Here is a 72089-nt window from a genome sequence, read left to right as displayed (position 1 = left end):
TTTAATTCCCAGTCAGGGCACATGCCTAGGATGCTGGTTTGATCTCTGGTCCCCAGTCAGGGTATGTATGGGAGGCACCCACTCAATGTTTCTCTCTCTGATGCAGACTCTGGCCCACGGGGTCTGTGTGTTGTGGATGCAGTGAACAAATTCCAGGGACCGCAGAGGTCCTGTGGAGAAAGAGACAGCATGGCCACTCAGAGAGAGAGCCTTGACCCCTCGCCTGGACAGGCTTTTATTGCTTCCCAGCAGCATTACATCAAAGAAGGTTCTCATTCATTATACTTAGGTTTACTTTAAGTGATTACTTCTCACAGATAACAAAAAAATGTTGCAAATACAGAGGCATGATAAAAGTGATTGATCTGGTTACATTCCGTCAAGGATGGCTTAACACAGACTTTAGTTAGTTGCTTCAGAGATATACATTAAATACCTGCAGTTTCAACTCAGGGTGAGGGGTTTTAGCAAAAGCAAGTCTCAGCAGCACAGGTATAATCCAGCCTGGTTTCCCACGGGAGGACCTGTCTGAGTGTGGATCTTGTGTGCTGAATCGCTCCCCACTGGCCTTTCCAAGTGGGGGCTGGACTCCATTTCCCATGCCGCACAGAATGGTGTCCTTTATCTCTCATTCTCTCCCTTCCTCTCTCTGTAAAATCAGTAAGAAATATCCTCAAGTGAGAGTTTTTAAAAAAGAAAAGAGAAAAAGTGTACCTCCCCTTCTCAGCTGTCCCACCCATGCCACATGGCACCTTGTGTTCCGACTGGGTTATGTGTCTCCCTCCCTCAGGGTGGCCAGGCACCTCTGGTTGCTGCTCTGATCGTGCTGACCCAAGGCCTGGGTCTGGCCTGGAATGGAGACGGTGGGTCCCATCTGGAGAGGTGCTGGGGGTCTGAGGTGAAAGTAAAGCAAAATCAGGGGGTATCGCCAGCAATGAGATGTCGTTAGGTTTGGGGCACAGGATTCCCGGTCGGTGCTCAGGCCTTGCAGGTACCCGCTCTGCCTCTGCACCGTGTGTGTGGTTGTAGACCATTTGAACAGAAAATCGTCTTTGGCAGCAAAGTACTATCTCCTTCCTTACCTCATAGGCAATTTAATTTTTATGCATTTATGAGGACTTTCAGTCTCAGCAGGAGTAACTAATGGAGTTCAGAAAGCACTTAATGGCCTACCTCCTGCACTGAAAGCTGTTCCGTGTGGCACAGAGCCTTCCCCAACCTGATTACCACTCCCATGGAGGTAGAGGCTTCCAAGTGCAACTGGAGTTCGTTTTTGTGCGGCACCTTTCCAGCTCAGGGCCTCAAGGTTGACACCTTTAGAAAATAATGGGTTCTGGTGCCGCCATCCGTGTTAGGCATGATCTCACCAGTAGCACCGAGGTTTAAGTGCAATTGACAGTACTTGGTGTGAGAAGTGAGACTGCAGGAACTCTGCCCAGTGTTTACTTTGTACTTGGAAGCTTCATACTCAAGGACCCATCTGTCAGATCAGAGGGAAATGCAGTGTTCAGCCCTGAGTTATGGGTAATTGGACTGAGGATAATGTTGAAGACAGCACTACAGACTGCATAGGAGTGACCGTGGACTCAACGATCAGAACCCTGCCCAGCAGCTGTTTATTTATTTGGCTACTTGACCAGGACGAAGTAGCTTTTCAGCTGATAACAGGCGGTTGGGGAAGAGCAGGCACCTTTTCTGAATTTTACAATAAGAAATGCTTGCTAAGGGGTCCAGCCTGCAGAGGAGTGATTGGGAAGTCCACACTGCAACCTGGTGTCAGCCTCGATGCTGGTTTGCACATGTTCAAAACCCTCGTTCTGGTTCTCTTGAGACCTTGCAACACCAAGGTGTGGTACTGCGCCCTGGGGTCTTGCTCTTAAGATAATCCTCTTTGACCATAGGCCTGCTTGGCTTCCCCCCAAAAAAGACAGCTCTCATTTTGTTTTCTAATTTTCTGTGACTTGCCTGTGAAATTCCTCAAGGTTAAATTCACAGCAGGTAAGCTTATCACCATGTGAAATAAGCGGATTGTTTGCCAAGTTTGAGTGTATTTATTTAAAATATGTCCTCCATAGACAATCTCTATTTTTAAAAATGAATAGTAATTAAGCCCTTTTGGTTCATCTATAAAGGCTTTCTTAGCCATTTTTATTACAAACGTTATTTGGGGGACGATGTAGCTAAGCTGTATTATGGGTGAAGTGAACTCGTGTATAGGAACCAAACATCATATGTCTGATACACTCTGTGGGAAGATCTCTCTCTCCTGCTGAGGGCAACCGGGAAGTGCTGGAGCTCTGCCCACTGCTACCCCTCCCTCCCCAGCACTGGTGGGAACAGCTGCCCCCTGCATGGGTGAGAGCCCCAGGGGGGCGCACCCCCCCCCCAGGCAGCTCCTCCAGGAACGTGTCCCGCTCTCCCCAGGCAGGGCCACCCGCAGCTCAGCCAGACATTTTTAGAATGTAATGCTCATAAACCTCATTTTTACAAGTGAGAGGATACATAAATTTGTTACCTCGGAAAACCTTTCTTTATTACAATGTTATCAAGTGTTCAATTTTCACAGTTGAATTGGTTAGGTATACATTTTGGGTTTTTTAAATTTTGATTACTCTGGATTCAATAGAGCCCGTATCTCGTATCTTCAGCTATATGCCTAGCTATCAACAGGGAGTGTTCTGGTAACAACTATCACCAAATGGAACAGAAAATGTTGCTCTGGATCCTATGCAGGAATATATTTGAAAACATCAACAGATATCAATTTTTCTCACCTGTATTCAGAGAAACCTATCAAAAAAATGTGGAATCTTTCTTTATGTTTTAAGCTGATTGATATAGATTGGGGGCTTTTATTAATTACCTGGAAGAATTGTGCTCGAAATTGCACAAAAATATTTTCTTCAGTTGAGTTTTTTTCCCCCAAATCATCACATTTCCTGAAATAAAATACTCGTATTGTTTTTGTGTCTCTGGAAAAATATTAAATACAATCTCCCGGAAAACATTTGGCTAAAGGGTTTGAATGAAATAGTTAGCAAGTCTTATCCGTGGGCCTTCTGGCCAGAATTGTTTTCTTTCTGAGCAGACTAACCTGAGCAGAGAGACCTCCCTCCTCAAAAGCAACTAGGATTCTCCAAAGGCTTCGGAATATAGAGCGATAAGAAGGTCTCAGAACAGATTTTCTCCTGAGCAACTGAGTGCGTCCCCTGGGAGGACACTCAGCTGCCTGAACAGGTGTTAATGAGGCCAAGTATCTTCACCTGAGCCAGGTGCTTATTTATCTGACTCCGTCTTGCTCCTCACAGGATTTGAAGTGCCCCCTCCGAGTGAGAGAAAGTCTGCTTTCCACAGTTACGACCACGTTAGTGCTGCCACAAGTGGGCCTGGGGGTCCAAGGACAGTGAAACCATGGTGGGTAAATAGCTCCATGCACAGCCTCTCCTGAAACGCCTTGCTCAAATGAAGCAAGCAGGCACCGAGGCCAGAGAGATTAATTTATTCATAGAAAGCACGTTTTTAATTTTTTCCCCCTGAGAAGCAAAACCACCACAATAGTTCTCACTAGATGTAGAAAGCAAATTTAGGGGGAAGAAATAAAAACAGAACAAAATTCCCGTCCAAGTGAACCTGGTGTTGACACGGGCCGATGACAGCGTTTCCTGAGTCCCCTGCTCTGGTCCTCCCGGGCATCTTCGTTCCTCAAAGTGGAATGAAAAGTCAGGGCCATCCCTCAAGGTGAGCAAGAGAGAGCAGCATGTGTTCTTCAGAAGACTCCACAAAATAATAGATGTTTTTCATAGCTGTTGCTTGGTGTTACTTACTTATAGTTTCACAGGGCTTTTTAAAAATAAAATCTTTTCAAGCAATAGTAAAGAAACCCAAAACCCCCTGGGGTGGTGGTTAAAGTCCTGTCAGGGATTTAAATCTAATTATTAGTCTGGAAGTAAAGAAGAGAAAGGAACCCTGAGAGTCAGCCGGAAAACAATAATAGCTGTCATTAGTGCCCTAAAGGATGGCTGAGCACGTTTATTCTTACCCCGGGAAGAAGGCCATGCGATTTCGTGTTTTCGGATGATAGTTTCTGTGGAGTGGAGATGCTGCACATTCCTCACGATGCCACCTCTTCCTTGCACAGGCAGATTGGGAACCGGCTCGGTGCAGGCGTTTAGAGGAGAGGCACCCCACAGGGTCAGAGCACCCGCCCCCTGCACTGCATCAGCTGTGTGACCCTGTGCAAGTAACCTGACCTCTCTGTGCCTCCCCGTCTCCATTTGTAAAATGAAGATTAAATAAGATAATGCGTGTGCAGCATTTAGCGCAGTGCCTGCCTGGCCCAGTGTAAACACCCAGGCACTGTAAGCTATTTCTGGTTTTCCTCTCCTTATTAAACATTGGCCAAGGAGGACCAACCGCAGCATGACCGTCTAAAGAGAAACAGAACGTATACTGGAGTCCGTATTTTCCCGTGCTAGATTATTGCCAAGAAGCAAACAGCACATGCAGTGACCTGGAGTATAAAATAGTATGACTAGTGCAGCGACGCTGCAGACATGTTCACTCCGAGCACGATATTCTCGATGGGACACCCTCGGGTTCCCTTCGGGAAACCGGAAGCTGGGGGCGGCACTGGGGAAAGGCGCCCAGTCGGTCTGTCTACCCCAGCCTGGAAGGGGGAGAAGGTGGGAGCAGGCGCGCCTGCCCCGTGGCACCTGGCAGGTCTTTGGAACCCCATTCCCCTCGCCAGCGCCTCTCAGCTCCCCTGTTTATTCATTCATGTCAGTGACTGATTATTGAAACTTCTAAACTGTGTTAAGAGCAGGCCCTCCAAACATTCTAGGTAAAATTCCATTAAGAACTTGGAGCGGCCGACTCACAGACACAGACAACAGCATGGTGATTACCAGGGGCAGAGGGGAGCAGGGAGGTAGAAAAGGGTAAAGGGATGAGAAATGGTGGTGGCAGGAGACTCAGCTCGAGGTGGTGGACACAGTACAACACAGAGGTGATGGATTACGGAATTATACCCCCGTATGAAACCTATATGATTTCATTAACCAATGTATGTCACCTCCTCAAATTCAATTTAAAAAGGGCGGGGCGGGGGGACTTGGACCTGTTGGTAGGCTAATAACCAACAGAAATGAAATCCAAGTATATGGGAGTGAAGAGGGATATTTAAAATATTGACCCGGCTGGTGTAGCTCAGTGGATTGAGCACGGGCCTGCGAACCAGACAATCGTGGTTCGATTCCCAGTCAGGGCACATGCCTGGGTTGCAGACCAGTTCCTTGCAGACCAATTCCCAGCAGGGGACACATGAAAGGCAACCATACACTGATGTTTCTCTCCCTCTCTCCTTCCCTTCCCCTCTAAAGATAAATAAATAAAATCTTTAAAAAATAATAATAATAAAATAAAATAAAATAAAATAAAATAAAATATTGAGGCCTGATACATATTTCACGGGTGGCAAATGGAAGTATTTTAGTCGAGGAGTTTTGTTTAAGCTGCACTGTAATCTGCATGCTCTCTTCTCTAAAACGAAAGTTCCATCAGTCCCTGGCGGCTGTAGGGGGAAAAGAGCAGTTGGAGACACGCTGTGAATCCAAAGTGGCTTCTATTTACTTCTTCTCCGCCTACTCCGTGGCCCCAAGGACGCTCAGGTCAGGGGGCAATCAAATGGCAAGGGGGGCCATCTGACCTCAGTCCTTGGAGCTGGTGCAGAAGCTTGCTGTGGAGAGTGCTTGATTAAAGGCCTCGAAGTCATTTGAAGGCGTAATTTTCTACTAAGCCTCTAATTCTTACAGTTTTATGTACTTTCCACAGAGAGAGAATCCAAACTGTCCTAATATGTCTGGTGTTTTAACTCTTAACTTGGCCAAAGATGTATGGTGAATCAGTATGTCACACAGTTCAGTAAAAGATGCCTCACTGCTTTTTAGGGAGGTATTTAGAGATGCAATACCTGTATCGGAGTATTTTTTTAGTCTGTCACCTGTTTCTGAGGTAACAGAAAATAATGTACAGAGCTAATGACAGCACCGTAATTACTGTATTTTGCTGTGTATAATGCGCACCTTTTTGCCCAAATTTTTGAGGGGAAAAAAGGATGTGCATTATACATGGGTGGTACTAATTCTTTATCTATATAAGTGTTTTTAATTCTTTTATTTATGCTTATGCATTTAAAAAGTGTAGCTCTAGAAAACAATGACGACATCCATATGCAAAATAATACCCTGGAATAAAATAATTGATTTTACATATAAGTAAAAAATTGAATTAAAAAATTAAAACAAGATTTTTTTCCCGAAAGTTTGGGCCAAACACATGGCTGCTCATGATACACGGCAAAATATGGTATATCAAAAAATGTGGGCACTTGTGTCCTTCATTAGGACACGCTACCAAATGAAGAGTATTTTATAAACACCTCATTCTCATTTCATTATGCAAACCAAACCCTTGCTTTCTTCCACCCAAAATAGAAGTACACCATGAATCGTGGCACTGACCATGAATTTTCAGTGGGAAGGATGTTCTGAGCAGTGAAAACTATAAATAAATTGGTTCTGCACTGGAATTAATTGTGGAACCAGGAAGACAAAGACATCACAGCTAATTGCATCCAAACAGGGTTAGCAGGAATGCTGTTCCGCAGGGAGAAGGGAAAATCAACAGCATTGATGAAAATCAAGCAACTGCTCAATGGAATTAGTAAATAAATAAATATGTATCTATATGTTTAGTTAAAAGCAAGATAGATTTACATCTGTATTCTTACTAAGCTTCTTCAATCGAGTAAATCTAATGTTAAATGAGAAAAGTCAACTCAGGACATCTTATTATCTGCACGTAATCAAGATTTCTCTGTCTCACATGAGCCTTTAAGACAGGTGGTGATGAAGGCGTATTTAGGAGTCTTCCGTGTGCCTTCCAGGTTACAGGCCTATAGATTACAGTTTTGGTACAGAAATCTCCTAGAAGTATTATTACTGTAAAGCCACTTCCCCTATAATTTTCACTCTGTGTTTTTGATAAGAAGATAGCATATCGGGCTACATATAAGCAAAAGTTATATCTATAGCTAAAGCTAAAATTATTAACATGTTGTTTTTTTCTGATAACAAAAGCAATACAAAAATGTTCATCGAAGTATTTGTTTTGCTTCTTTTCAGCTTCTTTTTTGCATGTTCTAAGCATTAAAGCTCAAAATTTGAGTAGAAACCATATTTGCAGGTTTGTCCCCATCTACTTTGTCTAAATACTTCACCATTTACTCAAAGCCCAAGGTGGTACCCCAGCTACCCATAAAATATGAACTGCTCATGAGAAGCACCGTGAAGTGAATGGAACGTGTGGCTGGCTGGCTGTTCCGCCGTGGGTGGGCAGACAGAAGCGTAGCCATGAAGGGCTTGACGGTGGTACTGAGGCAGGATAGCAAGAAGCTTTGGACATTCCTAGACCAGTGGAATAAGGAAAACTGAGACAAAATAATTAAACAAGGACAAACAATTTGAGCAATTCACAGCCAGTTAATGAATCACAAGATTTTATCTCCCCTAAGCAAGGACACTTAGGAGGAACTGGTTTACACAGTCCAGACTGTCCAGGGGCAGACCAGCCTTGGTCCTGGGCCCTCCTCAGTGACATTCTTTAAAAACAAGACTAACCAGAAAACCCCTGACCCATCTATACACGCATTTGGATTTTGATAGGTCAACATGTTGAAGGACACACCTGGAAAGCTAATGAATATTCTGTTAAGAACACTTGCCTCCGCCCCAGGGCCTCAAGTAAGATTCCGACAGGCCAAAGAAAGAGAAAAAAGCCTCAGGTCAAAGAACCCAGGGCTCTCTCCTTGGAGCACGTCCACATCTTGTATCTCTGCTCTTTTCCCTCTAAATTCTAAGGGTCCCCACAACACTTGCAACCAGGGGAGCAGTGCGCAGCGAAAGGTCATTTCACCCTTTACCCTGTGAACCGTCTCCAAGGTCCCCTTTTCTCCGAATTTCCGGTGAGCTGACGGCCGCCCTGCCTTGGCTCTCTCCTGTTGCTTCTATCCCAAGCCCTTCCTCTGTCTCACTGTCCCCAGCTTGAATAAACGCGCTCTCAAAGTCACCTGGCCCTGTGCTGTGAAATCTTTCCTGCACGGTGTCGAGAAACTGCATACTTACAGCCAGCCCGCGGCAGACCGACCTGGGGTCTCTTCATTAAACACACACTCTTTGAGATATAAAATGAAAATCAGGCTGAAGGAATTGTGCAGTAGAAAGGTGATTACACTCATAGGGTAAAGAGATAAAATATTCAAAGATGGATCCTTAATTGTGAGGCCTGTTATTTTAACCTCAGATGGTAGTAGCACTTACTGAAAGGTACTATAAAATAGAGCCAAATGTTGACATTGAAAATGGAAAAAAGAAACAAATGATAATTTCCAAGTTCTTTTTTTTTTAGGATGTATATTTTAGGTGCTTTTGTGTTATTCTCCCATATAGGCATTAAAGCCTCTGCTTTACTATATTGCACTGCCACTTTAAAAAATATTACTTGAGGGCGTGGAGGCGCTGGATGGAAGAAGGTGGAGGGATTAACCAGAGACCGCGCACAACCGGCAGACACAGAGTATGGGTGAGGGCCTGGTGACGGCCTGGTGACGGCCTGGTGACGCCTGGTGACGCCTGGCGACGGTCAGAGGGGAGGTGGGGCTGGGCGGGGGTGGGTAAAGCAGGAAAGGGGGAAATGAGGGCGTAGGTAATCGTGTCAACAATAAAAACAAAGAAAAATAATATAAAATAATAAAAACCCAAATTACCTGATATTGCTTTTTGACTAATTTTACTATATTCTGTGTAACTCATTATTTTAAAATGAGTAAACTTTGTATTCTCTCTTTTTTTTAAAAATGAGTGAAATTTGAGTTGATCCTCCTCGCTGAGTCCAGGGATAATCTCCTCCTAAGTGATGGGGAGGGGAGGTGGGCGACCCTCTCCCTGGAAGGGTCTGCAGAGGCAGCGAGCCCTGGGGACCCCATGGTGCCGAAAGGAGTGGACAGGGCACAGGGTACCGCCTTCGGTCCCCAGCTGCGCGTGGCTCCTCACGAAATCGATCCAGGCCGCCTGTCCGCTCACGTGCCAGGAACGGGGCCCAGACTGGTGAAAAGACAAGTGAGATAACTGTCAAATCCCTCCAAAGCCTTGGAAGAAAGATGTCGTGGCATATAAATCAGTCATTTCTTAGTTCACCAATAATTATGCAAACCTCTTCTTCATTCCACAAGGTCTTTGTTCATCTTTCATGCAGGTCTCATCACTCACTGGCTCTTTCATCCTGAGCGATAACATTATCAGCAGCTATTTACTGAGCACCTGTTCCAGGCCAAGCGCTGTACCAGGCAAACCTTAAGACGTAGCCGGCGTCAGACAGACGCAGTCCCTATGAGCTGGTGCGTAGATTTAGTAAGTTGCTCACTTTCTCTGAGCCTTGCTCCTCTCATTTGTTACATTAAAAAAAAATAGTAACCACTTGCTTCCAGAAATGTTTTCAGGACTATGTGAAATAGTCCTGAAATAAAGGGTGTAGTGAAAGGTAACTGTGAGTTTAATGAGTGCTTCTGCCTCCACCCCCATCACAAGCTTCTGTTAAGCAAAAGAAAAGGTAGAAGAACTGGCCGTCCTGGACCCACATACCACCCACAGTGATCAGCTGGGGCTGCTGCAGTTCTGCCGTCTTTGGGGGGAGCACACACTCCCCAGGTCTCTGTAGCTCCTTTTAAGGCTGCTACGTAAGCCTGTGTTTTAGTATTTTGCTTGTAGTAGACAAATAATTTTTCCGTGGGCATGAGTCCACAAAAACATGAGAAAACAGATCATACACCCAGAGGACTGCTTGTTTTACCACCAACAGGCAGAGAAAACATCTTTGTGGAAGGGAGGAACATAGCTAAGGTTGGCTATGCAAAACCCTAGCATGCTCCACTCACACCACCTGCCTGGCTCTTAAAGGCATTTTATTTTGTGTTCTCTCCTTGGAAAATTTGGCAGCTGAAAATCTGTAGGTAGTTTGCAACTTTCATCCAGCCCTTTCCCCTCCAGAGCTACTCACAGTCATTGTGAGCTTGCCTTGGCACCTAACCTTGGCGAAAGTTCTGTTGTCTTTAGCCCTTGCTTCCTTCATCACCTGCAGCAAACTTCATAAATCTCATCCATCAGTCTTCAGGAAGCTAGGAATTTGGGACACTAACCTTGAGCTTTTTTGTTTAGAGTATTAATAACATGAATTTCTATTATAGTCTCCATCTGTCATACAAAAGAAGAAATTCAGGTTCAGTGGGTAACTGACAGGTGGGATTTCAGTACAGCTGGTGTAGAAAGGAAATAGGGAAGGGAATCTCTTCTTGCTCCTTTCGCTGGGGAAAGAAAACAAGGTGCCCTTCCCCATAACCTCTTCCCCTCGTCTCCCAGCCCACAGGCAATATGTACACATATTAGCCCTCAAGTTGTAAGCCGGCCAGCTTCTCCCGGCCTCTCCCAGTATCACCCTCATCTAGCAGATGGGGTGGTACAGGCAGAGGAGCCAGCTGGCATCTCCATGCTGTTGGCCTGCTGCCTGGGGGGTGGCCGCTGCCAGCCATCACCAACCCAGGATGAGCACAGAGAGCCGGGCCCTGGAGTCCTCAGTGGAGCCACTGGCCACGTAAGGACAAGGACAGGCCAGAAGCTCTCCCGGTTCTCTTCCCTGGGCTGCCCGATGCTGTCCGGTCACCAGCAAGGAGGGCATGGGGAAGGGGGTGAACGCTCATCCCAACTCTGAAATGGAACAGACTCCCCTCTGCCAGGATGCAGAGAAGCAGGGTGGGCACTGCAGGGAAGGTATGTAAACACCCTAGTGAAAGAGCAGCCCCACCCTATTGGTGTCTGTGGGGTAAAAGTACAGCCTGGGATGTGGACTCTGGGGGAACCTCTCTGTAGTCCCACTCACTCACTCTATCCCTATCTGATGAGTCCCTACTGTGTGCTAGGTACCTAGACAAACACAGTTTCCTCTGTGTCTTTGGCTAAAGACATATAATTCACAGAGGAATTTATTGGCCGAGCATGAGTAAGATCTTGAGAAAGTTTTGAGGCTTCTGTGTCTGAAGTTCTAAGTCAGTGTGAAAGCAGGCAATTCGCCTTCTGTGGATTGAATATGTCTCCCAGAGAATTCATTTACAGTGTGGAGAAAAGTGGATTTACAGTTACTCTTATGGAAAACAACATAATAGTTAATAAATCATAATATAAGAATAAAGTCCGTGCTTCACGTGCTCACAACTGTAAGCCTACTTTTGCCTCATTCTGTATCCAAATACTAATCTCTCTCTTTTTGTCCGTTGAGGCATTTTATCTGCACGTGTTGTATTACATGCCTATAAGAAATCCCAGGACTTTTCCTCCCGTGTTTTTGTCTTGCTTCTTCATGGTCCGTGATGCCCACTGAGGTTGTCCGCTGAATGGAACCAAACCAACAGGACGGAAGCAGGTCGTTCTGACATTTTTCTAGATCTCTGAGTTGCACACTGAGTCTGGGGCTGATCACTCCACCCTGCTCAACCTGCCCCTGAGGTTCACAGCAATTTTCCCAGCTCTGGGGTCATCGATAATTTCAAATGCGCCAATGTAACATTGCTTCATCATCACAGTTTGAAACCGGAGGATGGCTTTGGAGCACGGCCTGATGAGACCCTGGCCTGGGCCTTTCTTTTTGGCATCACTGGTGCTCCTGAGAGCATCCGCCAGGGCTTTCGTGTGCGCCATTATGGAGGCACAGAAAGATGGCAGGAAGGGCAAGCCCTAATCTCAACGTGATAATACGTGGAGGCCTTTGGGAGGTGACCAAGTTCAGGTTAGGCAGCGAGGGTGGGGCCCTCCTGGTGGGATTAATGACCTTTTAAAGGAGGAAGGCAGCAGCCATCTGCAAACCAGAAAGCAAGCTCGTACCAGACACAGAATCTGAGGGCACTTTGGTCCTGGACTTCCCAGCCTCCAGAAATGTGAGGAATGAATGCTTAAGCTACCCAGCCTGTGGTACTGTTACAGCAGCCTGAACTAAGATATCACCGGAACTCAGTTCATTGGCAAATAATCACTTGGCAGAATGACCAGTCAACTGTACTGGCAGTCAGAGAGTGGGCTAAAAACTACCATCCAGAGTATACACCTGACCTGGGTTCCAGGAAAAAATGGTAAGAAAAACTTGAGTTTCTATCACGTTCTACCTAACACAGCACCGGGGGCTTTTGAGTGTGTCATTATTTCATTGAAATGTCAGAACACTTAACAGTAGGTTTCTCTAGAGATTTTATATATGAAGCCTGTATATGAGGCTATAAATATGAGGCTCAGCAAGGGTAAGAAACACATCCAAGATCTCCCAGTCGGTAACTGATGCAGCCAGATTTCAAACCAGCTCCTTCTGCTTAAAGCACCAGTTCCGTTCTCTGCAGCTGTGCCTGGGTAGGCTCTACTAGAGAAAGTTTTGGGGTCTCCGACTGTTGGATTCACCTTGCATCCTTAGAAACATTTTACACCAGCTGCAATCACAGTTTCTAAAGAGAGTACCCATAGTTCCTTCTTGCAACAGCGTCTTCTTTCCAGATGACTGAGACAGAGTTGCTGGCGGTAAGACCAGATTAACCTATTTCAACTCAATGGCTAGATTCTGACACACTGAGGAAAAAGCACATAGCGGACAAAAAAATCACAGTTACACTGAACACAGTAATGTCTCCTCACAGGAAACCCTCAGGTTTTGCGATCAAATATTTACTATAGGTCCAAAAGAAAAAGGAATGACCATTTTCCCTTGGTTTTAAAATATAGTTTGGATAGCCTGAAATCAGGGTGCATTTTATAATCCATATAAGATTTTAACATGGCAGTCTCTTCTTCCTCCCCACCCCGAGTGAGCTTTGAGATTTGACCGTCAAGTCAAGAGGCATCAAAAAGTGCAGACAAAGCAGTTGTGTGTCTGAACATTGATGGCACCTTAGAAAGTATAAATATGAAGTAATGAGGAGGATTCTGACCAGAAAACATTAATTTGTTCTTATATCCTCACTACCTAGTATGCAAGAGCAGTGATTTCTATGTTCGTTAAAGGGACACATACATCAATAAAATAGACACGGTTTTTTAATTAGGAAAAATTTCAAGCATGCTCCAAAGTGCAGAGTGCACTATAATGAGCTCCTGCACCAGCCTCAGTGTTTTCAACTCTTGGTCTACCCTGTTGGTTTCTCCCCTCACACCCTCCCTGCCCCGGATCATACTGAAGCCAGTCCCGGGTGCCAGGGCATTTCACTGATAAACGTTTCAGTGCACATCCGTAAAAAACAAAGAGTATCTTTTTAAAAAACAATAATGACACCATTATCACATCTCCTTAGAAATCAATACCAATAATTCCTTTAATATCATCTAATAGTCATTTAGTATTCATACATTTCCCTGATTATCCTATAGTCTCTCTCTCAACCGCTCTTTCTCTGCCTCAGGATGCAAATAAAATCCCTACTTCTACTCCCCCGTCTGTTATGCTGTTGAAGGAAGCAGGTCTCGTTGGCAGAGTTTCCCGTGATTTGGCTCCTGCGATGGCCTCCTCATGGCATTGCTCTTCAATACAGATCCCATTCTGCTATATTTCCTGTGAAGTGGTACTTGGAGCTGGAGGTTTTCTGCAAACTTGGTTTGGATTTTTTTTTTACTTCCATCAGGAGGTACCCAGTACCTGGTTTTCCCTGTCTTTGAATGCTAATAGATGTTGATGCTGGCTGCTTAGTCATAACTAGCACCTTTGAAACGACTGCCTCATTTACTGAAACTGCCAAAACATACATAAAAAAGTATAAATCGAGTATGTTGGATATGGAAACTGTTCAGTCATGGGTTCTTTTGATTATAAGAAAGGAAGATTCCCCTGGATTTCCCCAAATAGCAAAAGGCTTAAACATCGTCATCTGCAGTGAGATGAGAGTTGTATACCCAGGCAACTTAACCTTGACAAAGCAGCACTATACACCACTGTTTTATACACCATTGAGTTAAAAAAAGGGGGAGTGGGTACTGCTGGCTACAACAAAATCATGATTTGTTTTACATTTTCAGCTAGAATCCTTGAACGTGCACACACTGGTGCAGCCTGTGAGTCTGTCTAGCTCTTGCATAAGAGTCATGTCTTGGGCCCTCACCTGCACGCACTTCTTACACATTTCCATTACTTTCAGCAGAACAAGGGGTTGTGACACTTATGCAGCAGGTTTTCCCACTCCTGCCCGCAACACCGACTTCTGTATTGGTCGTGAGGGTCTGTGCATGGCCCCTAGTCAGCCAATCATGTCAGGTTCCATCTATCTATTCATGCTGTCTATACACATAGTAACGAGGGACATAAGGACCTCACAGGCATTCAGGGAAAGGGACCCAGCTTGGTCCCAGGCCGGTGCAGGGGCCAGAATAGCCACTATTGGTGTGCCCCCGTGTGTTTTTGCCTTTGTCCACTTCTTCTCCAGTACAGACTAGGTTCATTATGCTTTACTCTGCCTACCTCTGTGGGTGAATCAGACATTAGAATGTTCAGTACAAAGAGCAGAAGCTTGCAAACATTTTTGGCTCCCACTCAATAAGCTTTTATTATAACCAAGTACACACAGCTGTGTAGATGTGTAGGTGAGCCTGTGTGCCGTGACATAGATGCACAGATACACACACACATGTCATCATTCAAACTGAAGTCTCACACACTATTATCCCTGCTTTGTGTGATGCATTCTGATATTTTTCTATTCTATTTTTCTGTAAAAAATAAAAAATGCTGGTTATGACCCACTGAATTTATTTGAAAACCTACTGGTGGGTCATAACTTTCCTCTTGAAAACTATGCCCCACAATGAAGGCAGAGATTGAAGAGCATCAGAGTAAAGCTCTGGGGAGCTAGACCAATTCCAAATGCAAGAATTAAAACTCGTAAGAGACTGGACTACCATTATCTTGGGAATTAAATTAAAAAAAAGAAGCATGTTTATAGTTGTCACATAACAGGGCATTTCAATTTCAACCTTAGGTCTAGCCCTTCGGTTTCATTTGTGATCAGGTTAATCCGGGGAGTAAATCCATCAGGAGAGAAAAGCCTACCAGTGCCCGGGGCCATCCGAGAGCCCTCCCTCGCCTATTGTTTTTGTGATGGATCTGACCTCCCAAACAATAATCATCCATCACAGAAACCCAATTCTATTCTCCTAGCTCGAAAGGCACACTGTGCTCTCTGGAGCTGCAAAGGGGAGGAAATATGCGCTCCGCCACTCCTGCATGATGAATTCTCTCACCTCTGCAGAAAGCCCCGCTTTCAGGCCCTGTCGTCTGGCTTTTTGAATGTCCCAACTACAACAGGGAAAGTGGGAAAAGAGCAGCAACCCTGCTCCTGCAGCCAACTCAGACTGCCTTATGTTTTTCACCTCTCTCCTTACAAAGAGCTCCCAGCTCTAGGGGGGAAAACAATAAAAGGAAAGGAAAACCCACACGGTATCAGTAAATTTACCTTTGAGATGAAGTCTCTTTCTCAGACAGCATTTTCACAACATGCTTTATTATGCATTCTGCTTAGATTTTCAGATATCTAGGTGGAGATCAAATTTATCTTCAGCTTTTATTCAGCACCACCTCCTTGCACACACACACACACACATATGTAGAAAGTGACATATGAAAGAGTTAATCTCCCACTTGCTGGGAGCAAGAAGCTCTCTCTCCAGAATGTGATCAGCTTAGAGGCATTAGTGTATGAGTACAATAATATTTTTGGTAACTAGAAAGGAAGAAATAACCCATGAGTCATGAAAAAAACCTGCAAATGTTATTCTGATGTTTGTTTATCTTGAACTAAATTTGCAGGGAAATAAAATCTCTCTGGCAGCTAAAACTGCACATTCACATTCTTTTGTATGAATTAATTATACTTAACTGCTCTGTAATGTCCTGATTAATTATTTCCTGTTCCAGTTGGTTGATTGTGCATTTTTTATATGAAACCTGCATCACGATGAAAATCTTAGACTCATTTCTCATCTTGCTTGAGGTCCCTGTAGAGCTGATCTGAACGACTAGCTTCAAAGAAAGCCCGCATCTGCACTGGTGTCCTAGGAAGACTGGGCAGCAGCACAGGCAGGGACAGTGCAGCTGTATTGGGGGCTCAGGGTGTGGAATCACCATGCATGTGTAGGCAGCAAGGAGCTGAGGAGGTTAATGCAGCATTGCTTGTGACAAGCATAACTCCTACCCTGTGCAAACGCTGCAGACCTTGTCTCCCACCAACAATCTCTTTGCTGTGTCTGGGGTAACGGGATCCTAGAGAGCAGGGTGCACATTGCCAGGTAGGAGAAATGGAGTGTATCAGTTTCTCACTGCTGCTGTAACACAGTACCACAAATTTAATGGTTTTAAACAACACAAATTTATTAGCTTATAGTTTGATGTGCCCGGAGTCCTAAAATCAAGACGTCGGCAGGGCTGTGTTCCTTCTCAGGCCCGCATGGAACAATTGCATTCCTTGCCTTTTCCAGCTTCTTAAGGCTGCACATTCCTTGGCTTGTGTCTCCTTCCTCCAACTTCAAAGTCAACAGAATAACATCTTTAAATTTCTCTCTCCGGCCTCTTGCTTCTGTCATTGCATCTCTTTCTCTCACTTTCCAGTCTCTCTACTTTTCTGATAAAGACCTTTGTGATACATTGGGTTCAGATAATCCACAACAATCTATTTCAATATCCTTACCCATGTAAGTGTATGGAAGGTACTAATTCGCAGGCTCTATGGAACAGGGAGTAGGCGTTATTCAGAGGGAGGCATTACCCTGCCTTCCACACCAAGGATCCAGGCTGGGAAGGAGCCAGTGTAGGTCAGCCAGGTGGCAGGCAGCGCTGGGCCAGGCCTGCACAGGCACCGGGGGGAGGGTGGGCAGAAGTCAGGAGGTAGATGTGAGTTCAGATCTTGGCAAGAACACTGTAATTAGACCCCACAGTTATCCTGCTTTTTACCTGTTTAAAGGGGGATTTGCATTCAACTAGCTCTAAAACCATAAGGGTAGCAATTACTACAATGACCCAAGATACCAAATTAACTTGTCAATGTAGACAGAGCACAACCGAAAGACACCAAGAACCTGAACCATGGGAGTGCCCCTAGAGTTCAATAAATAAAATCAATGCATATGGTTGATTGTATGAAGTTATGCAATAAATGGGTTAATCCCAAGCTACAGTCAGCATTCACATATTTAAAGAAAGAGAATGAGAACCAGGAATGTCAATGAGCTTTGGAGCAGAGAGGTATAAAGAGGTCAAGGTGGATTGACCCCTACCTCTCCTCTCTCCCCTGACAAATCCACTGGGCCTGTCCCTGACAAGAGATGGACACATCAGACACAGAACCCAAAGTCCTTATGTCCTCACGCTGTGTAACTAACTGTCCTCTTCTCTGATTCCAGGCTCACCATGAAACCCTGGGCTAATTGGCTTCCCTGGAAGCCCCCCACGCAGGGAGAGGATGGGCTGTCAATCTCTGGTATGCCTGACAGATCAACTCTGTTTCTCATAGAAAATTAACAAACTGGCATGCTGGCTTGCATATATTAATGCCTCGGGAATTTAGTTAGCATGAGTCAGCACATTAAAGCTGTCAATCTCTGGTCTGTGTGACATTTATATACTCTAATTTCTCACAGAATTAGCAAACAGCTATGCTGGTTTATATTTATTAATGTGTTATGAGTTTAGTTAGTATGAGTCAGTCTCAAAACTCTGACCAGCTCAGGGGCCCCTCCCCCCCCTCCCCCGCCTCCCTCCCCCCTCCACAGTTCCCACCCCGCCATTGGGTCGTCTCGTCTCCTCCCACATCTCCAGAGCACCGCCTGAAAGGAGCTGCGTGGCCCTGCCCTGGACCACTCCCAGGAATCCTTCAGAGCTTCATTTCGGCTTCTCTTAAAGTCTCCCTTGGCCCTTCAGCATTCTTTAGACCTTCCTGTTTTATATCCTGAGAATCTTGCCCAGCCCTTTCTCACACTCCTCTCACTCTTACTTGGCATCTATCTACCTCCCCCACCACGAAGCGGGTCAGGTTTGTTTTACTCAGACGCCCAGGGCCCAGCCTGGTGCCTGGCACAAAGCAGGTGTCCGGTGATTGAGTGGATGCTGTCCTGATCGCCACGTGTGACTCTTTGTCAGCCACTAGAGAGTAGAAAATGGATGCTAACCCACCAAAAGATGCAGAAGTAGACATCATAAATTAAGGAAGAGATCACTTTCAAGATCAGACGGAGAATACCTCTGTGGAGTTAACAGGAGGCTGTCTCCCCAGCAGCAATGGAGGGACAGCCCATTAGGACAGGCTGTGACAGCCCAATGCAGCGGCAACGACAGGGCAGCCAGGAGACACCACTAAAAACAGCCGGACATTTCCATTTGAATGTCCTGGCATTACCGCAACTCCATCATCCCAAAGCAAGCTCACGGTCTTTTAATTTTGACTCCCAATGGTTTCTACTTCTGGGTGTGTCCCAGGATCTTAACTTTGGGATTACTTAAAATTCCTCTGTCTCACCTTGGCTGGTGTGGCTCAGTGGACTGAGTGCTGGCCTGTGAACCACAGGGTCGCCAGTTCAATCACCAGTCAGGGCACACCCCTGGGTTGCAGGCCAGGTCCCCAGTAGGGGGCGTATGAGAGGCAACCACACATTGATGTTTTTCTTTCTCCCTTGCTTCCCCTCTCTCTAAAAAGAAATACATAAAATCTTTAAAAAAATTTTTAAAGATTCCTTTCTCTTTTATAAAGATTTTATGTATTTCTTTTTAGAGAGAGGGGAAGGGAGAAAAAAAGAGAGAGAAACATGGATGTGAGAGAGAAACATTGCTTGGTTGCCTCTGGTGTGCGCCCTGACTGAGCCTGCAACCCAGACATGTGCCCTGACTGGGAATCAAACCAACAACCTTCCACTTTGTGGGAAGATGCCTAACCAACTGAGCCATGGTGGTCAAGGCTCCTCACCCTTTAAAGTTTGCGCTAATAAACCAGTGGTTCATGTGGGCTTGCCTTCATCCCAAGTCCCATCACATCATCCAGTTTCTGGTCTCTCACCTCTCTGGACCCCTACTGTGTGTCTGGAATACCTTTTTTTAAAAAACAAATACCACTTGTATAATCTCAGCTCCTCCCTGTTCTGGAGCTCCTTCGGTGGCTCTACGGCTCCACACTGTTAGCAGACAGGCCTCTGAGGCCCCGCACGTCTGCCCGTCCTCATCTCCTGCTGTTTCATATCCCAGTGCCCGGGCGGCTTTCTATTATTCCCAAGCCATTTCTCCCCCCTTTCCCTCCTCTTGGGCGTACAAATCCTGTCCCTCTCCCTTAAGACGCTCTTGCCCCTATACTTTTGTTCAGGCTGGACTGCCCCTCTTTTCTTCCCTTTGTGTAAGCCCCATCTATCCTTCACGTCCCAGTTTAAGGGCCAACCCCTTCATAAAATTTTCCTTGATACTTTCAACCCACAGGCGAAGACTCACAGAGGAGAACCAAGTGTTGAAAAGACTCAGGCTTCAGCGCAGCCTCTCGCCGCAGCTCAGAAAATGGAGGCTGACAGAACCTAACCTTGCTCGCTTTCTGAAGCTGTCACTTTTCTTTACCATTCAACGTGGCACTTAATCATCAGCCGCCCGTGTTCTCACTGCTCCCATCAACCCCATTAGGAAGGTTGGCTGTAGGAGCACAGGGAACCTATTAGGCTTCTTCTATAGCAACCTCCACATCTCACTCAGCGAGGAGTTCAAAAAGCTCTCAACAAATACTTGTGTTGAAAGAAACCAGAGAAAGTGGGTCATGATGAGTATAAAGGAATGAAAGTAAAGGACAAAGAATTTAGCTATGGGTGTTTCCAATCATCCTATCGTGGGCCAGGTGACAAGGTGGCCTAGTTCTCAGTGCCCAATCCAAATTTTCTACAATCCGTCTAACAGGGCTCTCCTACCGGCTGACCCCTCGGGCCCTGAAGCAGCTGACAGCTGGAGGCTATTTGCTGAACCTACTCCTCCGCTGCACAGTAAAGTGGGCTGAATCATGGCCCCCCAAAAGGGCATGTCTGCCTCCCAAACCCCATAACATAGCCTGCGGTTGTGACCTTATTTGGAAAAAGGGTCTTTGCAGATACAATTAAGGATCTTAAGGTGAGACCACCCCAGATTACCCAGGTAGTCCCTAAATCCAATGACGCGTGTCTGTGTAAGAGACAGACGAGAGAAGGAGCAGAGAAGGAGAGAAGGCCATGTGAACCTAACAGCGGAGAGTGGAGTTACACAGCCACAAGCAGAGAAACCCCTAGAGCCACCAGAAGCTGGAAGCAGTGAGGAAGCATTCTTCCCTAGGAACTTTGGAGAGAGTTTGGCCCTGCTGACACTTAATTTCAGACTTTTAGCTTCCGCAACCATGAGATAATAACTTTCTGGTGTTTTAAGCCAACTGGTCCCTGGGAATTTGTCTTGGCAGCCTTACGACACTAACATAGACAGCAGGTTGCACCTTGAAGGGAGGCCTGGGAAGTGCATCTGTCTCTTCCACGCTGTCCTCAAAAACATTAGTGGAACAGTCGAGCATAAACAGAGCATTGTCACTTGATACAATTGGTGCTGGGATCCTATTCCAGGGGGCGGTATGCCCAGAGGGGAAGCATTTGTCCAAGCAGTGCTGGAATTAGGATGGGGCAAGGGAAGACGCAAAGAGAGACGAAGTGAAGGAAGATATTCAAGGAAGGCTTCTGGGAGGAGGAGACCCTGAAGTAAATCTTGAATGAGAAGTTAGTTGAGTGAGGGAGTTGGAAGAGATGTCACAGCACAGCAGTCACTGCTGACAGAGAGCCACGTGTGCGGGCGGAGCGCAGACCGCCGGCAGTCTAGGCCGGGGGTCCAACCTGCGGCCTGCAGGCGGTGTGCAGCTCAGAATGGCTAGGAATGGGGCCCAACGCGAAATTGTAAATTAAACCATTGTGAGATTTCTTTGTGATTACATGTCGCAATGTATTTAAAGTGTATCCCAAAACAACTCTTCTTCCAGTGTGGCCCAGAGACGCCCAAGGGTTGGACGGCCCTGGTCCGCAGAGGTAAGGAGGACTTTGTAGACGGTAGGGGCAGTCGGAGATGCATTATGGCTCCAGGAGTGAAGGTGTCGGGGAAATGGCGGACTCTCTGTTTAACCTTCTGTGACACTTTAACTCTCTGTGGACTCAGGCTTGGCTGACTACCCCGAAAGCTGGAATTCGCCCGGAGATAAATGTCATGTCCCCAGGAAGGCGGCTAATGAGGAATGTATACAAGTGGGATAACTGTCTGGTGTTGTCTGTTAGCCTAAGAATGCATTGTTCTTTCTGGTGGTCTAGGGAGGACCCCTGTGTATGCCTTTACTATTGACCCCCTATAAAAAGGAGGCCTTTTCTGGGATGGGTTGGATTTTTTCTAGCAGGCCAACTCTGGGAGCAGCTGCTTTGCCTGTGTATGTAAATTTTCCCTATTAAAGCCCTTACGAATTTGAATAAGGCTATGTGTCAGTTCTTCAGAATCGATCCTTCCTGTAGACTTTGGCGACTTTCCTCCAACAAGGCCACCTTAAGAAGTGTCACCTTTCTCTTAGAGGTGATTGTCAATTGCAGTGTATCCGGAGCACGTTTGAGAATGTGCATGTGCATTTCTTGGTTGTTACAATGACTGAGCGTCTCTGCTGGCATTTAATAGCCTGTGTCCAGGGATGCTCAATGTCCTGCAGTGTGAATGGGTGGTCCAGCGCAAGGGAGAATTTGTCCCTCCCAAACTTTCAAGAGAGCCCCATCCCCTTGAGAAAACTGCTGGTGACAATAAGAAACCACCGAAGGGGTTTAGTCAGGAAAGTGACCAGATGGGAATTGCAGACTGCTGTGGTGCGATGAGAGTGTAAGATGCAGAAAGACGGGGGGAAGACTGGAGGGAAAAAATCGGAGGCCACAGTCCAAGGCCAGTGAAGGTGTGATGAAGCTGGGTATGAAGACCTGAGCCAGCAGGTACAGGAGGATGACAAGAGGGGAGAGAGTGGGGTAGGGGGTGGGAGGCAAATTCAAGAGACACTTAAGTTAAAAATGCAGGAATCTGTGTTTGAATAAAAGACTGAATCTCAGATTTCTCATTTAGAGGTGTTATTAACAGATACGAAGAATAAAAAGAGAGTTACTGGATCAAAAGTGAATTTGGGAGTTGTTGATCTTGAGTTGCCTGTGAGAGACTAAGCCGAAATGCCGATTAAGCAATTGAAACCTAACATTCAAAGAATGGTGTAAACACTGCAATCTCTAAGGAGAGTATTTTCAAACCGAGTAGCAAAAGGTGGTTTCCATAAGTGGACAATTAGAAGCCTATAAAATTTCTAGTCTCGCCCTAAGTGGATTGGGTACTTGTAATTTAGTGCCATTTCACAAGAACTCAGGTTCGTCAAATAAAGAATGAAAAATAGTCTTGACCTTCAAATGAAGGGCTTTGCTCTCATTCAGATTAGTTTACAAAGGAGAGTAACTGCTCAGGTGCTGAAGGTTCATGGCTCTTTCACAACAGAGAACAAGACTGTTCTTGTGAAACCAACGGTTGGGGGAAAACAAAGTTGGAGTATTTTAGACAACTAAGACTTGTCTTAGTAAATGTTGACTCTTGGCCTTTGAGAGAAGAATGTAGCCTAAAAAAAAGCAGTATTTCATTTTCAAGACTTTTTTTTGTAATGCTACCTGGAGTACTTGAAACATTTTTGTTAGCTTATGTTTAATTGTAAAAAATAACTTCACCCTTCTGCTTCAGTTCGGTGGGGAAAAAAATTCCAGTACTCTATTTGCTTTAGCTACTTCCAGTCCCTGAGAGCTCCCAAAAGATTATTCTCACTTCTTAATTTGTAGCTTTATGGAAAATCCATGGAGGCAGGGGCCATATCCATCTGGTTGACCATCGCATCCCCAAAGGCCAGCACACCTCCGTGCACACAGTGAGCACCCAGCAAATCCTTGATTAAAAAAAAAACAACTTTCATTCCAGTGAGTGAGAGAGTTGGGCAATTAATAACTACCTCAGCCTTAATTTCTGAGTTGCTCTTTGATGAAGTCTTCCAAGGGGAAGAACAGGTAACTATGAGAAAGGATAGCCTGCAGGGTTGATCTGTTCTGGAGAGAGGAAGGTGGAAAAAGAGTCATCTGACCCTAGAGTTGAAGGCTAAGGTGAGTGGCTCTGAAGACAGGAGGCAGGAGGAGCAGAGCAGTGGATGGTTGAGCGCTATAACAGATAACTCCGATGAGTGATGTAAATAGAAGACTAGGAAAGGGGAAAAATTTGGCTCTGTCAGCCTCAATTCCCAGAGCTGTATGGAGAGGCTGCACTCTGAGGACTAAGACCTGTCAACACTTGGGTTTGCTTTGTGAGTCTTTGTGTGTGGGTTGAAGTAATCAAGGAAAGTTGCACGAATGCCTTGGGACTTAGGCCAGGCTGCGAAGGTGGGTCAGACCAGGGAGGGCACGCTAGTGGTGGGAATATCCAAGCAAAACCACAGGAGCAGAAAGGAGCACAGGCCTTCCAGACACAGAGGGTAGGATTTGCCTGCCCAAGAAGGATAGAATATAGAAATCAAGGAAGAGAAAAACTTATGGTAGTAAATATTAAGCCAGATTATTTACTGATGCTGTATAATCTCATAAACTCCTCTAAGATCAGGATTGTACCCTTAATGTTGTATTACTACCAATGAGACTACAGAGGGGCAAAAGAACATTCCCAAACACATGTGACAATCAAGTGGGGGGCCAGTAATACAAGGCGAGAGGGGGGTACAGATAACCAGTGAGGTGCATTGCTAACACAATCTTTCATAACACCTCACAGCACGACTTAGGTTTTTATCTCCTTTCTCCCCAGTAAGTTTATAGCCCTGTGAGTACAGGAAGAAAGATTCTATCATGTTCCTTCTAATTCTTTATAGTCATAGACACTGGACAAGGCCTCAAACCCCCAATTTTGATTAAAGAGGCGCCTACTACTGCAAATGTGTGCTCTCCCTACCCAGGGTCCCCTGTTGTTCGCTTGCTTTTCCAGCCTGGTCAGGTGTGGACACCTGAGTGAATGTCAGCCTATGACTTTGACTTTAAATATTGCTAAGGATCTTTTCAACAAAAGTGATTTCTACTAGATAGTGTCGATTTCAACCTATCAGACCCTCTTTTATGTGGGCTCTGAAAACGAGATAGTTGTAGAAAATCACCAATCAGTAGCAGGGCAGAGGCCAAGTTACATACATAATGGAGCCGGTAATTAAACACTATAAAGCAGGTAAAACAGAGTGGAATCAAAAAAGAGTCAAAAGAGTTGAAACAGGGAAGTAGCTGAGGGGCCATAGTGAAAGACCACGACAGAGCGGTGTGACCATGAGCGGGGCCAGCTGCACGGGTGTGTGACCTGGGCTGTCTTGTAGCCTTTTGCTCAGAAAGGCCCTCCTTGCTGTCCTTGTCTTGAAATTCTTAGCAATTTTTAACCGAGGGGCTCTGCATTTTTGGTTTATACTGGGCCCCGTACCTTACGATGAAGGTGACCATGGTGACAATGGTGATTACTATGAAAAAAAAGGGAAAGAAACAAGGTTGGGGGCTTGGGCAGACTTAAGATTAGGAGGTACTAACTAACATTGCCCCTCCACCAGCTCCATGCTCAACTGAGCATGCCCCTCCAGACCCACCGACGATGGCCTGTTCTGGATTCTGTCCACTGCCTCCAGGGTAGTCGGCATAGAATACAAGCCTCAACACAGTCATTTAAAACCCTCCTGTGGCTCCCAGTGCCCTTAGGTCAACCCTCCAGGTGATCATGAAACTAACACTCTCCAATTCACCTCTCCTTGTCACAGAGACAGGTTAAGGACAGGCTTGTAGCAATTTCTTCGGAGCACCCTCTGTAAGAGACCATGGAATATAATAAGGCACCAAACACCTCCTGTCAGAGATTGCGGCATGTTTTTGGAAAGATGAAGACACTTGAGTATATGGGGGAAGTGGAGCAGGGGAATTTTGACTCTAATGAATGGTGGGGAGAGCATGAGAGCCCCCTTGAGATCTGCTGAGTACGATGGGGAGTAAATAGACAATGTCCAGGACCAGATCTGAGGTCCGGTGGGAGGGAGAACATGAAGTAGGAAGATCCTAGTTAGCACAGAACCTCTGCTTTTCTAAATGCTACACGATGTTTGGTGTCAGAGCTAAATTAGGACAGTGGAACAAATGAGCACAGCAGCCTCTTCTGCCTGTCTCCTAGCCAGAGTTCAGCCTCTCAGTTAAACAAATGTTGAATAAACATTTAAAGAACAAAGTTTTAAAGAGTGCCAAGTTCTTGGACTACAGGGCTAGACAACATGTTTCAGTCCAGCCTGAGCCTCTCTCTCTCTCTCTCTCCCCTCTCCGCCCTGCATACCACTCTTTTCTCAATTCCTGGAAAAATGTTAACTGAGGGACTTCTCAGAGGCCCTTTTCTCTTCCTAGAAAATACATTCCTTTCTTAGCATTTTGATCCAATCAGCCGTGGCCACAATGGCAGGATCACATGGACAGAGAGCACTGTAGGGATGGCAGGTAAAAGGCAAAATAGGCTTCTCTCCAATTGCAAAGGAGGACTCTAATTACAAAGAAGTATAAGAAATGTAACAGTGTCTGGCTTCTTGCTATGAAGCATCTCAATGATTGTGAGATTCTTAATGATCGAGATTGTGTCTCCTCACTATATGTCTGCCCCCCACCCAGTCCCACCAGGCCTTGCCCTCCCAGCAAGGCTGAGAGCACAGACCGATCAGTTGGATCCCCGGCCTCACCAGTTCACGTTTATGTGTCCTTAGGCGTGGTTTTACTTTGTTTTTGTTTCTTTTTCTCAATCTATGAGCCCGATTTCTCATCTGTGAAGTTAAGAAAAATAGCAGTACAATACCAGCCACAGAGCCTAACAGATCATTCCATGCAAACATACCAACAACCTCACATCATCCATTACCTGCATTCATAGTTGTGTAAAACATGTAAATTACTAATACAGTGACTGGCGCTTGGTAGTGTTTTGAACCATTCAACCCAATAAGTACTCCATAGATGTTCTTTGCATGAATTGAATGCTCGGTCCCAGCGCCTCCTGTCCTCATACCCGATCATCACATCCTTACCTCTCTCTAACCCCGCTCTACCCCCGGCTAGGATCCTATTTCAAGTCAAAATGAAAATAAAAGAAATAACCCAAATTCTCTATTCTTAGGCCCTATAAAATATTTTCAATTGCAAACAGAACCAGAATGTTTTACAATGCAATGCTGTTGTAACTTCTGGACTCTTTTAAAATATTCATCTACCATACTTAGTAAAAGAGGTCCAGTTTGCTGAGCAGGTGAAAGATATGAAGTTCTCTGCTGAAAGAAGAGTGTCTGTTCATGGGAATTTATTGTATGCGATTCACGAGGCCCCAGGGTCGTGATGTTGGCATTTAAACATTGGCAAGAATAACATGGAAAGCCAAGTTGACATATGTAATAACGAGTGGCCCTGGTGCTGCCTTTTCGTTCTTTCAGAAATATCATAGCATATTAATGGGGGCTACTTCTTATTCTTCCTCAGCAGCTGGCGCCTCAGCTTGAGCACAGCATCCCTCAGTCCTCTAGATGGCCTGATTATGGTGGGATGATTTTAACAGGATCCCCATTTCCTTCCTGCCTCCCCCCTTCTCTTAGTTAATCCCCTGTCCTGTAGTTCTTTTTTTTTCCCCCTTAATTAATTCACTCAAGGATATTTAAGACTGTCTACCAAGGGCCAGGCAGTCAATCATGTTGATATGACACCCTCGTGAATCTTACAGTCTAGCAGGGGATGTAGACACTGAATGTTAGTAAATTAGAACTGCCAAGACAGCGAGAAGATACTAGACCAAACCTGCTGGGAGGGTTTACAGAAAGCCTCCAGCCAGAAATAATTTTCCTCTGAGATCTGAAAGCGGACCAGTTCAGCCAGGAGAAACCGGTTGGGAAGAGAAGGGCATGGGAGTCAGTAGGACAGTGAGGGAGGGCCCTGAGTTCTTCTGAGCTAGAGGGACACAAGGTCTTTATGGCTAAACCACAGCTTTTCTGGGAACTACCGGTGCCCTTCACTTCTACTGTGTCCTGTACTAAGGATGACTTTGCTTTCAGGTAAAATCAGCTGCCACTTTCTGTCGTGATGTGAGGGGATGCCGTACCCTAATTTGGGCTTGGCAGTAGTCGCTGATCACTTCCAGTTTGCACATGTGGAAATCCAGGCTCCGAGCAGGGCAGCTCGTCCCAGACTCAACGCCCCCACGGGCAGTAGGACTGCGCCTCTAAATTGCGCACCCCTCTCACTGTGCCACGGTAACTCCCAGGGCATCTTCTTAGGTAAATCTCCCCACCTGAAAATATTTTCACAAAATGCCTGAAATGCCTCCACCAGAGACATTTTAACGCGGTGGAACTGAATGTGGTTGTTTCCCCAGGCCCCTATCTGGAAACAAACACGGAGCAAGCTTTGGAATGTTAAAAATGCTCCCAGTGATGAAAAGTGGATTAGAAGCTTCTTCAAGTTGTCCTTACTATTTCAATCACGACTACTTCCATATCTTGAGTACTTCTGTATCTTGAGTTCCTCGATACCTTAAACAAACACAACATTTTTAAAAATTACATTTTCTTTTTACAAAAAGAAAATAGCCCTCAGGAGGGGTAACCTAGGAAGTCAGTAACATTTAAGAATGTGTACGTTTATTGGGAAAGATACACATTCTATCCTCACAAGACATGAGGGAAGCACACACATTACGGGACCCACCAAATTTGAGAAGAGGCACAGATTCTAGTGTAATATATAACAATTATGTTCTTCAGGATTTTACCTCATACCAACTCTTCTAAATTATTTTAAAATATTCTTTATTCCCCAAGCTTAGATCACTTTTTTTTTTAACTGGACATTTGCTAAAAGTGCTTTCTGTGAGCAAAATATCTTCTTACCCCTCAATATCAATTTTACCTTCTCCAATAATCCTATGCAGATCTTGGTTAAAAGTCATCTGTGTCCCACTCTCTCTCCAGATCATGTAGTAATATCTTTCTCATTAAGCCCTCATGGCATTAGTACTTGTCTTAAGGTTAATTAGGCATTTATTTGGTTCATCTTGTAAATTGTGAGTGCTCCAGAATCATAGTCAATTTGTTTATCTCTGCCAAGGTCCAGCTTAGTGCTGTGTACAGAGTAGGGCTTTAATGAGTAACTAAAGACTTGATATAAAAATGTGTTCTCCCTTACTTGGTTAATCTTTGGTGGAAATTTCTCCATAAGTGGCCATAATGAAGAGTTTTTCAGCTTGAGCCATCTGCAGGATTGCTTTGGCCTTGATGAATTTTATTTGATAGAGGGGAAAGAAGGAGTAAGCCAAATACTCCTTCCCGTGATAAGAGTCATAATTGTGAGAGGCAGAGCTGTTCATAGGTAAACATTTTAAATTCCGTACTGTGATATGAGCCAATTAGAAACAATTGGATTTATGGATTTTTTATTTTCCTGATTGATTTTCTATTTAATTTCTCCTGAATAAGTACTTTAAAATCTTTCCATAACATTCCCCCTTTTTGTTGATTTCCAGCCCTAAAGAACCAAACCGTCTGCCGTTATAGAAGCCCTTTACACTTTTTTCTTGCATTCCACTTCTTTTAAAGTAATTTATTGAAAACCTCTCCAGATAAAAACCTTGAAATTATTAAACAGATCACAGTTCAGAACTACATTAATTCTTCTATTTTTCTCCTGAAAGGAGAGGACTGGTGGACAGTGTAGAATAGCAATGAGGTATGGTATTTATCTATAATACCCCCTCTATGATGAGTAACTAATTTGTTTAAGATCCCATTACCCAGAACATTTCAATCCTGGTAGAATGAGGTCTCTGATTTGGGTCCTAGTTAATTTAGAAGTGGCCTTTTCCCCTGGGGACATTGCGAACTGCTGATACCAGCTGGTGACGGGGTCTGAATTTAAACACTGCAAAGCTAAGTGAGTGAGTAAGAACTTCTTAATTCCTGGTTTAAAGTAGCACTGTGAGGAGGGCTGGGGCCCTGCCCGCTCCCGTTTGCCCCAGGGATTTCAGCTACTTTTTCCAGGATCCCGTGTGCAGCTGCCCCATTGCTCCAATGGGCTTGGGTGCACACAGGGAGCTGGACATTGTCAGTACTGAATGCTCTTGGAGTACAAAGCGTTCAGATGCCAGGAATTCCTTCCTTGACCACAGCTTCTCCCGGTCTGGCCCTGGCTCTGAGCAGGTTTGCTCAGGTTTGATCAAGCAAACCTGTCTCAGAGCTGCAGGGTCTTAGTGCTGACCTGGTCCTTCGGGGGGGGCATCCCGCTCAGGGGTTTGAGCCTAGAAATCGTTTCCTTCAGTGAAACCATATATGGAAGCCCCACAAGAAGGAACAGAACACTTCTTTCTTTGTTCTGCTATGACTGAACCAAGTGTGGAGACCCCAAACCACTCATTAAGTCTCAGGTTCTGTTTTTGAGATGACAGAATGGAGGCCTGAACACATGGGGCTTTGAATAAATTAGGTTCAGAGCCCTAGGCTTTTATTTCTACCAGAAATGCAAAGCCTCGGGCCCCAGAAAAATCCCCTTTCAGTCACCTTTTCCCTAGTATTCCTGGAAGTCTGTAGAGAGCTTCTGTCATAGGAATGCCAAAGTTTCTCTCATGAATGAAATCATTTAGCTGCCCACGTGGGTCCCTCGTGCTGCCTCCACTCTGTCCCCCTCCCTCCCTGCCCTTGCTGCCCTCCTGGGCTCCACGCGGGGCTCCTAGATCCCCAGGCGTTGCTGCTGCCTTCCCTGGGCTCCGCCGACACCCTCTGTAGGCACGGCCCAGGTTCAGTGAGGAACCCTGCCAGGGTGACGGGGGTGGGGAGACCCTGAGGTTGACCTCCTCTTTATGTATGACATTCTGTTATAAGGGTGCCAGGTTACTTTTCTGAGAATCATTCATGAAAATAGCCTTTTGTATTCGCTCATGGCCTTCTCAAAGGACCTGAAAGTCAAGTCAGTAGAAGGCTGGGATGAGGGCCACCTGTGTTGCTGGGAACTAAAACTTTGGTCTTGAGTCTGGCTTAGCTGGATTCTGCCTTGAAGCAGAGCTCCCATCTTCGGGCTCTTGACTTTCTCAGGCAAGTCCTTTCTTTGGACAGTTCACTAGATGCGTGGAATTGCAGGGGTGAATAAGGCATAGACATAAACTGGGCCATCTCCTCTGGCCCCATCGCTGGCCCCCTCTCTACTCACCCCTGCCCCAAACACACAGTGGAAAAAACACACATATGTAAAGAATTTAATTTAAATCTGATTAATTGATCTTTACCAAAGTGAGAAATCAAGGTATTTTGACAAAAGACACACTTTCAAAAGTGAAAATTATATTTAATCTGGCTACACATCAATGAGAACTGATATCTGGACAACTGATTTAGAATTTTGATCAAGCAAACCCGTCATCATGCAAGATCTGACGCGAGCCCCAGGACATAGCTGTTTACCAGGAAACAGGGGAAACGCACATAGTTCCCTAAACAAGGCAGGAAAAGGAGAGACCTCTCCCTTTTCCATTTTCTCCCATTAGGATTGTTTTAAAGCTTTCCTATAGACAAGAGATACACACATTGGTCTCCACCCCCAGTTCCTCACAAGGGCTCCTGAAACTCTTGTAAATTCCCAAGTGATAAGAGCCGGGGAGTATCTTTTGTTCTTTTGATCTGTTGAGGGGACCCTGGGTGGGGGGCTGGCCATCAGAAAGACCAAGCCATGATTAGAAGCTTGGAATGTTCAGCCCTACCTTCCATTCTCTGAACGGGGAGAGGGGCTGGAAGTGAGTCAGCAACTGATCATGTCTACATGAGGAAGCCTCCATGAAATGCCGAAAGTATGGGGTTTTGGGAGCCGCCAGGTGGGCGGACACATCCGAGTATCACAGGGTGACACACGCCAACTCCACTTCAACAGAAGCTTCTGTGTTTGAGACCTTCCCACACCCATTGCCTCACCTGGCTGTTCGTCTATGTCCTTTATTGTACCCTTTAATAAACTAGTCCTTGAGTTTTGTGAGCAATTCTAGCAAAATATTGAACCCAAGGGGAAGGAGGTCACGGGAATCTGTGATTTGTAACCAAGTCCCAAGCAGAGCAGAGATGATGAGCCAGGTCACCCGGGCAGAAAGCCCCAGGTGCCTAGCAACAGGCAAAACTGGGAAAACAAAGACATTGCCCCCGGGGTGACTATTCCTCCACTAGCTTATCGCTGGTCATTCTTTTTAGATCCCCTGACCTTTCATATCACTGGTCACACGGTTCAAACACTCCCCTAACATTTCCTCCTCTGGCATGTGGCTGGTCATGTGGTTGACCTTTATGGAGAAGGAACAAGGAGCAGAAGAGTGATCTCATAGACCCCCATGCCAGCCTGTGCACTTTGCGTGACCACTCTCTTAAGCATCAATCCCTATAGGGATAACATCTAGGCCTCAGCTGTGTTTCAGCTCCAGGCCCAGGAAAGCAGCAAAACTAGACAAGCAACACCGTGGCTGATCCCAGGACAAGCTGCATTGACTAATGACCCCCAGCCCTGGCACTAATCAATCCATAAAGGCCACAACGCTAAAGGGAAACACCTGGAAAGCTGATGCATCCTCTATTGAAATCCTCCTCTGGGACCTGCTCTAAAATCCTCATACTTAAAAGCCCTTAGGATGGAGGACCCCACGCCTCTCCCTCTCAGGAGCAAACCCAGGCCTTCCCCCTCTCCTCCAACTTCTCTTCCCCCCAGGTACATTATTATTGCCTCTCTCTTTCTCGTAAATGCCAAGGGCCCTTCTTTGGTGTTCTATAGCTTGTTTCCCGAGCCCTTTTCTTCTACCACTTACTTCTACCTTTGTGACTTTCTAAATGAACTTTCTTCTATAGTTTGAATTTTGGCTCTGAACTTTTTCCTGGCCAAAACTCAAGTACGAAAGTTGCTGAACTGAGGTCCAGCCTGATGCCACTGGTCTAACACCTGCTGCCCTTCTCAATGCCACCAACAGTCAGACAGAAGTTGTGGTAATCTGAGGACCTCTGTCATTGCCATTGGCATCTGGAGTGTGGAGGGGGCAAGTTCATGGGACTGAGCCCTTAACCTGTGGGAGCCGATGTGCTCTCCAAGAAGATTCCGTTAGAATTGAGTTAAATTGTAGGGTACTCAGCTATCATTGCAGAGAACTGCTTGGTGTGGAGCAAACCCACACATCTGCTGATCTGGTGTCAGAAGGGTTGGGAGTGTGACCGTGTAAAAGTAAAGGAGGAATGCAGAAGGACTGAACATGTTTTCAACACACTCTTCAAAGTGGGGTCCACAGACCAGCCACAGCAGCACCACCTGAGAGCATGTTGGAAACGCAGAATCTCAGGCCCCACCCAGATCTGTGAACAAGACTCTGAATTTGAGCACCGTGGGAGGATCATACAACTTGAGTTGTGAAGCACTGCTCTGGCCACGATCGACAACTTATACATGGAGGGAGTAAGTCTCACGTGCTTCCAGCATTCACATGAGGATGAGGCACCGGAAGGAAGAAGTCTTAGGAAACTTGGAAAGGAATAAAGAGAAAAGATGATTAAGAGGGAGGCTGGGAATGTTAGAGAAAAACAAACTCCATACTTCTCAGTTTGCCAAAGATTGGCTCTGGGCACCAGCCTTTGTAGTTGAAGCCAAGAGAAACAGCAGCCAACTGTGCAGTTTCAAATAGGAATTGTGGGTGTTCTCCAACCCCAGCACTAGGCTGACATCAGGGAGACTGCCCAGCTGACCAGGACCCCAGCTGCCCCCTTCCTGACTGATGGCAGCCCGGATAAACTGTTGAAGAAATTGATAACTGACTGGCTCGGGAAAGAACAGACAGATGTATTCGCTGTTGCTTTTCCTTTGAATAGAATCAGTGAATGCTCTGCCTCAGGATTTATTTCCAGTCACTGACAACAATGTTCCAGACACGTAGGTGGGGAAAGAAAAGCCTAACTTGAGCAGGTAATGATGATACATCCCATTCCATTTAATCTCCTTATGCTAAGGCAGTCAGATAGCTGCAGAATAAAAGTAGGTAAGTAGCTGGCTTTGCAAAATAATGCAGAACATAGGCGAAGGTCAGCAACTGTAAGTTCTGACAGTGAAACACACCTCTGGGCCCTTCCATTCCTAGGCGTGCTATCCTAATGATGACTTTCTCACCGGGAGAGCACCAGATAATGGCATTGCCGAGGCGGGAGTGAAAATCTGCACAGGCATGCCTCTGCTGCACCTTCTCTGGCTCACACTTCGTCCAGGGCTGAGATCGTGCCAGCGCAGGAATTCTGCATATACCCTAGGCTCACGCTCTGCTCTGGGTAAACACCATTGCTCTGTATCCTCTTGTTTTCCACTCAGAACATCTGTTTTGGTGACTCTGAAAATCCAAGGCTTGCAGCCAGACGCTCCTCTGTGGACCACAGGGCCTCCACTTGCCTAAACAGCCACATGTGACAATCCAGAGTTCGAGGGGGAGTCAGGGCAATGCATGTCACTCACCACTCTCCGAGCTCTGGAGACAGGCTACCATTAATCCCTCCGCCACGTCTATTAGGCTTTTCTCATTCAGTCACGGCTCCTAGTCACAGAGGCACAGCCAGCGTCTCCTGATAAATCAAATCCAACAGTTATATGATAAGGATGACATAGGTGAACAGGGGACAAAAGCGTACAGTTCTAGCTATGTGTCCCCAGTATCCACAATATTAAAGAAGCGAAGGAAATGTCTGCTGACTGCCAACCAAGTACCAATGCCTCTTCCCCTTGCTCTCTCTGTCTCTCTCCCCATCTCACTGCCTCTTCTTCTCTGTGTCTCTCTCTCTAATCTTATTACACTTCCACCATAGCCTGTGTGGAAGTTAGAATTCTCCTTCTTTTCCAATGAGGAGACTAAAGCTCAGAGAGTTTAAGAAATGTGCCCAAGGTCACACAGTTAGTAAACAGTGAAACCAGTATTGAAACTCAGGTCTAGGTGAATGGCAGAAATAATTAGAATGGAAAGGAAGATAAATATTAACAGTAGAGAAGTGAGTGAGAAGGAACAGATAAGATGAAAAGAAAAAGGGGAAAAAGCAGAATAAGACAAGAGGCCCTGGGATCACACGCAGCTTTGCTCAGGCTGTGAACTTTGTACAAATCATACAACCACAGTGTTTTAATCTGTAAAGTCAGGTTAGTGATTTCCAGCTAACTGCTTCACTGGTGTGTTTTCAAGAATCTACTTGGGAAGTGCTGCAAAATTGAGGTTCTGTACGAATAGAAGCCATTCAAACGCTGTTCAGAGAAGAGATGGGAGTCAGACGGCCAGACCCCCAGGATAAAGGGAATGAGAATGTGGACCACTGGTGAGCACAGCCGCAAGGGCCCCCCGCTGCAGATTGGGATCCGGCCTGTGTGAGGACCTGCCCGTCCTGCTTCACATGGAAAGGACCCCACGCAGGTCCACTTACTTGCTCCAGATGAAGGCAGCATGGGGCTGAGCCTGCTGTGGTGGTCTTTCCACTGAGGTTTCAGAGACTGAAAATGCCTTTCAGATCCTGCCTGGGAATCAAGAGTAATCGCCCCCTTTCTTTCTAAGCCAAGAAAATATCGTTGAGTTGTCTTATGCTTGTATTTTATGCTGTTATTAATGACAGTCTGTGAAGACAGTGAGAAATGATTGAAAATGTTGTGAGTGTTTGTGGAGGGGTGAAAATCTGGGAGGAAGGAAATAGGAAGTTTGAATGTTAACCCCTTGCCAGAGATGAATGGGACATGATTCGGGAACCGGAAATGGAGTGCTGAAGAAGCTATTTACTGAATGAGGTCCAGAGAGAAGAAACCAGCAGGGAATAAGTTAGTCGAAGAAGCTTCTCTTGTCTTTTTTGTGCAGGGCAGAAGGCCAGAAAGGAGCGAGACTCATTTGAGTAGCTTCTCTGAGGTGAGGACCATGAAGGAATTTTTGACTCTGGAGGCCTGGGAACTTAGATCGTTGCCTCGCCTGAACTGGAAGGAAGGCCTGACCTGAACTATGAATGTTGCCCAACCAAAGCAGACCAACAAGCTGCATTTGAAAATATCTCCATGTTTCTGATTTTTTTGTTTCCAGTGGCGCTGGCTGACCAGGACAGACTTGAAGAAAAATGCTACCGAATAAAAGAGAAACTTTGCCCAGATGCAAAAACATGCTCCAGAGAGTAGGAAGCAGAAAACTCCTCTTTGCTTTTTCTTCCTCCCTGGAGAGGTCAGGGTAGGGGGCCGAATGATTCCCCAGAGACTTGACTACATCCTGAACCTTGGAACCTGTGAATATCACCTTGTTTAGGAAAGGGATCTTTTCAGATATGATTAACTTAAGGATCTTGAGGTGAGGAGATCATCCTGCAGTCGCCAGCTGGGCCCTAAATCCCAGCACAAATAGCCTTAAAAGAGTGAGGCTGAAGGAAATTAAATACACACACGGAAAAGAAGGCTCTGGGAAAAATGGAGGTAGAGATTAAACTCGGGTGGTTTTAAGGGAAAGAATACCTGGAGCCACCCAAAGCCAGAACAGACAAGAAAGAATTGTCTGGAGGGAATGTGGCCCAGCTGGCACCTTGATTTTGGAACTCTGGCCTGCAGAACTGTGAGAGAGTACATTTCTATTGTTTTAAGTCACCAGGTTTGTGGTAATTTATTACATCAGCCACTGGAAACCGATACAGGTTACAAAGAAAAAAATAAAACAAAACAAAACAAAACCAAAAACCAAAAACCGAAACAAACCAGCAACAGAAAAAATTCCAAGTCTCCTGACTTCCCTTTTTGGTCCAGGCCTGGGTGCATTTGCCAGAATAGGCCTCAGCAGTACGGACCAGCACCCTCCTTGTGCAAACCATATGCGCTGTTTCAGGGTGAGGAGCTCACATCCTGCGTGCTCCCCACAGAGGTGCTCAGTGAAAACAGGGGCTACTGGTGACAGGTGGAGGCCACGTTCCTGGGGTTAAGGAATACAAACATGAAATGGGAAATGTACACCCAGGATCTCATCAAATCCCTAGGAAGCCCGCGAGTCGGAAGTGGGAGCTTGGAAGAGTTCAGCATAAGAGGGGGCTTTCAGACCTGGGTTTGGATCCCAGCTCTCCCTTTCAGTAGCCATGTGACCCATCCCGACTGACCCCAGTTTCTTCATTTATAAAATGGAAATTATAAAACGTACCTACAGGCTTCTTGGTGTGAGGTTTAAAGCACTTTGCCAAGCCCTGAGCTTCCTGAAGGGCTCGGTAAATGGTTATTGCTGGTATTGCCCAAGATCTCAGAGCTGGTAAGACAGGTTTGTCTGACCTGGGAGATGTGACCTTCCTGGAAGCTGAGGCTGCCTCGTCATGCAGTGATCAGACTGTCCGTATGAAGGTGTTCATTTCAACGGCCAAACAACACCAGGTCTGTGCCGCATTTTCCTGCTATGCTCAGTACCTGCTTTTCTATGCCCCCCAAATCACCGGGACTAGAAACCTGAAAGCTACATTCCTCAGATTCCCTTGCCAGTGGGGTTGCAGTTCAGTTCTGTGCATGGAAGGCACTCGCATGAGCAGGAGGCAGAGAGAAGGATTCCTTTTCTGGCTCCAGCGTAGGCGGCAGCAGTCTAGTACCAACTTCTGCAGAGGTGGTGCCGGCAGCAGTGTGTCCCTGCAGGGCCACAGCTGATGCCTTCGGAAGTGACTGAGTAGTCAGGCAGCTTGGGTGTGAGCCCTGTGCACTTGGAAGTGGGAAGGTCCCTTTGGGATTGGAGAGAGACTGACTGCAGTGCTTGACTTCTGGTATTACCACTCTTTTCACCCCATTTTTGCCCCTTCTCTTGAGACAACTTGGAAGCTTTATTCTTTATATTAAATTCTTCTTCGTTTGAAGTACCTGCAGTGACTTCCATGTTCCCAACTGAATCGATGATCATTATATTGGTCCTCTGCAGAGGCACGGGGGTCAAAGCACCGAGATTTTAGGGGCCCCAGATGGCCACTGTCACCAGGAAATACAACCTTACATGTTCAATTAGAGATAAGTCTTAAATTGAAAATATGCCAGGGGAAGCAATCACATTGGCTCAAATACTTACAAGGGAGCATTAATTGAACCGATCTGTCTTTAGAGAAGCTTTTGTAAATGGGGACGAGGGAGGAGCGTGCAAACAGCACTGCGGCCCAGAGAGAAAGCCAGGATGAGAGACCGGTAAAGAGAGCCGCTCAGAGTGAGCAAACTCTCAGTGGGGAAGAGCACGAGTCTGCCCCGGGGAGCCCTGACTATAACTTGCCTTTTTTTGTGTGTTTGTTTTTAAACTGTGATAAAGTAAATACGTAACACAGAATTTACCATTTTAATAATTTTCAATGTACACTTCAATGGTGTTAAGTCCACTCACGTTTTTGTGCAGCCGTCACCACCAGAACTTTTCTACTCGTCTGAACTGAAACTCCATGTTATATGGCAACTCTCCATTCCTCCCACCCCCACCCCTTAGCCACTGCCGTTCTACTTTCTGTCCCTATGAACTTGGCTATGCGAGGAACCTCATATAAGTGGAATCATAATAGTTGTTTTTTTGTGCCTGTCTTATTCCAGTTAGCATAAAGTCTTCAAGGTTCACTCATGTTGTAGATGTGTCAAAATTTCATTCGTTTTCAAGGCTGACATATTCCATTGTATTCCATACACCATGCTCTGTGTAACGAGTCATCTGTCAGTGAATACTTGACTTACTTTCACTGTTCGGCTGTTTGAAATAATGCTGCTATGAACGTCAGTGTACAAATATCTGTTTGAGTTCCTGCTTCTAATTCTTTTGGGTAGAAAACGCCTACCTAGGGGAAGACTCGTTGGGTCACACTGTGATTCCCGGTTTAATTTTCTGAGGGTCTGACATACTGTTTTGCACAGTGTCTGCAACATTTTACATTCCCGCCAGCAATGCACAAAATTTCCAATTTCTCTACATCTTCATTAACACTTGTTATTTTCTGCCTTTTTTAAAAAGTTGGTAATAGCCATCTTATTGAGTGTGAAGGGGCATTGCATTGAGGATTTAATTTGCATTCCCCTCATGGTTAGTGATGTTGAACCAATATTCGTGTGCCTATGAACCATTTACCTACCTTCTTTAAAGAATGTAACCTGACTTTTTACATGAATTAAAAGGAGAATAAAGAAACTTAAGTCCGTATATGGGAAGAAAAAAGTGTGAAGTCCCCAAACCCCCACCATATGAGGTTCAAAGACTATGAAAAAATATTTTACAGGATGTGTGTGATCACATTTTTTACATATACTGGGGGCAAACAAATGCAGAGTGGGACTTTTCTGCCTAGTCAAAAAAAAAAAAACTTGATCATAAAGCAGATTCCAATCTAAATTCAAACAAGTTGTAAAATAAAGCGTATAAAAGCATGTGAATTTCTATTGAAGTATGCATAAAATTCTATAAAAATAAAGCTATCCTTGTCATTTAAATTGTGATTTATATGTGTCTGGGCTTCAGATGTTGGGAAGCTGCATTTTAGGCTCATGAAGTAGGGAGGAGGGGTGTGAATGTGAAAGAAACAGCAAATCAGTGAAAAAAATAAAAAGAACTGCTTACTGGCTTCTCTCTTTCATGTTTCACTTGAAGCCCACACAAGTGATGCTGGGACTGTGCAGGGGAGAAGGTTCTCTGGGGCAGCGAGGAGGAGGATTGTCTGCTCACGTTTGCTAAGGGCATTTGTCTGAAATGGGCGTGTGGGAGGGAGTGTGTCTTCAAACCTAGACACAAGAGAGATCTGTTTGCTTTTTATAATACCTTTTCCCCTCCCTCCTCATAGTTTTACTCTGAAGTGTGTGCAAATTATTCAAGCATCTGGGGCCATCACTCTCTCCACAGCTTTCACTGAGCTTTGTGCCATTCACAAAAGAATAGCAATGAAGATAATTAATTGCCAAGTTAATTGGAATCCACATTGCATCAAATTTTTATCCCAATATTTTGGTTAAAAAAAAGTACCCATGTTAACAGCTAACAGAGTGGCTGATACATAGCAGATGTTTGATGTATATGAATGAGTGAAGAAGTGAATATCTGAGCCCCCGTCATGTCTTCCCTGAATTCATTATAATTGCTTCCTAACCGCTCTCCTTGCATTCCCCCTAATTGCCATCTACCCAACCACACAGACAACTGGAAGTCACCTCTAACTCCCCCTTGCTCCCTCTGCACGAGCCAGCCAGCCGGGGGGCTGCTGTATTGCCTCCAATGCACTCTACACCACTGCTGCTCCTCCCTCAGCCTCCGGCCACAGTTTAGTCGACTGTCACCTGGATATTTTCATTGTTTCCTAATCTTCTGCTTTTCCAACACACTGTGCACGTATTAATACATCCACTAAAATTCCAACACAATGGTCTTTCTCAAATCAAATGACACCAGGAATTTTACTTCCAGAAGGCTATGCAAGAAAAACCACTTCATCATGAATACATGCACGATGGTGTTCACTGCATCATAATTTATAATGTTCAAAATGGCAGGCAAACTAAATATCAACCTATATGAGAATGGTTAACAAATTGTTTATCTTTATAATGGAATACTATGTAACCATGACAAAGGAGTAAGTAGGCCTGCTTCTGTGAGCTGGCATGGAAAGGTGTTCATGTAGTGTTATCTTAAAAAGAAAAGTGGCACATAGGTAGACAGAAGAACACGCAGTCATAGAGCATTTTGCACAGCATGTGCCTATAATTTGCGTAGGAGAGTTAATTTAGCAGGCCTGATGATAATCCTTTGAGAGGTCTGCTTACACGCTTGGCCTTTGGCGGGCCTCTGGGAAGCTGGAATTCAGACAGGACCCTCCTTTCCTGAGTGACGAACTGACTCACGGAGCCTACACTGTGCGTGGGAACAGTGTGGTTTGTGCAGAATTTCTGCTTTTCTTCTGGAAGTCTGAAGCTATGCATGTACTGGTTAGAGGCTTCTCTCTGCTCAGCTCCCAGTAAAAACCCTGGGTATTGAGTCTCTAAGGAGCTTCCCTGGTAGGCAGCATTCACTCCACTGAGTCGTCACTTGTGAAGGGCTTCATTCATTTCTGGGCAACTAAGCACATCTTGTGTGACTCCCCTTCCCACGGAGAGGACCCCAGAAAGCTTGTGCCTGGCTTTTCCCAGACCTTGCCCCACGCCACTTCTCCCTTTGTTGATCCTGCTCTGTATTGTTCCACTGTAATAAAGCTTAGCCAGAAGTATTATCGTAAGTTTAGTCCTGCGAATGCTTCTAACAAATCATTCAACTTGGAGATGGTCTTGGGGATCTCCAACACAAAAATATGCAGCTTTACTTACAAATGTTTTTATATTTATTTTATATAGGAAAAAGTCTGGAATCATTAGGGATTTTCAATTCTTAGTGGTAGATTAAAATGGTCATTTTATCTCTCACTATCGTTGGGGCTCAAGACAGACCACTTCAAAATATCACACAATTGACATATTGATTACTTTGAATTAAACCGACTAGATCAGTTGCCCTTGCCACAGGGCACCTCCATCCTCCCTTGTCTCCTTGAACAGAGAAAATAATCTCCCATGTGAGAGGTGTCCTCCCACACCTGGAAGACGCCCCTTTATCACCAGGGTTAAACTCTGAGCTGAAGTCTGTGTAATCAAATCTCATTGCTTGTTTCTAATGCATTACTTTGTTTAGACTCCTCACTAATGAATACCAAAGCTTGCTTCGATTTCTTTCTAATGAGCACTACCTACCTTTGTCCTGTCAATTCGCACAAGTTTACTGCTTGTCTAAAAAGCGTAAAAAGGTGCCTTGTTGGATCATTTCTTTGAGCCTCATTTTATGATCTGAGCATCATATTATGATTTTCCTGTGTGCACATATTACATTGTTTTTTCTCATGTCTATGTAGTCTTGTGTCAGTTTTATTATTTTATCATTCATCCAGCTGCAAGAACTAAAGAAGAGTAGAGGGGGCAATTTTCCCCCTCCCGACACCATGTAATGTCTTTAAAGCTGTGGAAATACAATGGAGTTTTACTTTTGTGTATCTTTGGTGACTTCCTATGTTGTCATGATTGCTTATGTTGTGTCCTCACATCACGAGGACTCCCTTAAGGGGTAGATCCTGTCTCATTTCTGGCAACACCTCCAGTGACTAGTATAGTCCTCACATGTGCTAACTGACAGATATGAGGATGCTCACTGAATTTAGGAGTAAGCAGAAGGACATAGAGGTGATTCACAAATACTGGTAACCTGAAATGTAAGATTTGCATGTAGGATCTCCTTTCAAGTTTCAAATTTGCAGCTCCCTTGCTTTCCCAGCTTACTTCAAGCCTCCCCAATGTCCCCCTATATCTGAAAGAGATGGAAAAAGACTAAAATGCAGAATAAACAGATTCGCGATAGATGAAGATAGAGAAATCATTCCAGTTTAAATTTTCTCTCTTCTCCGCTCAGCCAGAGGCAAGCAGCTGGCTCTTTCATTTGACAGAGTTTATTCTAAAGAGGATAGTACATCTCAGTATGTCTTTCTTTCCCAAAGAAATGTCTGCTGGCAGCATGACTGCCATATCAGAGAAGGACAGAGAATGTGTGGTGGGTAGAGTATGAAACAACTGTGGGACCCTTTTAAACTCTTTCAGATGTGCGATTTCTTTTTTTTTTTAACTTTTTTTATTGATTATGCCATTACATTTGCTCTATTCCCCCCTCCATTCCCCTCCCCCCTGCATACCCCTCCCCCACCATTTCCCCCTTTAGTTCATGAACACGTGTCTCAAATTCTTTAGATTCTGTATTTCCCCTACTATTCTTACGCTTCCCCCTATCTATTTTCTATCTACTGTCTATGCTACTTATTTTCTGTACCTTCTCCCCCCTTCCCCTCCTCCCACTCCCCTGTTGCTAACCCTCCATGAGATCTTCATTTCTATGGTTCTGCTCCTGATCTAGCTGTCCTCTTAGTTTGCTTTTGTTTTAGGTGTGGTTCTTAATAACTGTGAGTTTGCTGTCCTTTCACTGTTCATCTTTTTTATCTTCTTTCTCTTAGGTAAGTCCCTTTAACATTTCATATAATAAGGGCTTGGTGATGATGCACAGTTCAAAACACTGGTTATCAGGATCCTTACAGAACTGGTTGATTTTAGTCACAAATTAGAGAAACATATGGAAGCTAAACTAATTGAAATGTATGGTGATACAAAGGATACCAATAGTAATGGAAAGAAAATTGGGACTCAAATCAAGGGAGTGGGCCAGAAGGAAGAAAAAAATGATCAAACAGAAAGGAATGAAGAAATAAGAATTCAGAAAAATGAGGAGAAGCTTAGGAACCTCCAGGACATCTTTAAACGTTCCAGATGTGCGATTTCATGTGACTGTTTAAAATCTGGGCACCTGCAGGGTACCACCACGTAAAGCTAAGCAAAGCCAAGTGTTTGGTCATGGCCTCAGGCTATACTAATAAAGAGCCACTTTGTTTGTCTGTTTGCTTGTTTTTAAATTTCATGTGGTACATCATCGGTTCAACACTGGCACCAAATTCTGAAAACTTGTCAGAGTATAGATTTTGAGGGGATCTAAAGAAATATACAGGAATATTCAACTACTGAGTAAAAAGTGAGTTGGGTCCAAGACACTTTGTGTTTTGAATTTTAAACTCAGTTTTGACTTAGAATCTGTAATTGGAGCTGGCACCAATCCAACCTCTCCTTGCTTACTCATGGATGCACTTTATATTCGATAGACAGTCATGAATGGAGATGGCACAGAAATGCAGACTTCACACACGTGTCTTGATTTTTCATCTCCATGTTGCAGCCAACCTGCAAAATATTTCCACTTGAAAGTGAGTCTATTCGAGGGGTCAGGCTGGCCCTACCCAGGTTCTGAGAATAATTTAGAAGCTTACAAAACCATAATTTAAAAACCATTAAATTCATCTCTGAGCTAGTGCTACCATGGCTTCCAGCCACAGCCTTGAATAGGCTTTTATCCTGGTTAAAGGATCAGAACCAGTTTTATATGCCGAAGCTTTGTAAAAAGGTGAAGCCATCTATACTTGTTACCGAAAGATTTCGCTTGACATTTTTATTACTCATAGACATTTTTAAAAGTAAATCCACACTTCTCAGTGGCCATAAATGGTTGTCAGAACTTGCCCAGGGTTCATCTAGATATTCTCTTGAGACATACTTATTAATAAATGGACAGATTTTTCCCATATACTGTAATACATAGCCCACATGTGGGCAAATTCAAAATAGAATCTGTGTGCGTGTGTATATGTGTTTGTGTTTGTGGTTTTGTGTGTGCGTATAATTGGGTCATACCTCAATAGATGGGTAGCTTCTTTAAAAAAAAAGGCCTTGGCCAGGTGACTTGCTTGGAGCATCATTCTGTACCCCAAAATGTTGCGGGTTTCTATTCCTGGTCAGGGCACTACTACCTAGGTTGCAAGTTTGATCTCAAGTCAGGGTGTGAACACATGTGAGGCAATTGACTGGTATTTCTCTCTCACATCAACATTTCTCTCTCTCTCTCTCAAATCAATAAACATATTCTCCTCAGATGAGGATTAACATAAGAATTACATTAAATTAATTTTTTTAAAGAAGGTGGAGAAAAGTTGCCTGTGTGGATTTCAGGCAATTTCCCCATCTTTTACATCTAGGTTTAACTAATTAATGAGAAACAAAGTCTTAAAGTAAAATACTGAGATTTATAATTCAATGCAAAGTAATTGAACAATTAGTCATTTTGTTACCAGACGGCCGCCAGCCAGGAGATGTTCTGCCTCAGGCCGGCCTGTAGTGTGTGGGTTCTTGACTGTGCAGGAAAGATGTCACAGAGTGAGTCCAGGTGATCTTAGAGTATGCTTATTAAGGCTGGGACAATTAAAGAAAGGAAGGACTTAGGGTAGAAGTAGCAGGAGACAGCCTGGGCAGTGCTCTGCTCTGGTCCTGTAGCAAAGTTATAGGAGAGGAAAAGGCAAGGCAGGGCTGCTGTTAGCTCCCTGGAAAGTGAAGGTCACAGAGACAGAAGGGAGACAGGATCAGGGAGAAAGCACAGACCGGGCTGCCGCCAACCACTAATGCCCTGGCTGCAAGTCTTCTGGGGAGCCTTAGAGTTTAAGAGAAAATAAAATGGTCGTGCCCAGCAAGGGGTATAGGTGAGCTCTAGAGAACCCGCCCAGAGTCTTGGTCCTCAAGGCCTTTTAACTTTTTTCTGTGGGTGGGAGTCTCAGGGAAGGGTTTCAGCAGGATATTTATCAGATTTCCAGGTGCATTTGTGATACGCTGACATGTCCAAATGAGCACACGGGAGCAGAGGGATTCTGTGGTCTGCTGCACTGTCTTATTTTTATCTTGGGTCGGTGCGGCTTTTAATGGGATTTTTGTTATTTGTTCCTCTCCTTGGGATTAGCTGGCACAAATGGCATTAACTGGGTCTCTGTTCTCTATCTACCAAACCAGGGAGATTTACGCTGTATTCTCTGGTTAGGGAGGAGAGGCAGGAACCATTTGCTCTCAAGTGTCCTTAGTTAGAGGAGATAAGTTCTTACGATTCACCAGTCAGCAAGAAGTTATTTAACTGTTTGGCTTTGTTTAATTTTCTTATCTCAATTCCCCTATTTCACTTGCCCAGGAATTTTCCTAGCTTCTTACTATCCTGCCTCAGTTTGAGTAAAGTTCAACAGGCAGGAAGTCCTGCATGTATTTCTGGGAAGAGCTTTCCAGCAAAAGGAAGTGGCAAGAACAAGGGCCCAGTTGGCTGGAGAGGAGCGAGTCGGAGGGGAGCAGGTGTTGTCCAGAGGGATTCCAGGGGACCAGGACTTGTAGGGCCTTGAAGCCAATGGAAGGGCTTTGGTTTCATTTGACCCCATACGGCAGAAAGCCATTTGAAGGAGAGTTTTAAGCAGAGGCGTAACATGATCTGATTTAGTTGCCGCAGTGTCACTTTGCTGCATGGATTAGACCAGGGAGTAGCACAGGTGAGAAAAGGGAGGAGCAGTCGGAAGGGGTTGAAAGAGGCATGGTGTGCTGCAGTAGGGTGGACGGGCAGAGGTACAGCGAATGCTCGCTGCGAACGTGCTTTGTCGGCAGAGCTTGCAGGATTTGCTGACCAGTGGAATGAGGGGTGGAGGCGGGGAGGTTTCGGTCATCAGCAACTGGAAGGATGAAGCTGGCATTAAGTCTTCTTCATCTAGTTCCTTCTTCCTTTAAAAACAATTCTTCTTTTAATTTTATTTATTTTAAATCCTCACCCAAGAATATGTTCATTGATTTTACAGAGAGGAAGCGGGGAAGGGGGGTACGGGGGGAGAGGGAGAGAAACCGAGAGAGGGAAAGACTGATGGGAAAGAGAGAAACACTGAGTGGGCGCCTCCGATACGCTCTCCAACCAGGAACTGCACCTGGAACCCGGGTGTGTTCCCAGACGGGGAATGGAACCCAAACCCTTTGATGCATTGAATGACGCTCCAACCAACTGAGCCGCCTCTCCAGGGCTAATTTATTCTTTGAGTAAACTTTTCAGTCATCCATTCTCTCAGGGTTATAAAGACACAGTCTCAGTGAACTGTTGGGCTGACAAACTTTCTCAACCACAGGGCAATTCCAAGGGTGTGTCTGGGTACTTGCCCAGCACAGCTGCGATCGATCTGGAATCTGTGACACACAAGAGGGTATCACCAGAGGGTCCCTAGGAGGGTAACGGGGTCTGTACAGACAGAGAGATCTGATCAGACCACTGGGAAGGAGTAGGGAGGGGCCATGGGGGGCAGTGCCCAAGGCCATGGCAAATAGCCCGGGATGGGATTGGCTGAGAAGCTGAGTGCCTCCAGAGCAGAGGGAATTATGGGCAAGAAGATTTGAAATAAAAAAAAGCACTCTCAGGATCTTGGACAGCCATCGATGGGCTGGCTCTGGCTCTCAGGCTCTTCTTCCTCAAGGATAACTGATGATTGTGCTGCAGCTGCCTGCATTTCCCAATGGACGGTATTTTAGATGGGAAGGAACTCAGGGCAGAGCCTGGGATCAGGCTGGCCTGGCAGAGGGTGGCAGGGTTACTCTCCTTTGGGTGTTCTAGAGGGGATGGGCTACGAGCCAGAAGCCTGCCATTCTTCCAAAACTGTGTAACTATTATATCTTATGTTGTTTTAGTTTGTAAACTAGCTCTATAGAAATAAGGTGATTAAAAACTAACAGAGGGAATGATAGGAAAACTTAAGCGTTAAAGAGTTTACCCTTAATTGATAGGCCTAAGTGACTAATGCATGTGGAAAGCTGTTATCCCAAAATCGTGAAGCTTTTGAATAAAGACTCCTTTCCTTTGTCACCAACCTTTGCCTTTGCAATTTTGCCAGAAGGATGGCAGTGGACAGCTCGGCAATGCTAGCAGTCTGAAACCAGAGATTTTCCCCAAGAGGGAAAAGACTGTGAGTCAAGGGACAAAAATGACTCAGTCCTGAGTAATAGAAAGAAAAGGGAACTCTTAGAATCGGTGTTTATGAGGTCCAGCCCCAGGTTCTTCCCCAGCCCAGACCTTACTGATTTCTGCCCGGGGAGCCTGGGTCCCAGGGAGAGAAGGGCGTGACTGGCATCTGAAGCAGCAGTTTCCCGTGAAATCTCTGCAGGGTCCCTGACCTGAGCTGTACCCAGTTGAAACCCTCCTGTCAGGCAGTGACACAGGCCTGCGCCTCCTCCTCCCCACCTCCCTGCAAGGCTATATGGAGCTCACAAAAAAGAAGAAACACAAGTCAGACTGGGCTTGTTTTGTAAGTGAATGTAGGGCACCCCCTGGGAAGTCCCAGAAATTCATGATGGGAAACACAAGGGCGGGAGCCTCTGCACTCAGGGCAAGGAAATGCCACCAGTGAAGCACAGACTGTGTGACCTGCAGTGAGTGGTGGTTTTTCAGGCAAGTGAAAGCCTGCCCACACCTCCCACTGAGACCTTGGACAGAACTGGCAGCGGCCCCAGCTGGGACTGTCCCTGGTGTGGCCCAGGCAGCTTACTGCCAGGGGCTAAATCTGGGTACCTTAGGGATAGATAGAGTGGAGACCCACACAGGGTGGGGGGAGGGGCACTTCACAAGACTTAACTCTGAGGTTTAAGTGTTTTCCTTATTTTTTAAAGTGCTGCTAAGTTGATATGAATTTTTAACCCCTTGAGTGAAGATTATCATACAAAGTGAGAGAGACTGTGATGTTGGGGTGACAGGAGGAGCAAGCAGGGTCAGGAGCGCATCTTGCCAAGGGCCCAGGCAGACTGAGTCTCTGGTCCAGTGTTAGCTGCCCCCAAGGACACAACAGCCCTTAAGATTCATGACCTTTGAGTTAGGTACAAATGCATAGAGGAGAGTCAGAGACAGAGGTCCCATTCCCACTGCAGACAGAAAAAAGGGGTGAGGGAGATGCTGTAGAAAGTAACGTCACAGGGTGAACTGGTCATAAATTGCTAACTAAGCAGGTCATGGGGGTAGTCATGCCTCAGACACATTTATCCTTGTCTTAAAACAAGCCCTGTCCATTGTTTCCGAGAATTAGTTGACACACCTTTGAAATAAGCCTTACTACCTTCAGGAGAGCGCAGAAGCTTGTTGACTATCCAATAATCCAATCTCCACCTAGCCTTCTCCCACCTTCCTATAATTTTCCTTATGTTTCCCTCTTAATTTTAAATGCATAAAGAAATTGTATTCTTCAAAAACATTTGAAATCTTACTTCCCTGGCAGTTGTCATCAGTTTGAATCAAATAATAGCTTAATAAAAATTCTTTACAGGTTTGACATTTCTTATGCTGACATTTACTTGGCGTAGTGGTCAGGATTCTGAAGACACCCATCCTGGACCGCTCTGCAGACCTGGACCCAACTGCCATTGTACTCTTCTGAGCTTGTGTCCCCAGAACTGGAACTTCCTGGAAAGCAAGAACAGAACTAACCGCTCTCTACAGCCACAGGCAGAAGATAACACTGGAACAAGCTGCAGCTAATGCAAAACCAGCCAAAGCCTCCTGTGTTACTACGCCCCGACAGCCCAGGGCCCACACAGCAGCTCCCCCACCACACACGATCTTTTTAAATCCAATTGTAATCCAATAAACCCTAAAAGTCCTCAGTGCTAGGACATCTCTCGGCACCTGGCCCTTTCCCTCTCTTGAGAAAGTAAAATAAAAACTTCACTTTCTGCAGTTTCTTCTGTTTGTGAATTGTTTCTCAGTCTGCGGCATCACTGACCACCCCAACCGTTGTGCTTGAGACTTCTCTCAGGATCCCAGGCTCCTTACTCTGAGTAGCAGGTCCATGACTTTATTTCAGCCCATCCTAGAAAACCTTTGAGGTAAGGATTGAGATAGCCTAGGGAAAGGGGGGAAAATGGGTTGCTGTTTTTAATTTCAGCTTTTTTATTGTATGGCTTCCTGAGAATCTACACGTCTTTGCTGGTTACATGGGAAACTGAGCTCTCTTTAGCTCTGAAAGGGAAAGGGCACTGTTTCCACAAACTAAAGAGCCAGAGGAAGTGATGATCGTTGTCACAACCCCCTCAATTCAGAATGGTGGAGAAGAGTGCCCCGAGGCATCCAGTGTGCTAACTCAACCGATTCCGGAGAAGCCCCAGGGAGAGTTCTCTGTGAAGGGGGAGAGTTCTTTGTGAAGGGGGAGAGTTCTTTGTGAAGGGGGAGAGTTCTTTGTGAAGGGCGGGGCACTCTGGGATGGGTTCACCCGGAGAGAGGACCTGGTGCCTTGGGAAGCATCATGGATCCAGGGCCATCCAGGATCTTCCGCTGGCTCTTGCTCAGGCATTCTTAGGTGGTTAAGAGTCCAGAAATTTCCTGTGGGGCAGGCAGGAAATGTTTCTATAGGGATATTCGGTGCGTTCATCTCATCTGGAGATGTGCCTGTAAAGGCTGTTTATCCTTAGAAGCTGGTTCAGACTCTAAAGGTCTGAAAGGGAAAACTAAAATTAATAAGTGACATAGTGCCCCCAAGGCCAACAAACCCCATCAATAGCTGAGATGAGGATTCTTTGATACTTCTAAATTAACTTTGTGTGTACACAAGTGAAAAAAGTTCACTATAAAATTAGGCAGAGTGAATGGAAAATATATTTAATTGGTCTCTGGAAGCTTCAAAAATAAGGCCTAGATAAATGGATCAACCTACAGCGTTGTTTAGATGTCAGCCCAATTCTTTGAGGTATTATGGAATGGCTGTCCTTATTTCAAAAGAGGGGAGGTCATCTGAAACTCATTTTGTCAAGGACAGATAACGAATTGTTAATGGCTACAAAACAAAATTTGGATCCAACTTTTAGCAGTAGGCGGCACCAGATGTTAGACCTTGATCCTTGCGTTTTGGCTAACAACGAACTCAAAGCCAAGACTTGAATACAAGCAAAAGTTTATTTAGAAAGTCACAAAGGTAGAAGACATTAGCTGTGGAAGAAGTGAGCCAGCTGGGCTGTGTGGGCTCAGAAATCAAGTTATAGAAGCAAAAAAGGAGTGCTGGGTCCTTTGCCTTGAGGGTTCTCATGTGGAGGTCTCAGCAGGGTGTCTCAGTGGAATACTCATCAGCTCTCCCACTGTGTTCCCTCAGGGTTTTAGTCTCTTCTGATTGGTCAGCAGCAGGGAAGGTGGTCATTAGTCAGTGCAGCTGGTCCCGAGGTCAGGCTGACAATGCTTGTTTGGTTTTGCTGCTTTCCTTGCCTGGAGCTGAAACAGAGCTGAGGCCTAAATGTTATCTCTATGCCTTAGTGCTTAAGGGAGTGGTCAGGCAAGGACTTGTATGGGAGCCTTATGAGGCTATTCTCCAGCCCCCCTTGTTCCTCCTCTAAGGAGTTCCACTACATGGCTGGTGATATGCCAGGGGAGGAAAGGACAGAGGAGAGTTGGAACTGCCTAACCAGCAACATGAGAGGTCAGGGAGTTTAAACGGAAGAACCAGTGATATGCTACAGGAAAGTCACCCCGAGAGCAAGGTCCAACCCCAGTTTTGTCTGTTGCTGGGTATTCCAGGCTTTCTGCCCTGGTGACCTTCTGTACATGGACTATCACTGCCACTCTGGTCCTGCCTGGCTAACTGCACCACTGTTTTTTTAAAATAAATGAATGGGTTTTTCTCATGACTAAAATACCAGTGTTTGTGTCTTTCAGCGTGTGTCTACATACGTATGTTGTAAATGTGAGGTAATTTTGGACCTCCAGATAGTCTGTAAAAATTTATTATGGCAAGTGCTTGTAAAGACTGGGTATTCTAATGATCTCAGAAGTGTGGAGACTAACTCAAATGCTTTTTTAAGTGGCTAATATTAATCTTTAGTAAATAAGAGTTAGTTTGAGTTTATTGGTTTAAGTAAAACAGACGTGTCTGTTGAGTTTTTGATAATATGGTTTACCCAGGTTTTACAAAAAATAAGTCCATGTTAATAAGTGGCTTTAACATCTATGAAACATTTTCTGTGAGGTTATAAAATGTCTTCATAAATTTGACTTCTTAGTGTTTAATAGAAATTGAGGTTTTAAGAGTAAAAATCTTGGTATATGCAGAAATAACTTGGCACTGTTTCAGAAGAGCCTCTGGAAGATTTGGGTTTACATTGATTTATATGCGTAACATTGCAAAATAAGTGATGAAAAAGTTTTAGGCTATATTACATGGGTACACAGCGGTTGTAAATTCCACAAATAGTCAGGGCTATGAGGAACCCCAAAACTGAGCTGCTTGGTTCTTCCAGGCTCCCTGGCATAACCCCCCTTTTTATTCCTTCATGCATCATAATGCATTGAAGCTGGACATAAATTAGATGAAGAGACTTTTGAACTGACATTATTGAAAGGAGGCATTTTACACTATTGCCAAGGTTGGATAGAGTCCCTTCAAGAAAATGCCAAGCTGGTAACTGTGTCCTTTCACAGGAGCTTTCAGAAGACAAAAAGTTTAAAGATCCTTGACTGTCACCTGGAGATTTTGTTTATTGGAAAGGACGTCTAATAAAGGACATTCTCCAACTTGGTCAGACGGGATTTTATCAGGTGCCTAACAAGAACAGACATCTAGCCCTGTCTCTGTCACACACCTGTGTCCACAACAGATTTCGGAGAGGCTGCAGACATAGAGGCAGACAGTTATTGTTGCAGAGCTAAAGGGCTTGCCCGCACACATCAAAGCCCAATCAAATGCAAACAGGAGTTTACAGCTAAGAAAGTAAAAGTTTAATAATGAAGAGAATGACACCACATCTGGAGTCACAGCTGAGCTCGTGCTCAAAGACCTGGCTCCATGATGGCCCGCACAGAAACAGATTATATACAGGAAAAAAAGAATGTTAATCATGGTGATTAAGGGAGTTGGGGCCGTGGGCTCTACTGTTTGCTTGGAGCAAGACTAGTCTATTGTATCATGTCGAGGTGTCGGCTGTGGCACCATTCTGTCTAGTTGCCTGAGAGTTTGATTGGTAGGGTTCTTTTTCACAGGCCTAGGACTGAATAACAACTGAGGTCAAAATGTTATCTTTAGCTTCATCCAGAACTCTTGAGTCCTTGATCAACAGATCTGAGGCTTTGTTCTAAGGCTGTTAGACACTGACCAGAACCTGATGTCCTAAGGGCTTCAAAGATGAAAGGAAATGAAAGGCAGTTAGTTGGGTCCTGGCGCCAGTAGACTAGACAAGGCCAGTTTGAATCAAGAAGACCGAAGGGTGAAGGGTCGTATTAGAGAATAGAGTTTCTGCATAGTCGCACTATCCCAAAACACCCACAAGGCCTGTCTACCTACAGTTTGAAAAGAGCTGACCAGCCAGACCTTCACTTTTCCGCTTTGCAAACATACCTGTGCAGTAGTGATTGGGTATTGCCTGAGGGTTGAGGTAGAGGAGACAGATCATTTGTAATGGGGTGCCTGTGACAGAGGGTCTGCCTAGTGCTGTAAGTGACCCCTGAATGGGATTTGTAAAAGAACGAGAGAATGGAGTTTTACCTGGGAGGTGTTGGGTCTTCAGGCACCTCCTTCCTCTACCCGGCGGGAGCAGAAGCACAGCTTTGGGTCCGTCTTCCCAGCCCTGGGGTCAGTGAGCTATTTTCCTCGATGCTTCCTGCCTAGAACCAGAGCTACTGCCCACCCTCTACTGTTTGCTTCAAATACACCCATAATGAGTGGGAGTAGAAGTTTGCAACCCCAAAATAAGTCTTTTTGGATATTGATTATCTTAAGCTGATTATTTTTAAGGAACATAAAAAAATTCAGGAAGACACTTTGACCTTCCCCCAGCTACTTTTAAAAGACTCTAGGTGGAGGATCTGCTCCAGAAAGAGAGCGCTCACACAGGAAATTACTAAAGCTGACGCTTGAACAGCACAGGTCTGAATTGCACTGGTCCAATCACATGCAGATTTTTTGCAGTGAATGTATTTTCTCTTTCTTATGGTTTTCTTAATAACATTTTTCTTTATTCATCTTGTCTGGCTTAACTTTATTATAAGAATACATCATATAGCACAAATAACAGATAAAATATGTGTTCTCCAACAGTTTATGTTATTAGTAAGGCTTCTGGTCAAAAGTAGGCTATTAGTTAACTTTTGGGGAGTTGAAAATTACACACAGATTTTTGACTGCATGGGGGGTTGGTGCCCTTAACCTCCCCAGTTGTTCAAGAGTCAACCGTATAGTTTTACATAAACTATAGGGCCCAGCACAAATAATGCCCCTGTTTTGTTATAAATGCTTTTATTACAAAGTCATAATCTTGTAATTCTGTAACATAATAACATCACACTCAAGCACACCTTCATTTCACATGAAATGTTCACATTAAAACTATAAGTTATTAAGCCCATATTAATTACTCTACCAACCACACTCAAGCAGGTGTTACTTCTGCTGGGCACTGTGTGTGTGACAAAGAGGAACCTGAGTGAGACCTGCTTGATTAAAGTCTTCTCTGTGTCCCATTGTTCAGGATCGGCCAGCAAACATTTACTTACCAAACATTTACTTTTCCATCTCCATGTGAATTTCCTTCCTCTCCTTTGAAGTCCTAAACCATAACCTCACCTTTCTCTTTAGCTCAAGATGGCATATAAGCCTCAACTGCCCAATTTGTGATTTGTCCTCAGGCCTTGTATTCTTAAAGAACACTCATATTGACATAAGTAATACATTTGGTTACGTTTTTTCTAACAATCTGTCTCATGTCAATTTGAATATTAGACCAGCCAGAAGAACTCAGAGGGAAAAGAGGGGGAATTTCCCCTCCCCCACAACTACCTTTCAGAACCTCAGGTACTTCATTCAAAAATTCAGCCAATAATATGTACTTTGCTGTCAGCTTCATGAATGAGAGACCAAGTCAATGACTGGATTAAATTCAGCAAAATGAGGCAACACAGCACCCAGCACATGGTAGAAACTCCCAAAGCACTGACCTCTGGGGCTAGACTTTCTCCAGTAGACCAGTCTTGTTTCGACACCAGAAAGGGTCTTAAGGGGATTTTAAGGGTCTAAAGTACAGTTGGCTCAGTTGGAATCAACTCTTCAGAAAGGAATTGATTTGTCTGCTCTGTTCCGTGGTCCCAATAAACAAAGCCTTTCTATAGTGAAGGCACCGGTTTGGTCTCAAGGCCTTTGATCATTAACTACAGGGGCTCAGAGCACAGCAAGAGGACCAAAAGTGGCTGGTGTATGAAAGGCCCATCACCTCCCACCAACCCCAGCACTTGCAGCAAACACTTCCTTTAATGACTGCTCACTAGGCGATTACTAGGAATTAATTCAGTAGAGAAGATAATCAATAGATGGCCCACTGAGAGTGGTCCATTAAGACAGACCTGCTCTTCTCCTCAGGTGTGATAAATCGTGCATTTAAAGTATTCAATACCGTAATGAAGGTTGTAATTAAGTGAGGCAACTTGGCATCTTAATAACTACATGCTTGAGAAGATTTAAACTTCAGACCGAGACACAGAGTAACGTTCATAATCCCTCAAATGGTTTCCCTTCCAGGAAAGAGAAAATAATGTCTGACTCTTCTCTTCAGAAACTGTCAGGGCAGATCTGTCCCCAGAATCTTATATGCTTAAAAGAAAGAGGTGACTTTGAGCACTTGCTACTGCCGCCAAGTCTTTTGTTCTTGGTGTTTCCTTGCTCCCTTAATGATTTCCATCCTCCTCCTGGGAAGAAGGCAGAAGAGAGGCCTGGAGAACAACAGTGCAGGGACCGGTTGCCCTAGCAGTATGCAAATCACTTAGCAATAAACAAATGACTTCTCGGAAGTGCAGTAAGGCTTCCCAGACCAAATCATCTCCATGTCTGTTGCTTATCGTTGCAAGAAAACACTTTTGGCCATTACTTCTCCTTTTGCCCTCCCCCCTCCTGTTCAGAGTTTGCAGAAGCATGAGTGTGTGCATACACATGCACTTAAAATCTCTGTAGGTTCTGGCTAAAAAATTTTAATGCAAATTTCAGATACATATTATAATCACAAGTCATCTGTTTGACAGTTTGCAAAACATGCATTTTGTTTATTTTCATCTCATCCAGGAGATGTGTCTCAGCAGCTGGATATTGACAAATGGCTGCTGACATTGTCAAATATCCCCCAAGGCTAAGGACTGTGAGTCTAAGAAGTGATTCAACAAAAAGAAGAAAGAAAATACTTTTATTCTAAGACCTCTTTGTTTAAGAGCATACTGCCTTTGGTCATATTCTGTGGGTAGTGTTTATGGAAAACACACGTACTAATCAGATAGTTTTGTCTTAGGAAACATTTAAGGCCTGTGACAAAGAGTGAGCCCACCAAAGTCCAGCAGAACTCTCGCTCCCACTCAATTCCTTGTTGTAATTCCAGGTTCTGAATACTGTATTTTGCAACCTCTAATAGAGATGACAGATTTCAAGAGTAAAACAAAATGCTTGTGGAGACCATACAGGAAGATGTTAAGCTTAAAACTGTTATTAAAATTTAACTTGAGGTTAGGTAAAAATATCTTGCTTTGTGTGCTGGTGAGGAGACACATTCATTTGGAGAGGGCAGAGTTCTCTGTCTGTTGAAGAGGGGAGAGGAGCCTTTCTAGGCCTTCTCTCAGCTCCTCCCCCTGCTCTGAGTTGAGCCTAGAAGGAAGTTTCAGCATGTCTACCGACTGCCCGCAGATGCGTATGGAGCAAGTCCTGCCCTTTACATAAAGCTCAAACCTTGCGTTTTATGTAACTTGTAGTAACCGACCAGCGTCTACAGAACATTTGGTTCTTTAGAGTTAAAAGGAAAAAAAAAAAAAAGGATGCTTCTGGCAGGGCTGCCTTTGTGCAAAGTCTTAAAAAATAACCAGTCTCTGGGTCATAGCTTGGTCTAACCACACCTACCTTTCAAGTTCCCCCTTTCCTCCTGGTGGGCAAAACCCCACAGCAGGCAGGGCTCACTGCTGCTGGTGGCTCTGATTTGTTAAGCTGCATTAGGAGGTTGAGAGTACCCTGTGCTGGGGAGATGAGGGTCTTGCACCGCAAGTGGAGTAGAAGTTGGTCTTGAGAGCCTGGGCCCGCGTGAAGAGGTGAGGGCAGGTGTCTAAATCCTGGGCCATCCAGAATTTCTACAGGCAGAGCCCTCACAAGAATAGAGCTGCACAGCTGTTGTATGGCTCTGTCCACCCCAGAATGTGAAATCATAGCTAGGACGGTTTTAGGGAGTGTGGATTGCAGATTCTGCAACATCAGCTGTCAGAAGAGGTTACCGACAGTGGTCGAGCTGTCTAAAGGTTTCTGCTGCCTTTGAGGTCAGAGAAGGCAGGGAAACTTGCCCAGCCCTTCCCTAGTCAGGCTTCCTCATTGCCAGTGCTGCGCAGGCAGGAATCCAGCTCCTGGGTCCCTCATCCTTCGTTCAACAAATACTCACTGAGTGCTTAGAATGTACCAGCCACCATGTTAGGTGCTGGAATGACAGTGCTCAGGGAGAAAGATACTGGTCCTGTCCTCTTGGAATTTAACCTCTAGCAATGGGAGACAGGCCCTAAATAAATAATCATAAAATAGTTCATTTTAATTGGGAAATTGGATTAAGTACAATGTCGTCATCCTCCAAGGGCTTGGCCAGGCACAGTGTTCTTGACAAACTTTCTAAAGAAACTCAGACTCAGTTTGGAGAATTGCAAATGTATATGTGGAGTCAGAAGGACTTGAAGAACCATTCTGTCCCTGGGCGCAGATGAGGGCTGTGATGTCCAGGGTCAAGAGGAAACTTGTCCATGGTCATATGGCTTATTCAGCCAACAAATCAGATTTAAGAATGTACACCAGACAACATCCAAGGGGATAAAATGTGTATTCTAACATACACTTCATAATTATATTAGTGAATAGTAAGAAGCAGACGGGCAGAGAAAGAACTGTGACTGTTTTTCACTTTGGAATGCATTTCTGTGTAATCTAAGCATCTGAAAGCAGTTGGAGTTCTGGGAATTCCCTTCCAACAAAATGATGAAATGGAATAATACTGACCTGACTCACAAATTGCTGGGAAGCAATCTACTACCCCACCCATGTCCTTGCTTAACTTTCCTGGGAAGCCACATCATTCTAGACAAATAGATTTCTTGGGGTCAGAATAATAGAGGACTTCTTTGCCGAACCTTTTTCTTGAAGACAAAGAACTCCCGTTGAGGCAAAGAAGACAAGGAGAGTGTTCTATTTCAAACAAGCTACAGTCAAACTATTTTAGAGCAAACGACTACTAGTTAGTATCTGAGGTGTCTCCAAAACAAATACTTAGTGAACTTTGTGAGAACTCCACCCCAGGCAAGACAGCTGCTGTCACCAGGCCAACTAGGACATCCTCATGAGGCCTGGCTTACTGCCGCTGACCAGAAATGTCATCATTCACCCCTGATGGCTTTTGGGAGCCACTCGTTTGGCTGAGGGGTACCATGAACATGTTATTTTGAAGAAATGGTTTAAATTGAGCATTGGCAGGATTGTTTGAAGATACTTTTAACGTAGTGGTTAAAATTAGATGATGATGCAATCACAGTGAGGCTTATGCTGGCAGGAAGGATTTAAACATTTAAAGTGTTTAAATTATTTCATTTGTAAAAATTGTGCAATAAAATTATATGAACTGGGTGCATCCTCTGGCTCAGTCTCAAAAGTCACTCTGACATTATAGTTTCACCTCGTTAAAGAGATGCTACCCCTGAGAATGTTAGAACAAGAGGACTGGACGGCATAAGTTTCAGATTTCTGTCTCCCGCACCCAGGTGACTTCTAGACGAGTTACTGCCACTAAGGGGAGGGGACTCACCTGTGACACCAACCTCTTCCTATTTCTTCTCCCCAAATAGCTGTGGACCAGCTGATGGTCTAGGGGGTGTGGCAATAAAGTCAGCACGAAGGGAGGTTCCCCATTGGGTATTGTGTCCTCCTTTGCTCTCACCGATATTACTCCATGGCACTTACCTAGAGTGAAAAGAATCTTGCCGCTGAGACAGGGTGCACAAACTGCAATTAAGAATGTGAAAGATTTTAAAATGGAAAAAAGATTACTGGGTGTCTTGTCTAAGGGTCATCTCCATCTTTCACTGTCTTTGGGCAATTTTACAACTCTGTAGTTTAGAAACTAGTAATATGCAAATAATTCTTATCCATAGCAATGCAAACAAATTGTGTCTATTTGAATGCAATTGATAATTGCCTTGTGGATGGATACTTACAAGTTTTTTCATCTATTTATTTCAGAATTCCTGATATTGATGAATACCAATACATGTACATATATATCTGGATTCTCCTTTGAACCAGTTGTAACATCTTACTGGCTTTCTCATTAATAGTGAGCTGAATAAAATCTTTGACATTATACATTTTTATGAGTGTCATGATTTAAACCATCTAAAAATATTAGTCTTTAAAATAAAGGTAAGTTGTATCTCATATAGCTGTGAATATAATTTTTAGTATGGAGCTTAATGATTACAAAGTAGAAATGATAACAAGTCCATTCCTATAAATTGCCTAAGGTGATAGCATAGGACAACATTAACTAAAATACATACCAGAAAGGCTCTGTCAGTCTTAGGTTTCAACATACAGAAATGGTGGGTGAGGTAACGATGTCAGTGGATTAAGAGGATGGAACCCCGCCCTAACTGGGGCTTCTGGTCATCATTTTTACAGTCATAATCATGTCCAGTTGAGTATTTGCAAGTTAAAACTGGCATTGCAACGTGAGGCAATCCTTTAGACCACTTCCCATCACAGAATTAGGTCACTGTTGACTGTTGCCTGCCCAAGAACCCAGAGCTACCCGAGACCGGTCATGCTACCTAGAGGAGACTCTTTCCTTGATGAAAATAAATAATCATGACCTAAGCAGAAAGAGAGGGCACCGACCTGTTTGGAGAAAGGTTCCTTTCTTCTCTATCATCTCATCTCTCCTTTTTTTACCAAATGGTAGGATTCTATTTTCACTTCAATACATACACACGTACACAAGAAGGTCTGTCCAGAAAATATCCAGCTATGTACTATGAAAAATAGAGACATTTATTGAAGAAGATTGTGGCAGACCCTGTCCAGCAGAGTCTGCCTGTTGTGGCTGACAATGAGAATGAATGCACAGGTGACAACAATCCTGTGGAGAAAAAGGGAACAGGCACAACTACTCTCTCAAGGGGAGAGTGCCTATGGTGCCTTGGCCACTCCCTCAAGAGGGGAGCACCCCGACCCTTGCCTAGACAGGCTCTTATTGTTTTCTTGGGGTCTTACAGCAAAGTAAGATTTATTATCCATCACATAGAATATTATTGTTTACATTTTAGGTACAATCAAGAAAATGAAAATAACATGCAGAGGGGAATGGCAATGGGCTGATTAGCTCTGTCCTTGGGAGAACTCATACTGGCTTTGGATATTACCTTGAAGATAGACAGTACACATTTGTTGTTTTAGACCAGGGTGATGGGGTTTTAGCAAGAGCGAGCCATAACAATCTATATGCATTTTCTAGGCCTGATTCCCACAGGAAAACTTGGTTTGAAGGTCTGGATCCTCCCCACCACTTTGCTTCTATAGGTTTTTCATACAGAGCTGAGTCACATTTGCCAGACTTAAACAAACCGATCCTCTACAGAAGATACAAGATATAAGAAGCATTGTACATGGAACAATGACACCATAGTTCCCTTCAAAATAGGTACCTTGGGACCTCACACAGTTCTCTCAGCATCTCTCCACTGTTCAAAAACACTCTGTAAAATCGTTAATTGCAATGGCCATCAGCTGCTCCATCATGTTTTCTTGAGTCTTGATGATTTGAAATCTCTTCCCTTTCAAAGGTCATTTTAGTTTTGGGAAAATCCAGAAGTCACAGGGCTCCAAATCTGGGCTGTAGGGGGCTGAGTCACTTGGGAAATTTGATGTTTCACTAAAAAGTTCTTCATGAGTGGGTGCACTGTCATGGTGAAGCTGCCAGTCACCAGTTGCCCATAGCTGTGGCTGTTTTTGTCATATTGCATCTCTCAACTAATGAAGGACATTAAGGAAGTACTCCTTATTAATTGTTTGGCCTGGGGGGCACACTTATGATCAACAACACCTTCCCAATTAAAAAAAAAACACAGTTAACATGGTCTTGATCTTGCTCTGACTTTGGGTATGGAGAATCGAGCAACTTTCCTTGCTATGACTGGGCCTTTGTTTCTGGATCATACAATAGACTCATGATTCATCTCCAGTTATGACCTTCTTGAGGAAGTATGGTTCATTGGTAGCAGTTTGAATCAAGTCATTAGCAACTGCAGCACAATGTTCCTTCTGCTCTGGTAGCTGAAGCTATGGAACAAATTTTGCCATGACACGTTCCATGCCAAAGTCCTGTGTCGAAATCTCAGACACAATAGTTTTTGGAATCTTCCCAGCAACCTCAAGTCCTCACGCTGCCCATTGCTGATCTTTGTTGATTGCATCCCATGTACATTCAACATTCTCAGGTGTTCAGTTTGTTGTAGTCTTTCCAGAACCTGGATCATTTTCAATAGGTTCTTGACCATCTCTGGAGCATTTGTGTCACATTTTTATTTGCACTGCACTCATTGCATTGTCCCTGAAAATCTACTGAATCATCCAAATACTTTCATGGAGGAATGTTCAAACTTAATGCAAAATTTGATGCAAATTTTTTGCTTCACTTGCTCGATCATTTTGAATGTGACAGCCACACACAGCACATGCTCACTCAATGGCATCTACCAACCCACTGACTAGTACAGTGAAGTCATCAGTGTTCATTCATGTGCATTCTAGTCTATTATCCTTGGCTGCCGTGTTACTTTGATATTGCTCAAATTACTCTCATTATATTAACAATGGCTGCACTTTTTTCCAGATAGACCTTATATTTTCAAATGCCTGAAAGAATATATGCAGGAAATTTGATATCTCTGGTGAATTACAGGTAATTTTTATTGGTTTTATTTTATTTTTTTGAGAATTCACTTTTCTAAATTTTCTATAATAAACCTGAATTACATTTATCATACAAGAAAAAATTTAAAAGAGATATACTGAATTTAGTTCTAAAGTCTGCTCGCAGGCTCTTTAATTTAGCAAGAGACTTACATGGGTTACCTTCTATGATGGGCTTTCTAAGACAAAAAAACAAAAACAAAAGAACAACAACAAAAAAAGACATTGCATCAGCTGTACTGTCATCCCTCCAGGTTCCGTGTTTAAGCCTGGGATGGAGAGCATGTCTCCCTGAGAATTGGTTCAGTTAAACGGGAAAATCCTCTGGCAGATGCAGCCCTGGGAAGTGACTGGTGTGATGACTCGTAATTGATCATCTATCTGTAACATTTGAACAGTAGGAAAATTCTTTTCAAGTTTCACTCAGCCTTGAAAGTTGCTCTTTTCTGGCCAATGAAGGAGGAGGTACAGAAACCTTTCACATACTGCAAAGTTTAGAAAGATTTGAAGCTCAGAGATGGAGATGGCAAATTTATTGCAATTAATATAAAAAATCCTGGTATTAAGAAAATAATCAACTTGAAACAAACTGATATCGAAGTGAAAATATCAGAGGACTAGCAAAAGACAGAGAATCAGGTTGGTAATCCCTGAGAAACAACAGGGGTATTTTACTGTTTCTCAGGAGGAAGGGATTGGATTTTAATGTTAGGACCACACTGTATATTTTATGTTTCTAGAACGGGCTTCTATTCTATACAAACTACAAAGTCAGGATGCCTACGGGGCATTGGGCGAACTTCAAGCAGCCATTCACATGGGGACCAAGTAGCTTCACGGCATGGAAAATTGACCGGCATTTTGAGGTGACCACTGAATCTGGATCTAAAATCCCTAAGGTTGAAAACAAAGGTGGCCTCTTAGTGTCCTCCTCTTATCCCACCAGGCAATGAGTGAAAAGTTCCCTCCAAGCAGCAGGAAAGTTGTGACCAGAGCTCCCCAAGACATAGAAGTTCAGTGGGAGATGCCAGTTTGGCTGCCAGACCAGCTCCCTCTGGATCAGTTCCAGAAGTTACAAGGAGAAAGTGTGTGTAACAAAGAGAAAATGATAATAATGATAAGTAATAAGGAAACAAAGAAACAAAAAAATCTAATGGTCCAACACAGCACGGTTGTAAAACATAAAAGTGTACTTCAGAGGAATAATTCTTTCCTTTTGCTTCAGAAAAAGAAGTTGGTTACGGAAGGGAGAAAAGGCGATGATGATACACTGAAGAAGACCAAGGGAGACTCTGTAATGAGGCAGGGCATCAAGGACAGTGAGGTCCCATGGGCTCGGCAGGGGACCTCTGTGACAGTGAGGGGAGGGACTGCTTCCTCTGGCAAGCAGTATGGTGGGCAGGTGGCCGCCTTCTTTCACTGGTGCTGGTGGGACATGCTGTAAATCAGCCCTGGAATCAAAGACAGGCTTCGGGAAGGACAAAGACCCTGGAGCTGTATCCAGCAGCAAACCAGGGGTTACCTTCTTCTTTCCCTTAGAAGGACTGAGTTGTGGTGTGGCCAGGGCAACCACCTTTCCAGCCAGTGCCTTTGGTTATTCTCAAATGATATATCCTGTTGACACTTGCAAGTTATGTAATAAAATAACTCCTTTGTGTACTTTTAGATATTTTAGCTGCCTACAGCCAATTGAAAATTTCTGTGAGTTTGCTAGTACCCACTGTCATATAAGGTATTGGGAAGATAAGGCAGGATCGCCCTTAGGAAAGCCACTTAACAACATATAACTCATGCATGCAAAAGGTGCTTTTACTCTTTGTCCAGCAATTCCATTTTTGGAAACATCCTAAAGGAATAACACTAAGTGCAATGGTCTATGCACAAAGATGTTTATTATCATATTACTTATAAAAGTGAAGGACTTCTATTATTCTAAATGCTCAAAGATTGAAGGTTGGTTAAGTAAATTATGAAAATCAACACTATGGATATAATGGAACTATTAAAATGATGGTTACAAAGAGTTTTTTTATGTCATTTGGATATGTCTGCGACATAATTTTAAGAGTGAAAAAAGCAAGCTAATAAACTTTAATATGCAATATAAACTCTCGGCTATATAAAATAATGTGCATTATGCATAGAAATAGAAAACAGACTAGAAATGATCTGAGCAATAAGATTATGTTTGTTTTTTATTTTTCTTCCTTTTCTCTTTTCCAGGTTTTTTATTCCAAGTTTCTATACAAGCAAGTAATTTATTTATAATCTTAAAAAATGCATATACACATGTGTGTTCAGGTGCACACACATTCCTGTGTGCACACGCACGCGTGTTTGGTGCTTCGACAAGGAAGCGGCTTGCCCCTGCCCAGTGGCTGTCTTGTGTGTTACTGGCTCCACATTCTCACTGCTTTTTCTTTTCTAGCTTGAATAATAGTTACAGAGCTATTCTCCCCATAAAAGAAACCACACATACACACACACATCACATATTCAACACAAACAAACATACCCACACATAGGACAGAATCTTTGTGGACAGAGACCTGAGATCCAATAGGCTAAAGTATGTAAAATGTTCAATGTTTTCTCTCCTTTCTCCTTTTTCCTCCCTCCTTTTTTTTTTCTTTTCTCCTGGCTATAATTCCTGCACTGCCTGTGGAGTGAGGAAAGAAAGAGAAAGAGGCGTGGGGGAAGGGACAGCGAGGCAAGCAGATTTCCTTGGCAGGATAAGAGCGTAGTTCATGTCAGTAAGCAACAGAGCCAACACACTGCTGAGATGGGGCCCAGGGTGTGCTGGAGAAGGGCCTGGGAGGCACAGAGCTTGGATTAGATGAGACAGGCCATGTGGAGTCCCAACAGGCCGCCCAGCAGGCAGCACCAACATTCCAGAGGAAGCTAACTATGAGGAAGGCCCAGGGCCAAGGTGCACAAGGTGCAGGCTTAACCCGTGAGCCTGAACTCATCTCTGAACTTCAGGAAACACAGGCTTGGCGTGGTGTTGTTCTTTTTCTGTGGGTCAAGGGGGCTATTTCCTCTCCTTTCTCAGTATAGTGGCTTTGTGCGAGACAGAGGTCATAGACTCAGATGCCTCAGGACTGGCTGTTACGTAAGTGAAGCAAGCTAAGTGTGATGAAATCAGAGCGACAGGGACTGTGGCCTCCTGGCGAATGTTTGCTCCCCAGAATGGCCAGGCACACTGATGTGCTGGCCCTGTGCTCAGTGGGTATGAGGCCAAGGGCTGCAGGTCTTCCAGATTTTCAAGGGAAGGGGAAAATCCAGAGGGCCTTGGAGATATGTGTGTATGTTTATGTGTATAAGTGACCCCAATTTTTCAAATGTTGGCTCAATGAAAATTTATATGTCTACTGTCTGGATTTAATCTCTGACATAAAACTGTATAAGTCTTGCTCCTCCTCTTTCCTTACAGCTGGTAAGAAACATGGTATCTCTTGAAAGGAGACAAATATTTAGTTACTATTATGTGTGCAGCATAACCTAGATATCATAAGGGATACATGAGAAATACTACAATAAGTTGTTGTCTGCCTTCTAGGAGCTTAAAATATCTTTGAGGACACAAGATATTCACTCAGGAAAGTCAGGTGGTAACACTACACAGAATCCTGATGTCAAGGTCTAAATGGATCAGATCGGGTATATCAAGGTCACCTTAGAAACTTGACTGCAGTAAACCCAGTGGTGTGAAAGTGTCCACGGTGTTGTTCACTTTTCTATTCCCAGCACCTGACACACAGTAAATGATGTTCAGTAAATATTCCTGGAAAAAAAGGATAAAATTCATGAGTCATGGAGGGGAAGAAAAATCAGTCTGTAAACTTAGAGAAATGGCTAAAAAGAGAAGCAAGTATTTTCGCTGTTGATGACAATATCCAATGAAGATACACTGAAATTTGGGGGTCAGAGCTTTTGGTCAATAGACTTCCCATTCCTGCTGGGGAAGAGGAGGGCATAGTCAGTTCCCGCTGTATCTCATTAATACACAAGATATTTTCCTTCTTTGCTGAAATGTCTAGTCAACTTCCTAATGACCAGTTAAGCTTCCCTGTCATCTTGGTGCATGGATAGGGCACCCATGCATTTTGTTCACGGGAGTGGCCCGTGTCTCTTATAACGAGCATTCTGACTTACCCATGAATGTTTGGAGAATTTGGTTAGCAGTCTTCCATCTCCCTGGGCCACATGCCACTCTTTGGCATTCTATCTTGGTAACGGCAACTGACCTTCCCTGCTGGTGCCTCTAATTCAACACCTCTTTACTCCTAGCACTACGGGCATCGTGGAATAAGGACCGAAATGAGCAAAGCAGACAGAACACACAGTTGCAGATCAGACAGGGGAGTGATCGTTTTGTTCTGAGTTGTCCAGGGAAGCCTCGGAACAAAAGAAGATCCAGGAATGGGTGTTAAAAACATGAATCTGTTTTGGGTATGTAGACAGGTTTAGGCAAACATAATACGGAAGGTGTTGAGAAAACTTCTCGGCTCTATCAGAGTTTGTTTTGGAGGAGTAGTAAGAGAACTGTTGCTTAGGTCAGCCCAAAAGCCAAGCTGAAGGGTTTGGGCTTCATCCAACAATTAATGGGGAGACACTAAAGTTCTGGGGAAATGAATGACAGGCCAAAATTGGTGTTTTACTTAGATCTTTTGGTATGAATAAAAAGGGCTTCTTTGCATTCTCATTATTGTTCAGAATTAACGAATCAGCCTTAAAGGGCTTTACAGGAGTCAAACAGGATCCCATCCAAGATTATACACTGATTGCAAATGCCTGATGCTTGGTCTTCAGGAGACAGGTAGACAGGCAGACAGTCAGAGAACACAACGGGTCTTGGACTCCTGGAACAAGCTTGGCCGTGAAGAAGGCAACATGAGAAACTCCACAGCGAACTCAGCTCTCGTCACTGTGAACAGCCCACCTCTGTGGTCTGGACGGAGTAGAAGCTCAAGGTTCTGTCATCTTCACGGATCAGATTTCTATCGCAGCCACTTACCAGCCCTTGGAAGCACCCTTAGCCTTTGACACAGTGAGGAGATCAAGGTTGTAGCCATGTAACTCTCCAAAAAAATTAAAAGTAAAAGAAAACCTGTGAAGCCTCATGACCACAGTTTCACCCATTTTGGTTGAACAGCAGGAGCAAGTACTCAGAGGCCCCTTAGATTAGCTGGGGGACTAGTACAGGGTATGAATAGCTGGAGTTGCCGTTTTCAACTTGTTTTGGGCCAAGAGCTCATTCTTTAAATAAAAACTCAGAATTCCAATACATGGAATAGATAAAAGCATCAAGGCTCTGAGTAAAGACAATGGGGGGTCCTTTCTGATGGGCCTTTTCCCACTGCAGTGGCCATAGCTAACCCACCTTCACCTCTGGGGAAACTGAGGCACCTCTGCTCAAACCCAGGGCTCACTAGAACACAGTGTAAAACCAACTGGTCAAGGTTGTAGACCTGCAGAATGAAAACTTGGTTTAGCTCTGACCTGACCTAATAACAGCAACTATAATCATAACTTTAAGCGACATTATTCTGCATTGCTATGTGCCGAAGACGGTTTTAAGCACCTTACACGTGTCCAATCCTCTCAACAACCTCATAAGGTTAAACACTATTATTACCCTCATTTTACAGGTGAGGAGACTGAGGTCTAAGGAAATTTAGCATCTTGCTCAAGCTAGTAAGCGATAAAGCTGGGATTTCATTGCAAGAAGTGTGATTTCAGAATCAGCCCTGTGAATGCTTCAGTCTCCTGTGTTCTGCCTCATTACCTTGGGGAAGTTATTAAACTTGTGGGATTTGTGTACAAGTGGCTTTAATTGTACGTCCCTTCCCTAGAAACGGAGGAACTGGCAGAGGAGCCAATCAAGCTTCGAAGAGGCCTGGACTGGAGGCCTGGTTCATCCTGTCCCTCCACACGACACTGGAAACAAACGACTCTGCCAACAGGGTCAGGGAAATCTGACATTCCTGCTCTCCGTTTCTCAGGAGAAGGATTGTAGCATCGAAGCCTTAGCTATAAATATCAGAGTTAATGAGGGAGGACTCCTGGAGACCTAAATGAATCCATTTTATGGGTCTGTCATACATCAGGTTAATATGATTCTAACAAATAATTATATTGAAAACTGGACAGGGACCAAAAATGTCGTTATTCCTTCTGAATATTACAACAGAGCCTCCTGGCCAATTAAAGGGTGATCGCGCCAACACTGAAAAGCAGAGCAAAACTGTAACAATTTGTGGCATTTAGGCGCTCACAGGGGTTGCCATTGTCTGATTCTTTAATGAGCAGAGCAGCTCCTTTGTGCAGGTTACTGTGTGGGGAGATCAGGTGTGGATGCGGGAGGACTGCGTAGAGGCCGAATGGAATACTAATGCGGCTTCTTCTTTCTTTTTAGCCTCGACTATCAGGGTTTTCACGTGGAAGAATATGCACATTGAGGGAGCCCTGAAAATGGGTTATCAGTTTGAATATGCCAACCTGTGAGGCAGCTTCTTGCTTGGCTAGAAGAGTGGGTTATTCTTAGTTAATTACAATGGCCTCTGAGGGGAAAGGGCTTCTTACTAAGCGTGGGAGAGAGACAAAGATACTGTGTGACTATGATGTTCGCCCTGAAATTCTGGAGCTGTGTTCCAGGCTGGAGGGCTGAGATTCTGGGGAAGACTGGCCCCCAAAAATATTCAAGTTCATGGGCTTTTTCTCAGCCACAGGGGGCTTCCTTCCAGCACTGCCCAAGGGCATCATCAAAGAGGGTGTTCAGAGGCTGAAGTTCATCCCTTGCTCTGCTCACCACTCTTGTCCGTGGAGGATGGGAGTATTTTCTAATTTGAAGAAAGGTGCTGTGTGGATTAGCAGTGGCCCTCTGCTCGCTCAGCATGGTCAAGGGCCCCCTGCCTGTGCTATCAGTTGTTAGAGCCCCTAAGGGGACGGCTTTACTTTCTCTTCCTACTGGTCCCAACCACCGTTTGCCCTCCATATTCTTTGACCTTATCATGCTCAGCCTTCTTTCATGTGTCCTAAAAAGAATGAAAAACAAAAAACAAAAAGAAACCTGTAGATACAGAGAACAGACCAGAGGCAGGGGTGGAGTGTGGGGATGGGAAGGAGTGAGGGAAATGGATGGAGGTGGTCAAAAGGTACAGACTTCTGGTTACAAGATAAGTAAGTTCTGGGGATAGATCGTACAGCCTGGTGATTATACTTCCTGACACTGCATTGCATGTTGGGAAGTGCTAAGACAGTAGACCTTAGGAGTTCTCACTACGAGAAAAGATATTGGTTATGGTGTGTGGTGATAAAGTTAAGTAAGCCATTTTGCAGTGTGTATGTATATCGAGTCATCATGTGGCACACCACAAAACTAATATGATGTTATGTGTCATTTACATGTCAATTAAAAGTTTCCTAACTAATTAATTTTAAATAAAGAGAGTGAGAAATGAGACATGTAGTTAGGGCTGCACTCAGAACAGAGGGCCCCTTGGCCGAGAATGTCCTCGTCAGTCCTTTTCACCAACAAGAACCTTTCCTCACCCATGCCACCTCCCCTCCACGCCTCTCCCCTGCCCACTAGTATCTCTTCGGCCAGGAATTACCAGTGAAACATTTCTTCAGACGTTCACACCAAAGCCCTCTTCCCACAACCCAGCGCTTTGTACAGACTGAGACTCAGGGCAACTGCATTAGCAAGCCATCAGCCCAGGAACTGTCTCTCACCAATGAATCATAACTAAAAGTAGAGACTTTGGCGGGTGTTTTTCTTCATAACACCCTCTCAAGCCAGTCTGTGTTAAATTGTTTAGCTAAATTCTCATTAAGATAACTGTGCTGACGACTTCCAGAAAAATGCATGCCGGAATACTGCCACGAGGGAAAGTCTCGGTTTTTGAAGACAGCTGCTGCTCCCTACCACCCAAAGCCCCTGTGGTGTGGGGTCCTCTCCAGACCACGAGCGTGGGCCCAGGGCCCTCCGTCAGCCCCCAGCCCCTGTGTGGGGCTCCCCCTCCCTTCTGCCACCACCACCCTGTCAGAGCAGAAGGCCTCTGGCTCAGGTTGAGCATCCGGAAAACATAAAAGTCTGACTCGGTGAGCTCTTCGGACCTCGAACCCAGTGTTTGAATGTCTTCCTTTTTCTCTCTTATCCAGTCTCAAGAAAAAATAATAGCATGTATTTTTCTAAAAAGCAGATATACGGCATAAGGTAAAATCATTTTTTCCAGCTAAGCCTCCAACTGGGTTCCCTAGCCAACTTTCTGCAGCTTATAAAATAAAGACAATTCCCATTTATCCCTCCAGCTCCAAATCCATCATTGCTTGGCTCTGGACAAATGGGCAGGTGGTGCTGTCCCACAGAGCTTGGATGAGCTCTTTTTTTCCTTCCTGGATGGAAGGAGGGAGATTAGCACAGGATCTTTTCTATTAGTGAATGACAGGACGGACAACTGGGAGGTTCGGGGAATCTCATCCTGGACACAAGCATGGAGGTGATTAATAGAAGAGTCTTGCTGTCGCCATAAAGACAAATGTGGAACCTGCTGTACTGACCGGCATCTTGCGTCTGGTCCAGACTGACTTTGTTAGTGAAGATGAGCAGTTATGTGGTGGGGGCTGGGGGCGAGTAGAAGGCTGGTTCTTGATCAGAAATACAAGCCCTGCTGCAAAACATTCCTTTTAGCTTCGTTTCCTTTTAAATGTTAAAAATTTGGAAACTTCAGCGAAGTAGCTTCAGGACAGGGAAAACACATAAAGCGGTATAGATTTTCTGTGAAGTCAGTCAACCTTTAAGCACCCTCACTTGCTTGAGCCTTGGCGCACACTGAGTTGCTGGGAGCCGTGGAAGGATCTAGGTGGAGAGGGGATGCCAAGCTGCCAACAGAAAGTGTTTCTGCACAAGCACACCCACAAGCTGGCAGGCCTCCGTGTGGCCGAGAGGTGGCCCTTCAGTGGCAGTGCCTGAGGACTGACCCAGTTTCTCTGGCACCTGTGGGCCCCAAGGGAGGTCTAGAAGGTGGACAGGGGTTGCTGAGGGCTGCTATGCAGCAGGAGTCCAGTGCTCAGGTTCCAAGGCGAGTGTGAGTCATGCAGGGCTAGTGTTGCCATCAGGCATCAGTGTCGCCCCTCAGTAAGACGCAGACATTTCTGTCCATAACATTGATGATTGTCCAAGGGCCTCATCCACCTGTGCAGGTGTAATGCATTTAACCCAGCGATCACCTCTTAGATGCCACGAAGTACTGAGGAGAAAGTCCATTCCTGTAGGAGCGGTATAAATAGCCGTGGACTTGGAATGCTAAAACCCATCTTGAACTGTCCTAAAGTCCCTGTTCTCAGTATTTCCTAGGGAAAAGATGGAATGGATCCAAGGCCTGGATGATCCTTCTAACTGGAGAATGGATTTCATAGACGAATCTATGTATAGTATTGATAAGTCAGAATTTGTGAAGGGTTTAGACTTTTATCTTATTTGCAAGATAGTAGGTTTGCCTGCCCTAGTTTTATTTATGTGTATCACAATATATATTTTTGATTCATATATGTATATATGCATACACATGTATATTTGTGTATGTATATATAGACACACATATACACAAGTATATATATATATATAAATGTAACAAGTATATATATACATATATATGTGAGTATATCATACACATACATACTCACACACATAGGAAAAATGAGACCCCAGGGTCGGAGACAAAGGCCACTTCTTACTCTCAGCAAAAGCAGTCTGTTGGGCCAAGGTCCCCTACAGGGCTACCTAGTGAGGGCCAATGGCACCTACACATGCAATAGGGTTGCACGGCCAGAGAGCACTGCCACTATCAGGAAACTCTAGTCTTGCAAAAGGCTGTTGGCAACCTGCGTATCTTCCCCTCCGGAGAAAGAAAACCTCAACTTTAATCCTGCATTTAAATTCATCTTCTTTGGGTAGAGATACTGGAGGTCTTTATCTTTCCTACCTCGAAACATCTTTAGGGAGGCAGACTTTGCTATAATATCCAGGAATGTCTTATACAGACATTCTTAATTCACTGTGGATATCTGCTCAGAGGACTCAGAGAATTCATGAATTCGAGATACTCGAGGACAACTGTCGCCCAACAAAAACGTGTAGGTGAAATAAAAACTCCCCTTCCTCAGGAACACCCCCTTTAGTTATACACAGCCCTTCAGGAACATTTTATATAATCCTATGACCATACACAGCAGCTTTGGGAGAACAGGAGTAAGGGCAACAGAAGTGAAGGAAAGGTAGCTAACTCCCATGCTTATCCCTCCAGTGTTTACCACACATGGGAAGCGACAATCTGTGAAGGGACACTGCAGCGGAGGAGTGCCAGGCTGTGACTGCCAGCGTCATGAATGCAGTCAGAGGAACAGAGCAACGGAAGATAACAGATAAGCTCCCTCCTGCTCCAAGGACCCTAGAGGAACGGGGCTTTTGAACCAGGGCATCTTACACTTGGAGTACGAGGTATAATTGGTTGCAGAGTTCTTCCCTTTGGCTTAGAGAGAGGCCAATCAGAGGAAGTGCAGACCCTGAAGACGGGCTTTTTACCCCTCTCTTCAACCCCAAATGCTTTTGACTTCTCCGTGCATGGCTATTTTGCTAATGACTATCTTCCTGGGCATTGCTAGAAGGAAGGCAGGGGGCTTGTTTCTCTATAAGGGGTGTTGGAACTCCACACCAAGAAGAAATCATTTTCGGCAGTGTGGCTCCGCAGTTCATCAGCACCCACCTGCCGTCCTACAGGCAAACCTCCTGCCCCGCCCAGGAAAGGCCCTCAGATTTCCAAGCTGCAGTTTTAGTTTTCTAGTTTTCAGCCATTAGCACGTCAGCCTCTTCTATTCCTCCCTCTACCCCAGCAAGACACTGATTGTCTAAACTCCTATCACAGGTGGTGAGGGTATTTGGCGTTCTAGACCCAATTTCTGATGTGGGGGAGGGTGCTTCCCCACCAGCAGCAAGCAACACTCAGGACACCAGCTGGTTGTCCTCAAATTCAGTTCAATCCTGACACAATCAATCTGGAGATAGAGTCAGATTCCAAAGACAAAAGGCTCAGTCCCCCAGGACCATTCTCCACTTCAGAGACCGATCGCAAGTCCAGTATTGACGATTTCATATGACTCACTGAATGGTTCTTCCAGCCTAAGAAGGCAGTGTGTTGTGCTGATCAACTGCCGGCGTCAGCTCGACTCACTCAATGTGCACAATTCCAGCTACCGCACACAGGTGGAGGACTCGGTGCGTATCTCCAGCTGCAACTTCTCTCCTGACCTGGTGGACATTCGCACGTGGGTGTGCCCAATGCACTTAAACTTGGTATGTCCAAAATAAAACTGTCCTTCCCTTCCTCAGACCTTCCTATTCTGTATTTCTCATGGCAAT

The 72089-nt window shown here is 44.7% G+C and overlaps 1 long non-coding RNA gene and 1 pseudogene across 1 annotated transcript; both read right to left on the bottom strand.

Moving 5' to 3' along the window:
- Window positions 1–11405: 11405 nt before the first annotated feature.
- Window positions 11406–11801, bottom strand: LOC119051905 (40S ribosomal protein S15a-like; annotated as a pseudogene).
- Window positions 11802–48847: 37046 nt separating this feature from the next.
- LOC128627065 (uncharacterized) lies at window positions 48848–58297 on the bottom strand. Its single transcript, XR_008391147.1, has 3 exons — window positions 58258–58297; window positions 57662–57703; window positions 48848–49168 (listed from the first exon to the last, which is right to left on the bottom strand). It is a non-coding gene; the product is annotated as an uncharacterized LOC128627065 (long non-coding RNA).
- Window positions 58298–72089: the final 13792 nt, after the last annotated feature.

Source organism: Artibeus jamaicensis, unplaced genomic scaffold (genome assembly GCF_021234435.1).
Source record: "Artibeus jamaicensis isolate MK-2021 breed Jamaican fruit bat unplaced genomic scaffold, CSHL_Jam_final contig_3126, whole genome shotgun sequence".
Lineage (NCBI taxonomy): Eukaryota > Metazoa > Chordata > Mammalia > Chiroptera > Phyllostomidae > Artibeus > Artibeus jamaicensis.
This window is presented reverse-complemented; position numbering and strand designations above follow the sequence as displayed.